Source organism: Pan troglodytes, chromosome 5 (assembly GCF_028858775.2).
Source record: "Pan troglodytes isolate AG18354 chromosome 5, NHGRI_mPanTro3-v2.0_pri, whole genome shotgun sequence".
Lineage (NCBI taxonomy): Eukaryota > Metazoa > Chordata > Mammalia > Primates > Hominidae > Pan > Pan troglodytes.
In genome coordinates, this window is record NC_072403.2 from 15,743,530 (window position 1) to 15,815,618 (window position 72,089).

Here is a 72,089-nt window from a genome sequence, read left to right on the forward strand (position 1 = left end):
AAAAAAAAAGCTATGGCTTTGCAAATGAAGGTGGGTCAAACGTTTGGCTTCTAGTAATAAACTACTCAAGGACAATGTGCTATATATTAGTGATACAAAGAATGAACTTCTCACATGCATGATTGCCAGGGTGCCACCATTCAAGAACAGATTTGTTTATCTAAAATAATGATTATAATTTCAAAAGAGCGGCTGATTTTTCTCCTACCTCATGCCAAAGGACGCCAAATTTAACACATTCAAAATCCTAGTTTTCTAATTTGGATTTCCTATTGCATATGATTCCTCCAATCATACTGAGTGGATCATTCTGGACACCATAGTGTCTCTTTCTGCCAATCTTAATTTCAATTATTTCCACATTGAACAAAGTCAATTGCATGCTTCTAAGTCAGATACTGGAAGAGGGAGAAGTCGGTCATACCATTCAAGTGTCTAAAGCCAGCCGCATGTTTAGAAAGCGTTAATGAGCCCATTTATTTGTGCAAGGTCTCACAATTTCATTTATTTTTCACTCCCTCTTGTAGTTTCATCAGTTTGAAAAGGACAGTACTGAGCCAAAGGAGATGCTACCTGCTGTGAACGTACAGAAGAGAGTCCATAATAAAACCCACTATATAAACTGAAGCAATTGTGAAGCCAAGTCAGATAGGCTGCTACTTTGCCATGTCTAAAGAGTAAATTCTCACCAGCCAATCATGGTTTCTTTCATCATAATTCACATGTTAGTAAAAATTGACTAAAAGTACATTTTATTCCCGCAGTTCCTTATTTCCAACTTATTCGGACTGTGCATTTAGCTATGAATACTTCTGGGAATGTCCAGACTGAATAGTGAGACCAAAGTTAAGTGTGTCTTGTCATAGCTCCACATTAACTCTTCCCTCCTAAACTGCTGCTCCTGAGGCCAGTTAGAAGCGCTCTGATTTTCCCAACCTGTTAGGTCAATTGCAGTGGATCAAACTGAGTCAAGAACTACAATATTCTTTGTTGTCAATATTCACTTCTGCATTATCCTTTTGAAAAGACATTTGTCTAATTCTGAGGCATTGAATATGCACAGATTAAATGAGAGAAATTGGCCAAAGAAAAATAGGATTATTATCATGAATAGTTCATTCTTATCAATGATTGCTGATTATACGTGGCATGTTTGCATTTGTTAACATGTCTACCACAATAGATTAAAGAACACATATACACACACATTCACAAAATGGGATTAGGGCTGCGGGAGGGCGGGGAGAAAGTAAGTGTTCATTTTCCCTGCTTTAAAGAGCGCACTCAGACAAGTATATATTCTGAAAAAGGGTTTCAAGCATGAAGAAGAAGAGGAGGAGAAGGAGGAAGAAGAAAAGAAGAAAAGGAAGAAGAAAGAAGAAGAGGAGGAGGAGGAAGAGGAAGAGGAGGAGGAGGAGGAGGAGAAGAAGAAGAAGAAGAAGAAGAAGAAGAAGAAGAAGAAGAAGAAGAAGAAGAAGAAGAAGAAGAAGAAGAAGTTTTGAAAATGACTTCATTGGTGGCTGCCAAAAAATTGATCATTTGACTTTTGAAATGGTCTATGTTACTCACTGAAAAAAATGGCAAACCTGTTTGAATAATAATACAATCCAATTGCCCTCTTATGTTTTCTTACTGCACTGTTAAATTGCACAAATACAGAGGATAAATGGATTGTGATGAATATATAAGACCAAATAATATGTTGAGAATGTAAAATGTCCTGAAAACACAAGCTGCAATCTGATGCTGTTGATCTAATCCACACACACTTCGTAATTGGAAACATATCTCACACACCAATGTATTGGAGTAGATCAGGAAACAGATATTTGTAAATTTTCCTCAAACCTCGATTTGGATCATTCACATGTGACAACTTCATTTTTATTGCCTCGTCCACTTAAAAAAAAGAAAAATTTAAAAGATAGCATTAAGAAAAACTCAGAATGTTTTGGGCCCTTCCAAATAAACAGATTTTTGGTCTTCATTCATGACAGGAAACAATGCAGCAAAGATTCGAACCTGCTGGAAACATTTTAAGCCCGTCTTGTCTCTCTGTCCCCCAGATCTTTTCAGCACACCCTCCTCCCTTTTTTCTTAGCGTCAAACTGGTTCTCTACTTCCTTTACATCAGTGGGAACACTTCCCTTCTGGGTGTCAGAATCTCTCAGAGGGGTCAGGGGCTGCCCTGCAGAGGAAATGACCAGCTGTGAAATGTAAAAGAACAATTCCTTCCACATGTTCCTTTGCTCCCAGAGCAGGCAGGAGTTGTCAGCTAGCATCACTTTGGAACCAGGCAGGCCTCTGCATCGTAGTCCTGTCAAAACTAATTTACAATTAAAGACCTGCATGACTGTTTAAAGCTTTTTGAATTCCAGCAGTTTTCAGAAATGACTTTGAGATTGAAGTGGATCAAACAAAAAACCATTCTTGTAATGAGCTGTGAAGGATAGTGAAGAACCTCACAAAATAAGCCAAAGATTAAAACAAATTATAATAATGTTTTAAAAGAAATCTGTTAATGGTGCAAATACTCACTACACCTCCAATTAACGTTTGTGTGAAATTTTCCCAGTTAGGCCGGGTGGGTGCAGTGGCTCACGCCTGTAATCCCAGCACTTTGGGGGGCCGAGGCGGGCGGATCAAGAGGTCAAGAGATCGACACCATCTTGGCCAACATGGTAAAACCCTGTCTCTACTGAAAATACAAAAATTAGCTGGACGTGGTGGCGTGTGCCTGTAGTCCCAGCTACTCAGAGGCTGAGGCAGGAGAATCACTTGAACCCGGGAGGCAGAGGTTGCAATGAGTTGACATCGCGCCACTGCACTCCAGCGTAGCAACGGAGTAAGACTCCGTCTCAAAAACAAAAAAAATTTTCCCAGCTAAGCCCCAGTTTAGGAAGTTTAATGTTGCAGCTATTGGAAGTCATATTCAGTTTGCAAATGAAGTTACAAGGTTACAACTTCATGGCCAAGAAGGAGGGAAGGGAAGGTAAGGGGAGGGGAGGGGAGGAGGGAGGGAAGGAGGGGGAAGGGAGGGAGGGAGGATGGAAGAAAGGAAGGAAGGAAGGAAGGATTTACCTTGAGCAATGGAAGCTTTAAAAAAGATTTAAATTGCTTTAAAATATTTTGAGCGTTTCTGTGAATTAAAATATTTTGATGCATTTCCATATCTTAAATAAAGGCATTTAAAAATTGCAGGTAATTAGCTTTTTATGCAGATTAATCACTTTGAAACATACTGTGGTTCCCCGAGGCTCAATTTTACACTGAGATAAAGGACTTAGATCCACCTACGTTACTTGAAAACCAAGACATTTAAGAGAAAAAATGCCACAGTTAAAGTCTAAAAATTGCCTCATCATTTCACCAAATGGCAATTCTGTAATGTCAATTTCACATTCTTAAAAGCTTGGATATATTTTATAGAAGTACTCATTCCTTAAGAGCTATCTGAAAATAATTAGAGATACACACGATAGAGAATTATTTGAGACAGCTTCTCCACAAACTCAGCTCCAGCTGTCAAAAGCAAAGTCATATGTGCTGTTTTCAAATGCCAGATTAATGATTCTTCCATAGAAACAGGGGAACAATTGACTGGCAAATTATTAACTGAAAATATGTATCTCTGGTTTGGGATAATTAATCGTGTCTGAGAACAACTTGCTTCCCTTATCTTATACATGTGAGAATGGTGGCCTCAGCTCTTCAGGGAACATGATATGGAGACTTGGCTAAAACTGACCACAGATACAGAACCATTCAAAGTCACACAGTAGGTCTCTTACTGTCTGAGCATACCAGCTAAGCTCTGCTGTCCAATTTGTCTATGGCTTCCTGTTCCTGAGCTTCAGTATGGAGAGACTTCAGCTACTTCCATGTGTGCCTCTATGGCTCCCACTGCAGCTATAATTAATTTGTCATCTTTTCATTCTTCCTCTACCTTATGGCTTACAGATATACTGGCTTATGTCTATCATATCTATAACAGTATATATTAGGCAGAGCCCTCTTGCCAGGTCACCAAATAAGTCACTGACATTGAACCACTGGTATATGGCCAGTTGATTTTTGACAAAACTGCAAAGGCAATTCAACGATAAATGAAGAGTGTTTTCAACAAATGTTGTTGGAACAATTAGACATTCATATGTGAAAATAAATTAAAAACCTTCAAACTTAACTTCACCCTTTACTCAAAAACTAACTCCAAATGAATCATTGGATTAAATGTAGAGTGCAAAACTATAGAACTTTCCAAATAAAACGTAAGAGAAAATCTTGTGAACTGGAGTGTAGGCAAAGGGTTCAAAGACATGACCTCAAAAGTACAATCCATTTTAAAAATTATGAATTGAACTTCATCAAAATTCAAAACATTTGCTATGTGAAAGACAATATTAAGAAAATAAAAAGATAAACTTCAGACAGAAAGCATTTGCAAAAAAGTATCTGTATCCAGAATGGATAAGAACTCTCAAAATTCAACAATGAAAAACAAATAAATAAACCATTCAATTAAAATAATGGGCATAAGACTTGAACCGATACTTTACTAAAGAGGATATATGGCAAATAAGTACATTAGTCATTAAAGAAATCTAAATTGAAATCATGAGATGCCACTACGCACAAATTAGGACTTTTAAAAGACTGACAATACTAAGTGCTGATAAGGATGCAAAGCAACTGAAACTCCCATCTGCTGGTGAAAATGTAAAATGATACAGTCACTTTGTAAAACAGGCAGTTTCTAAAAAGTTAAATATACACATACAATACAATCCAGCAATCACACTCGTAGGTATGTATTCTGAATAAGTAAATACTATATTCACACAAAAACTTGCCAATGCGCATGTATAGCAACTCTTCATAATTGCCAAAAATTGAAGCAATGTAAATGTCCTTGAGTTAAGGAACAGATAAACTGTGGTACATCCATATAAAAGGGTATCACTCAACAATGACGGGGTATGAACTGTTGATATGCACAATTACTTGTATGACTCTCAGTGGTACTATGTTGAGTGAAAGAAGCCAATCTCAACCAGTATGCATACAGGTTGCATACTGTATGACAATTTAAAAAGTCAAAACTGTAATGACAACTATGCCAATTTTGAAGATAAAACTACGGTGATGACAAACAGATCAGTGAGTGCCAGGGATTAGGATGGGTGGAGGGAAGGAGGTGCCTGTAAAACACAGCACACAGGAGTTTTTTTGAAGGGTTGGGGAGTGGCAATGAAATGTTTCTTTATTCTTACTGTGGTGGTGATTACGCAAATCTGTATTTGTACACAGAACTGAATACTCTTTAAAAAAGTCAATTTTACTGTATTTTAACTTAAAAAGTGCAATAAATAAACTGCCTACTTGACTGCTTTCCATAGAAAAGAGTTCTGATCCTACTTGGTATTCAGAACTATATTCATTTATTCATTCTGCAAATGTTTACTGAGAAGCTATGATTTGGGACATCATAGATTTATGTATCTTGTAGACTCTGGGATACATAAATAAGCAAAACAAAGACTACTGTCCTGCAATTGTAATCTCTCTAAGAATAATTTTTTAAGACTTAAACCAGTAAGTGGAAGTGGGAATAAATAGATAGAGCTGGTGCCTTCAGAAGCAGCTCCAGGCAACTGTCTTTTCATTTTTATCCTGGTAATCTGAAGCAAAGTGAGGTTCACAGACCAGTGCCATAGGCATCACATGGGACCTACAGAATTAATGCCCACCTCAAACTTGATGAATTAGAATTTTCCATTTAGCAAGATCTCTGGGTGATTTCTATGCACATCAGGTCTGATTAGTGCTGCAACAGTTTATCTTACTGATGTAACCACTCTCTTCCCTCTTGAGACTTAAACCTCCCTGGCCTCCACAATGTCTGACCTCCTAGTTCTGCTTTTTCAGAGTGTTCTTTTGCAATTTCCTGCATCTTTTCTTTTACCTGTCCCTTCAATTAAGAATGTCCTACTCTTAGGTCTCCTCTTTTCTTCCTTGGTAAACTCATTCATTCCTGTGGCTTTAGCCTGAATATTAGGATGGCACCCATATGTTACTTCTGAGCTTTAAATTCATCTTTTCAACTCCAAGCAAGTCATTGTCTTCTTAATTTCCCCTAACATCTTAAATTCAGTTTGTCCAAAAGTAACTGGTTAACTTTTATCTGATACCTGCTCCTTTGGGTTTCTTATCTCCAATAAGGGCAACGCTATTTTCCTGGAAACCTGGGATACAAATAGTCTTGCCTACAAGCTTCACATCTTTGCTTATGACACAGCTCTTCACTTTCCAAGTCCTGTTAATGCAATTTTATCATGTCTCTAGAGTGCATCCCACAGCAGTGTTCTACCTCAGGTCCTTACCATCTCTTCTCCAAGCTAATGTAATGTCCTTCTTACTGGATTTTGTGCCCTAAAATGATCCTTGCCCAAATCCATCCCAATTTGTATACTGGAACCCAGTGGTTCCTTATAGTTCCTCAAATACACCTTATACTATGTGACTTCTTAACTTAGTTGGTGGTTTTCCTTTTACCCCCAGATAATTCCCGACTATGCTTGCCTTTTGAACTCTAAACTATCCTTCTAGCCCCAGAACAAGATTGTGAAACTAACACATATGGCCCCAGATCACATCAGTACAGGATTAAAAACGGGGTTATATTAAAAGTTCAGACCAATTTCAATTGACTTCAAAAGCCCACTCATTTATTTCCAGGAGTCCACCTGCATGCTCAAATGAGCCCATGAACCACTAATTTCCATCCATATATGCTTCCCTGCAGTGGCTCCATAACACCCTGAATTACAACGTTGCCACACACAGAACACAGTAGAGCCGTTCCCTCTTATTCATGGTGGATAAGTTCCAGGATCCCCATTGGATATCTGAAACTGCACATAGTACCAAACTCTGTCTATCCTAAACTTTTTCCTATCCATACATACCCATGATAAAGTTTAATTTATAAATTAGTCACAGTAAGAAATTAACAACCATAACTAATAATAAAATACAACAATTTTAACAGTATGTTGTAATAAAAGTTATGTGAATATGGTCTCTCTTTCTCAAAATATCTTACTGTACTATACTATTTTTGGACCACAGTTGACCACAGGTAACTGAAACCTCGGAAATCGAAGCCTTGGGTAAGGGAAGACCACTGTATTTGTATATAGCACGCCTAACTGTCTCAGAGGAGAGTATACACTATAATATACAGTTCTGTGTCGGACAGAATTTCAATGAAATGGTTCTCTTTTAGCAGTTTGGGGAGTGTTTCCAAGCACTGCTCCCTCTCCCTGGGAATTCCACTGTGAGATGACTGGGCTAAAGAACAACGTGATTCCTGGACATCATACATTTCCCACAATCGCCTCTCTCACCTAACAACTGAATCTCTATTTAGCCAACTGCATCTGCTTCAATTCTTCTCCAAGTTTGAATTCTCTCTGAGAAGGCTTACAGGCCCCTTATGTAAATAGAGTGCTGGTGGGCCTTCTCGTCATCTCTTGGATATGTGGACACTTGCATATCTCACGGTGGAGCAGGCTTGGGCTCAAGTAAGCCCTTGAAGGCCAAGGACTGGGTGTTGCTTTGATTTATAATTCTATAGCTTTTGGTAGCATGATTCGTTCTCGTGGTTGCACAACAAAATTCTGAATTGAATTCAGCATCACGAAACAGATATAGATCCTGCCAGAGAACACTGCTCATGCAATGCAGGCACATTCAAAACAAAATTATCAAGTGTGTGAAATATTAGCCTAGACTGACTCCTAAAAAGTAAAACAACCTAAAAGATGGCGATAATCCAAAAGTTATATCATGAGTCTCTTCTTCTGGCCTTTCATAAGTATTTTCTGGCCTCTGACATCCACCTATTTGCAAGGCTGACCACCACTTAAAACATCAACCATAGGATTAAGTCTGGAATCCTGCAGTATGTGTATGTGAGTGCACATGTGTGTTCTTGTGTGTGCACACACATATGTGCCTGCAAATGAGCACTAAAGTCACTTTTTCATGATCCTAGGACAGTAGTTGACTCAACAGATTACATATGGAGCCTATCAATGTGGACAGCTTGTGAAAGATCATAAACACATTTTTCATACAGAAACGTTGCAGCCATAAACACACCACGTGGTCACCCCTTCCCTAAGCTTCACTCCTTTAATTGTAAATAGCCAGAAAGTCATCAAGCCAGAGTTTAATAAACTTTTAATTTGAAATGAATTACCACATGTTGTGTTTGTTTACCCATTATTAAATCTCTTAGCAACATATCAGTGGCAGAAACAGCACACTGTATCACAGCCCTGATATATTAGAAAACAAACCCATGGGGGATATCAACTGCTAATAATATGCTTCCAAGAAAAATAAATAAATATAAGCAATAGTAAAGGCATGTATTTGAAGAGATTTTTGTGTTCCGTTTGTCTATAAATTTGTTTAGAATAAGAGCAGAAGATGCCTCTGCAGTCTCTGAATGTGAGGCTTGAATAAGTCTCCACGCTCAGAGCAGAGCAAATGATTAATCTTTTTTTTTCTAAAGCATTTTCCTAAACAGAAAACATTCTTCCTCTCGTGATATACAGTATTCTCGGATTGAACATGCTGGTATTCATGTTTTCTAGAGTGCTACCTGTCCTCCTTTTAGGGGAACTGGGGGCAGCATTCTAGAAGTCAAGTTTATAGCTCAGTGTAGTAGGTGTGGAAAACATAGCCTACATTACCCTGAGGAAAAACTAGAAAGCAAAAATGGTCTAGGAGTAATTGGCTGTCATCTTCTGCTCAGTATCCTAACACTAGGTTAAAATGTCAATAACACTGACAGTTTATTAGTTAAATCAAACTCACTTTCCCAAAAGTTAAAAATTCTAAAGTAAGAATATTTAGCTCCATATTTAATCCAAAAACACTGGGAAAGAAAAAGAAAAAAAATCCTGCTTTGCAAATACATGTATTTTACAGTGTCTCATGTGGCGGCTTTACAGTTGACTTTTGAACTTGATATTTAAGCAAAAAAAAATCTGTGGTTTTCTAGGGTTTTATCTAATGAAATCATAATCATTCCTTTTGTATTTTGTGAATTATTAATTTTATCTTAGGAAGATTATCTTCAACCATCAGCAAGGGCTTTGTCCTTTTCTTCCCTTTCTGTGCCTTAGCTTCCCAGGTTACACAGATGATATGCTAATGTTAAAGTAATTTGTTTTCACAGAACAAGGGCATCGCAGGCCCTCAGGTTGGAAGGCCTGACTAATCTAATTCCACATACAGGAATGGTATAAAAGTGATTCTCCTGCAGAGACAACCGAATGAGAATTACCCACAGTGTCCACGAACATCCTCCACATAACTGCCCCACAAAGGAATTCGGAATGAGGCTAAATCTGACAGTGGCTGGTCTGTGCTTTGGGAACCCATCCTCCCTTTTTTTGAGACAGGGTCTCACTTTGTCACCCCGACTGGAGTGCAGTGATGTCATCTCAGCTCACTGCAGCCTCGACTTCCTGGGTTCAGGCAATCCTCCTGACTCAGCCCAAGTAGCTGGGACTACAGGCGTGCACCACCAAACCTGGTAAATTTTTGTATTTTTTGTAGAGATGGGGTTTTGCCACGTTGCCCAGGCTGGTCTTGAACTCCTGGGCTCAAGTGATCTGCCCACCTCGGCCTCCCAAGGGGCCCCTTTTATGACACTCTCTGCTCTTTTTCAGACTTCCAGGGCCTTAGGCTTATTTTATGCTCCACCTCTTACCTTCCTTTTATCCACCCTAAGTAGACTGACACACTCATTCATACCTACCTTGGATATTTGTATTTAAAATTTAAAAATTAAAGCCTTGAACCTATTAAATTTCAACATAAAAAATGCTTAAGGCCGGGCACAGTGGCTCACGCCTGTAATCCCAGCAATTTGGGAGGCCGAGGCGGGCGGATCACCTGGGGTCAGGAGTTCAAGACCAGCCTGACCAACATGGAGAAACCCCATCTATACTAAAAATACAAAATTAGCTGGGTATGGTGGTACACACCTGTAATCCCAGCTACTCAGGAGGCTGAGGCAGGAGAATCGCTTAAACCCAGGAGCTGGAGGTTGCAGTGAGCCGAGATTGCGCCATTGCACTCCAGCCTAGGCAACAAGAGCGAAACTCTGTCTCAAAAAAATAAAAAATAAATGCTTAAAGCCAGCTTCAAGTTGTGTATTTTGAGGACCACTAGCTCCACACTTTACCCACCAAAACCAGACCATGTTGTCAGTTATTTCTTACCTTCTCTGGCCGCAAATCCTAGTTCTAACGTGTGAGAAACAATACACTTTGGTCAAGTTGCTTTATAACTGTGATGCTTGTTACATAGCTTCAGCATATATCTGATTTCTAATTTATCTTTAGAAATATTTTTTAAAGCCAGTGACATAATTTGATATATATGTATTCTGTGTATAAAACTTCAACATATCTCCAGGTAGGCATCACTCTATAAACTGATATTTAGTTGTCTGGAGGTTGAGGTGGTGGTACCTCAGTTGTGATATGGTATTGGCTTACTCACAAGAAAGCAGGTCAGGTGTGAATATGGAAGCCCAGGCCTCACAGGAGACCTGCCCTTAGGAAAGCAGGGGTTACCAATACTTGAGCCTGGCAGAGAGTTGTACTTGGTCCAAGAAGGCATAATCTCTAAGGGACTTGGAGAACCCTAGTAACAACTTGAGAAATATTTATCACCCTCTATGAAGCTGATAGGCAGAAGAAGACAGGAAGACAGATGCCACCTGGAAGGTAGAATCGTGTAGGCATTGTGTCTGGCCATTATGACTCCATGTAGGGATCCATCATTCTTCTCCTGAAACATTGCCGTTTCCCTGATCTGTGTTCTCAACTCAACACGCTTATCCCTCTACACATTCCTTCCAGTTAAACTCAACCACTTGGCCGGGCGCGGTGGCTCACGCCTGTAATCCCAGCACTTTGGGAGGCCGAGGCGGGCAGATCACGAGGTCAGGAGATCAAGACCACCCTGGCTAACATGGTGAAACCCCGTCTCTACTAAAAATACAAAAACAAAATTAGCCGGGTGTGGTGGTGGGCGCCTGTAGTCCCAGCTACTCGGGAGGCTGAGGCAGGAGAATGGCGTGAACCCAGGAGGCAAAGCTTGCAGTGAGCAGAGATCACGCCACTAGACTCCAGCCAGGCGACAGAGCAAGACTCCGTCTCAAAAAAAAAAAAAACAAAAACAACAACAAAAATACTCAACCACTTAGCAGTTTCAGCTACAGTCTCTGTGTTCACATGGGCCTAATGAACATGTACTCCCTCCCCCTTCTCCATCTCCCTCCTGAGCTTCACAACCATTTCCCAATGATCTCTTGAACATTTTTTTTTTCTTTTTTTTTTTTGAGATGGAGTCTCACTCTATCACCCAGGCTGCAGTGCAGTGTTGCAATCTCAGCTCACTGCAACCTCCACCTCCCGGGTTCAAGTGATTCTCGTGCCTCAGTCTCCTGAGTAGCTGGGATGACAGTCACCTGCCACCACGCCTGGCTCATTTTTTTGTATTTTTAGTAGAGATGGGGTTTCATCATGTTGCCCAGGCTGGTCTGAAACTCCTGAGCTCAAGTGATCCACCAGCCTCGGCCTCCCAAAGTGATGGAATTACAGGTGTGAGTCACCACACCCAGCCCCCTTCACCATTTTTATTTGGATATAATATAGAAATATCAAACCCTGTAGATCCAAAATCAAGCTCCTGGTTTTCCTCTACTCTTATTCCTCTTCCTGTGATTCCTATTATCTGCTGGTTGACATCCATATCTATTGTGTTCAAAGTTTAGGAATCAACTTTGTTATCCTCCACCATCCATATTCAATCAATCAACGACATCATTTTTATGGCCATTCTATTGCACCTTTTAACACTTTATGAATGTTCATTCTCTTCTCTAACTTTATTATCTCTGCCCTAATTGAGGCCCTCATCTTTTGCTTGGACTACTCTAAGCTTTTCCGACCTGTTCTGGTTTTAGACATGCTCTGCTCAAATAAATCCTCCTAAAATGTATCAGAGTGATCTATCTAAAGTTGAAATGGAAATACATAACGCCCCTTTATAATGGCTACCCACTTAACACTGATTTCTGATCTGCCACAAGAGACATAAAAAGGCAGTGGAAAAATGGTAAAGAAAAGGTATTACTACCCTAGAATCTTACACATGGCTAAATGATCTATCAAAAGTGAGGGAAAATAATAAAGACTCTTTCAGACATACAATGACTAAGAGAGATCCAAACTCTAAACGAATTACTAGAGACTTATTTCAGCAAGAAGAAAAATGGAGCCAGAGTGAAGACATGCTATCTTAAAGATACAGTGAAGCACCAACGTGTCATTAAATTAATTTTCTATTAAAAGTAAAAAATACTAACTGTTGTGTTTAATAAAAAAGTGGAACTGAAACCATAGCTGACAACAGCAATAGGAAGAGGAGGTGTTTTCAATGGGCAAGGCATGCTAAAAGTCCTTGCCACATCCACGAAAAGAATGGAAATAAGGACTGAGCTTAGAATTTTAGAGATGTTTTATAGTTAAATATGTAAGTGAGAAATGGAGGATAACATTTAAAGTAATGGATAAAATCTGTAGATTATACAGACAGAAGGGAATAAGCAAATTAATTTTTTTAAAAAGTAAAGAAATAGGATGGTAAATTTAAAGTACAAAATTAGATGCCATCAAGTACAAATATAACAATAATAAGAGTAATTTCCAAAACTTTAAACTTACCTATTTAAATGGCACATGTTATCTACTTGTCTTTTCTTCTATTTTTAATTACTATATGTGAGTTTTACATATTTTGGAAGTACATGTATATTTTGATACCTCTCTACAATGGCTAATGATCAAATTTGGGTACTAAGGATATCCATCAATTCAACCATTTATCTTTTCTCTGTGTTATGAATATTACAAATCTGATATTCTAGCTATTTTGAAACATACAATAAATTATTGTTAACTATAATTTTCCTGCTGTACTATCAAATACTAATATTTATTCCTTCTATCTAAAACTGTATTTTTGTACCCCTTAACTTGTCTTGAATAGAAAATAAAATCCAGATTTATGCTACTAACTGATACATGCCCAAACTGTACTACAGATAAATGTTACAATTTAAAAATAACGTGTGGCATAATAATGTGTGCCATGAAAATACTAAAAAATAATAATTCAGGTGGGTAGTATTCATATCAGATGAAATAGAACATAAATTCAAAAGTATTAATAGACAAACAGAAGTAGAAAAGAATTATAACATCCTCCAAACTATAACAATTATAAACTTGTATGCACTTAACAGATTTAAAATATATAAAGCATTATCTGACAAAATTACAGGAAGGAATGGATAGATCCATTCATAATTTTCTCTAATCTACAATGTGCAGATTTTCTATGATCTAATAAAAGTTAAGATACATAAAAAAAGTTAAGAGGATAAATACATAGAAAATAAACAATCAGTGGAGAACTTGAATGAAGGTAAAAGTCAGTTGCATACTGAAAAAAAAAATGAAAAGATTAAAAGCAAGACTAATAAGAAAAAAAATGATGGCTAGTATTAATAATAAGCATTAGGAATGACAAGAAAAATATATAATGTAATGATAGAGTTAGTGGTATTTCAAAATTATAGTAATAGTTTTGTGTATTTTCTTATAGATACATAAAAGTATTGACTAATACACAAAAAACATCGGTTTCCTTCGGAGAGAAGAACTAGGTTGATGGGGAGCAGCAGGGGAAGGCAGGTTTTCTTTTGAACAATGTGGATACATCACCTACTCAATAAAACTTTAACAAAATGAAATAAATTTAAAATTTAAAAGATAATGTACTACGACCAAGTTAACCCAATTAGTTTTTAATGAATTAAACATAGAATGATGAAATAATAAGTAACAATCAAAAATTGAACCAGAAAATAAATGTCCCCTACCACTCACCTAAAAACAACAACAACAACAACAACAACAACAAAGCCCCAGAACTCTTACAGCTCCATGAGGCAAAAAAATGGCCCAAAGAAAATGTGGATAAAGTATAGGAACAGGCAATTCCCACAGGATAATACCCAAACGGTCAACAGAAATACAGACAGTTTCAAAAATGCTCTAATATACTTGTATCCAGAAAAATCCTAGTTAAAATAAAGAGATATTATTTCATGGCAATTGAATTGGCAAAACTAATCTGACATTAACAAAGGTTGATAGAATGTGGGCCAAAGCAATTCTCTTACACAACAGTTAGGAGGGTAAATTGACATACTACTAGGGGTGGCAGTGTCACTAGTCTCTACAGTTAGAAAGTGTGTGCATGTGATTCAGCCATTCCTTTTGGGGTTGTGTAGACTCTAGTGAAATTCACACCCATGTGCACAAGCAGAGCATGTTCAAGACTGGTCATTGTGGCTTTGTTTGCAGTAGAGTATAACTAGAAACAACAACAATAACAAACATAAATACATTTTGTTATAATCATGCAAAGGAATTCAATATAACAACAAAATTAGTAAATTAGAAATAGATGATAGACAGATATAGTTAGATAAATATCAAAGACAACACTGAGAGAAAATAAAAGTTACAGAAGCAGATGTGAAGTATGATATATTTATACAAAGTTTAAAAACATAGAAAAGATATACAATGTTAGTGATTCCATATATAGGTAGAAAATGTTTTATAATATACATGGAAATGATCAATAACAAATCTGAGAAGGCTGGGAATGGAATTAGGGAGCAGTTCACAGAGATCATTAATCACGGGTAAATGTTATTTTTTGAAAGAAAAGATGGGAAGTAATACGGCAAAATAGTAAAAATCAGCAAAGCTGGGTACTGGGTACTGGTGTTATGTTATTTTCTGTATAAGATGTTAAAAATATTTAATAATTTCAAAACTAAAAGTAAATTACTTATTACAAGGCTTCTTATCAGTTGTAGCATTAGTACGATGCTGGTAGTACTATTACATGCTACCGTTATTATAATTAATACCAATCCATCAACTGCTATTTTAACTGATACGAATATTTACTGCTAGAGGATACACTCTGTGAAAGAAGCTTGTGAATCTTTCGGTAAATGCAACAATCCTTTTATAAGAAGGATAATAATCTCTAATAGCATATATATTCTGTAAGTTGGAATTTTTGTAGATTGAATATTTCCAAAAACTTTATTTGCTTATTTATTGCCTGATTAAACCAGTCTTTGAAAACAAAGGCCAATAAAATAAATTATATTAATTGACAACATTTTTCTGAAAATATTTTATCTTTCATAGCCAGTTTTTGGTTACCAGTCTTGTGAGCATGCAAGAAAATTTGAAATCTAAAAATAAGAACCAACAGAAGTCAAATTATGCCTCCTTAACAACAACAACAAAACTTTCAAAGCAATAAGGTCATGGAGAAAGACTTGTTTCAATGATGTTATTTTATATTTACAAATGTAATAGACAATGTGATATAAAAACTAATATTCTAACATATTTTAAAAGAATGATAGTTTCTTATATTCATAATATAATTTATGTAGCACAACTTGGAATACTAGCAATAGAATGCTGGGAAAAAAATAAGTCAACCAACCCTGAGAAGAGTGTGCTGCGGATTTAACGTCTGCCTCATCCATTGGTGCACGAGGATTCTTCTGTGTTTCCTTCTCTGAAAGGCCAGCTGTATTATCCACTCCTGATTCTGCTTTCTCTCCTTTAGCCATTAGACAAACTGGAAATTCAGGGGAAAGTCGAGTATAGCTTTCATGATTTTTTTGACCATCAAAATGCAAAGGAAGTTTAATGACCTATTAGGAGATCAATCTGTTATCTAAATTGTTGAAACTATTACATAGTTTTCCTCTTAAAAAAAGAGACAATTTGAAAAAGCTAAAATATCAATAATAAATTCAGTTTTCCAAACATTATATACTTTTGTTTGGTTGCATTACAAAGAATGCAGGTTTTTTGTATTAACAAATTACACAATTGCTTCAGATAGTGCTATTTGCTCTCTATATATTAGTTTCTTCTTTGTTTCAATTTATAATTTTTAAAATTTATTCTTCCATATAACACTAACATTCATACTAGGAGGAAATTAGCAAATATTCATTCACTATTTACTATCTCCAAGAAATATTATTTTAAGTTCAAAAGAAATGACAAGATGGTAGAATCTAGCAGTGAATGAGTGCTCATTATACAATTTTTTCAACTTTTCTCTATGTTTAAAATTTTAATAGTAAAAGTGCTTGGAGACAGTAATGACACAAGAAATGAAATATTCAGGAAAGTGAGGAATTGACAGACAAAGTTTCCTGGGAAAGAGTGACAGGCTGTCTTTCTGGCATCATTTTACCTGTTGCATCCTTACACACATGCCGTGGGGGGCCTCAGAGCTGTTGGCCAACCTCCTCTGGGATGCTCAGGGTTATTAGTCCGAGTACTATCCCTAATGACACCGTGAGAGAATACGTGAGGTCATGGCTAAGCCACGTGCCCTGGTTCTGCCAGCCCCTCGTTGACAGTGGCTGTTTCTCCACACTGATCCAGGAGACAAATGTTCAGGATTCACCTGGATTGACTTGTTTCCTTTTTGTCTTCTAACAAGGCATTGCAAAAACACACTTTTCTGTTCCGTCATCTGCATTACCTCTCTTTTCTCTTCCCAATTCCAACTTATTCTTTTTCTGAATAAATACAGCATTAACTTGTTCAAAAATGTTTGCATTTGAGAAAACTTACATGGGGGGGGGAGGAGCCAAGATGGCCGAATAGGAACAGCTCCGGTCTACAGCTCCCAGCGTGAGCGACTCAGAAGACCGGTGATTTCTGCATTTCCATCTGAGGTACCGGGTTCATCTCACTAGGGAGTGCCAGACAGTGGGCGCAGGCCAGTGGGTGCCCGCACCGTGCGCGAGCCGAAGCAGGGCGAGGCATTGCCTCACTTGGGAAGCGCAAGGGGTCAGGGAGTTCCCTTTCGGAGTCAAAGAAAGGGGTGACGGACGCACCTGGAAAATCGGGTCACTCTCACCGGAACACTGCGCTTTTCCGACGGGCTTAAAAAACGGCGCACCACGAGATTATATCCGGCACCTGGCTCGCAGGGTCCTACGCCCACGGAGTCTCGCTGATTGCTAGCACAGCAGTCTGAGATCAAACTGCAAGGCGGCAGCGAGGCTGGGGGAGGGGCGCCCGCCATTGCCCAGGCTTGCTGAGGTAAACAAAGCAGCCGGGAAGCTCGAACTGGGTGGAGCCCACCACAGCTCAAGGAGGCCTGCCTGCCTCTGTAGGCTCCACCTCTGGGGCAGGGCACAGACAAACAAAAAGACAGCAGTAACTTCTGCAGACTTAAATGTCCCTGTCTGACAGCTTTGAAGAGAGCAGTGGTTCTCCCAGCACACAGCTGGAGATCTGAGAACAGGCAGACTGCCTCCTCAAGTGGGTCCCTGACCCCTGACCCCCGAGCAGCCTAACTGGGAGGCACCCCCCAGCAGGGGCACACTGACACCTCACACGGCAGGGTACTCCAACAGACCTGCAGCTGAGGGTCCTGTCTGTTAGAAGGAAAACTAACAAACAGAAAGGACATCCACACCAAAAACCCATCTGTACATCACCATCATCAAGACCAAAAGTAGATAAAACCACAAAGATGGGGAAAAAACAGAACAGAAAAACTGGAAACTCTAAAAAGCAGAGCGCCTCTCCTCCTCCAAAGGAACGCAGTTCCTCACCAGCAACGGAACAAAGCTGGATGGAGAATGACTTTGACGAGCTGAGAGAAGAAGGCTTCAGACGATCAAATTACTCTGAGCTACGGGAGGACATTCAAACCAAAGGCAAAGAAGTTGAAAACTTTGAAAAAAATTTAGAAGAATGTATAACTAGAATAACCAACACAGAGAGGTGCTTAAAGGAGCTGATGGAGCTGAAAACCAAGGCTCGAGAACTAAGTGAAGAATGCAGAAGCCTCAGGAGCCGATGCGATCAACTGGAAGAAAGGGTATCAGCGATGGAAGATGAAATGAATGAAATGAAGCGAGAAGGGAAGTTTAGAGAAAAAAGAATAAAAAGAAATGAGCAAAGCCTCCAAGAAATATGGGACTATGTGAAAAGACCAAATCTACGTCTGATTGGTGTACCTGCAAGTGATGGGGAGAATGGAACCAAGTTGGAAAACACTCTGCAGGATATTATCCAGGAGAACTTCCCCAATCTAGCAAGGCAGGCCAACGTTCAGATTCAGGAAATACAGAGAACGCCACAAAGATACTCCTCGAGAAGAGCAATTCCAAGACACATAATTGTCAGATTCACCAAAGTTGAAATGAAGGAAAAAATGTTAAGGGCAGCCAGAGAGAAAGGTCGGGTTACCCTCAAAGGGAAGCCCATCAGACTAACAGCAGATTTCTCGGCAGAAACCCTACAACCCAGAAGAGAGTGGGGGCCAATATTCAACATTCTTAAACAAAAGAATTTTCAACCCAGAATTTCATATCCAGCCAAACTAAGCTTCATAAGTGAAGGAGAAATAAAATACTTTACAGACAAGCAAATGCTGAGAGATTTTGTCACCACCAGGCCTGCCCTAAAAGAGCTCCTGAGGAAGCACTAAACATGGAAAGGAACAACCGGTACCAGCCGCTGCAAAATCATGCCAAAATGTAAAGACCATTGAGACTAGGAAGAAACTGCATCAACTAACGAGCAAAATAACCAGCTAACATCATAATGACAGGATCAAATTCACACATAACAATATTAACTTTAAATGTCAATGGACTAAATGCTCCAATTAAAAGACACAGACTGGCAAATTGGATAAAAAGTCAAGACCCATCAGTGTGCTGTATTCAGGAAACCCATCTCATGTGCAAAGACACACATAGGCTCAAAATAAAAGGATGGAGGAAGATCTACCAAGCAAATGGAAAACAAAAAAAGGCAGGGGTTGCAATCCTAGTCTCTGATAAAACAGACTTTAAACCAACAAAGATCAAAAGAGACAAAGAAGGCCATTACATAATGGTAAAGGGATCAATTCAACAAGAACAGCTAACTATCCTAAATATATATACACCCAATACAGGAGCACCCAGATTCATAAAGCAAGTCCTGAGTGACCTACAAAGAGACTTAGACTCCCACACATTAATAATGGGAGACTTTAACACCCCACGGTCAACATTAGACAGATCAACGAGTCAGAAAGTCAACAAGGATACCCAGGATTTGAACTCAGCTCTGCACCAAGCAGACCTAATAGACATCTACAGAACTCTCCACTCCAAATCAACAGAATATACATTTTTTTCAGCACCACACCACACCTATTCCAAAATTGACCACATAGTTGGAAGTAAAGCTCTCCTCAGCAAATGTAAAAGAACAGAAATTATAACAAACTATCTCTCAGACCACAGTGCAATCAAACTAGAACTCAGGATTAAGACTCTCACTCAAAACCGCTCAACTACATGGAAACTGAACAACCTGCTCCTGAATGACTACTGGGTACATAACGAAATGAAGGCAGAAATAAAGATGTTCTTTGAAACCAACGAGAACAAAGACACAACATACCAAAGTCTCTGGGACGCATTCAAAGCAGTGTGTAGAGGGAAATTTATAGCACTAAATGCCCACAAGAGAAAGCAGGAAAGATCCAAAATTGACACCCTAACATCACAATTAAGAGAACTAGAAAAGCAAGAGCAAACACATTCAAAAGCTAGCAGAAGGCAAGAAATAACTAAAATCAGAGCAGAACTGAAGGAAATAGAGACACAAAGAACCCTTCAAAAAAATTAATGAATCCAGGAGCTTGTTTTTTTGAAAGGATCAACAAAATTCATAGACCGCTAGCAAGACTAATAAAGAAAAAAAGAGAGAAGAATCAAATAGACGCAATAAAAAATGATAAAGGGGATATCACCACCGATCCCACAGAAATACAAACTACCATCAGAGAATACTACAAACACCTCTACGCAAATAAACTAGAAAATCTAGAAGAAATGGATAAATTCCTTGACACATACACTCTCTCAAGACTAAACCAGGAAGAAGTTGAATCTCTGAATAGACCAATAATAGGATCTGAAATTGTGGTAATAATCAATAGCTTACCAACCAAAAAGAGTCCAGGACCAGATGGATTCACAGCCGAATTCTACCAGAGGTACAAGGAGGAACTGGTACCATTCCTTCTGAAACTATTCCAATCAATAGAAAAAGAGGGAATCCTCCCTAACTCATTTTATGAGGCCAGCATCATTCTGATACCAAAGCCAGGCAGAGACACAACAAAAAAAGAGAATTTTAGACCAATATCCTTGATGAATATTGATGCAAAAATCCTCAATAAAATACTGGCAAACCAAATCCAGCAGCACATCAAAAAGCTTATCCACCATGATCAAGTGGGCTTCATCCCTGGGATGCAAGGCTGGTTCAATATATGCAAATCAATAAATGTAATCCAGCATATAAACAGAGCCAAAGACAAAAACCACATGATTATCTCAATAGATGCAGAAAAAGCCTTTGACAAAATTCAACAACCCTGCATGCTAAAAACTCTCAATAAATTAGGTATTGATGGGACGTATTTCAAAATAATAAGAGCTATCTATGACAAACCCACAGCCAATATCATACTGAATGGGCAAAAACTGGAAGCATTCCCTTTGAAAATGGGCACAACACAGGGATGCCCTCTCTCACCACTCCTATTCAACATAGTGTTGGAAGTTCTGGCCAGGGCAATTAGGCAGGAGAAGGAAATAAAGGGTATTCAATTAGGAAAAGAGGAAGTCAAATTGTCCCTGTTTGCAGACGACATGATTGTATATCTAGAAAACCCCATTGTCTCAGCCCAGAATCTCCTTAAGCTGATAAGCAACTTCAGCAAAGTCTCAGGATACAAAATCAATGTACAAAAATCACAAGCATTCTTATATACCAACAACAGACAAACAGAGAGCCAAATCATGAGTGAACTCCCATTCACAATTGCTTCAAAGAGAATAAAATACCTAGGAATCCAATTTACAAGGGATGTGAAGGACCTCTTCAAGGAGAACTACAAACCACTGCTCAAGGAAATAAAAGAGGATACAAACAAATGGAAGAACATTCCATGCTCATGGGTAGGAAGAATCAATATCGTGAAAATGGCTGTACTGCCCAAAATAATTTATAGATTCAATGCCATCTTCATCAAGCTACCAATGACTTTCTCCACAGAATTGGAAAAAACTACTTTAAAGTTCATATGGAACCAAAAAAGAGCCCGCATCGCCATGTCAATCCTAAGCCAAAAGAACAAAGCTGGAGGCATCACGCTACCTGACTTCAAACTATACTACAAGGCTACAGTAACCAAAACAGCATGGTACTGGTACCAAAACAGAGATATAGATCAATGGAACAGAACAGAGCCCTCAGAAACAACACCGCATATCTACAACTATCTGATCTTTGACAAAGTTGAGAAAAACAAGCAATGGGGAAAGGATTCCCTATTTAATAAATGGTGCTGGGAAAACTGGCTAGCCATATGTAGAAAGCTGAAACTGGATCCCTTCCTTACACCTTATACAAAAATCAATTCAAGATGGATTAAAGACTTAAACGTTAGACCTAAAACCATAAAAACCCTAGAAGAAAACCTAGGCATTACCATTCAGGACATAGGCATGGGCAAGGACTTCATGTCTAAAACACCAAAAGCAATGGCAACAAAAGACAAAATTGACAAATGGGATCTAATTAAACTAAAGAGCTTCTGCACAGCAAAAGAAACTACCATCAGAGTGAACAGGCAACCTACAAAATGGGAGAAAATTTTCACAACCTACTCATCTGACAAAGGGCTAATATCCAGAATCTACAATGAACTCAAACAAATTTACAAGAAAAAAACAACCCCATCAAAAAGTGGGCAAAGGACATGAACAGACACTTCTCAAAAGAAGACATTTATGCAGCCAAAAAACTCGTGAAAAAATGCTCATCATCACTGGCCATCAGAGAAATGCAAATCAAAACCACAATGAGATACCATCTCACACCAGTTAGAATGGCAATCATTAAAAAGTCAGGAAACAACAGGTGCTGGAGAGGATGTGGAGAAATAAGAACACTTTTACACTGTTGGTGGGACTGTAAACTAGTTCAACCATTGTGGAAGTCAGTGAGGTGACTCCTCAGGGATCTAGAACTGGAAATACCATTTGACCCAGCCATCCCATTACTGGGTATATACCCAAAGGACTATAAATCATGCTGCTATAAAGACCCATGCACACGTTATGTTTATTGCGGCATTATTCACGATAGCAAAACTTGGAACCAACCCAAATGTCCAACAATGATAGACTGGATTAAGAAAATGTGGCACATATACACCATGGAATACTATGCAGCCATAAAAAATGATGAGTTCATGTCCTTTGTAGGGACATGGGTGAAATTGGAAATCATCATTCTCAGTAAACTATCACAAGAACAAAAAACCAGACACCGCATATTCTCACTCATAGGTGGGAACTGAACAATGAGATCACATGGACACAGGAAGGGGAATATCACACTCTGGGGGCTGTTGTGGGATGGGGGAAGGGGGGAGGGATAGCACTGGGAGATATACCTAATGCTAGATGACGAGTTAGTGGGTGCAGCGCACCAGCATGGCACATGTATACATATGTAACTAACCTGCACAATGTGCACATGTACCCTAAAACTTAAAGTATAATAATAATTAAAAAAAAAGAAAACTTACATTGGAAAAATCCACATATTTTAGAATTTCACATAAAAGGAAACTGAGTTTTCCAGAACAGAAGTTTTTTGTTTTTGTCTTCATGAGCGAGAAGGATCTACATGCCTACTTATTCTGCCTACAATCAGAAAATCATGCATCTTGCATGTTACTATTCTAATTAATAAGACTCGCTTCCCCATGAAATTTTCAGAAGGAGAAAATTATTTTTATTGTCTATCAAATAAGAATGTTAGTGGACAATAACATCCATCTCTAATGGATAATGCCAGCTGGGCTCTGCAAATAAATTATAGTATTCCTTATTTTTTCTCTACAAAGTATTTTTAATAGAAAGTCAGAAAAAAACGAGGCAAATTTTAGTAATATGTTCAAATTCAAGTAGATTTTGGTCATCAAAATATTTTAATGCTGCTAAAAAATACCCACTTTTCTTGAGCTTGCAAGTTTTAAACACTACTTCTAATTTAACCTCAAATATAAACTGTCTTCATAATGAATAACAGCACTTCATAAATTATCTTTTATAAAACAAAGCTCGTTCTTACTTTCCACCCCATAATTTGTAGAACACTGAATTTTAGGAAACAGTTAGTGAAAAAGTCAGTTAATAATTATAGATGTCTTCCACATTAGCTAGACCAAGATTTACCTTTTTTTTTTTTTTTTCAAGCCAGAGTTTTGCTCTTGTTGCCCAAGCTGGAGGAGTGCAATGGCGCGATATTGGCTCACTGCAACCTCCACCTCCCAGGTTCAAGCGATTCTCCTGCCTCAGCCTCCTGAGTAGCTGAGATTACAGGCACCTGCCACCACGCCCAGCTAATTATTGTATTTTTAGTAGAGACAAGGTTTCACCATGTTGGCCAGGCTGGTCTCCAACTTCTGACCTCAGGTGATCCACCCACCTCAGCCTCCCAAAGTGCTGAGATTACAGGCATGAGCCACCACACCCAGCCCAAACTTTACTTTCTTATGGCTATATTTATTTTGACTCTTGGTATGGCATTCAGGTCACCAATTTTTAAAACATTTTCTTATGGATTTTCTATAGTTATCTTCAACCTTTAAATAAATTTTCAATATTTTTTACATGCATTTATAATAGTCTTCCTCTTTAAGCTTATTTATATCAGCGTTTCTGATTCTTAGAAGTTTTTAAAAAGTTCTGATGCATGACACCCCACCACAAAACAACTAAATTAAAGTAACTGAGACTAGAACCCAGGCAATAGTATTTCTAAAACTTCCCACAGAATTCTACTGTGCAATCAGATTTATCTTAGGATGGCACTATTTCCAGAATGAATAGGCAGGTACATATTCACATAAATGTTATTTTATTAATAGCATAGCTACACTGCCCCAACACGATATTTCAGCAAAACATTATAATGGAATTAGATAAGAAGAAAAAATGCCAGGTAATTCTACTCAAAGTAAATAGGAAACAGGGAGACTGTTACTGATTTTAAGGACGAAATTACATGTGCTTCCTGGGAACACCCAATTTAATAGTTCTGTCAGTTAGGTAAGTAGATAGATAGGTAGACAGACAGACAGATACATTACATAGATACAAAGAAAACTTCAAATATGAAGGGGAAGAAGAACAATTTATGGCATTATATGACACAAACAACCTGGATAAACATCATCGGGAAGAATAAATTTGGGTACAAAGAACGCACTACAAATGTGCTGGAATCCTTATCCTTTTTGCATCCCTAGAGGAGGCAATGCCCAACGCACAATAGAAGTTCAGTAAACATTTTTTTTTTTTTTGAGATAGGATCTTGCTCTGTTGCTCAGGCTGGAGTGCAGTGGCGCGATCTCAGCTCACTGCAACCTCCACCTCCTGGGTTCAAGCGATTCTCCTGCCTCAGCCTTTCAAGTAGCTGAGATTACAGGTGCGTGCCACCAAGCCCGGCTAGTTTTTGTATTTTTTTTAGTAGAGATGGGTTTCACCATGTTGGCCAGGCTGGTCTTGAATTCCTGGCATCAAGTGATCCGCCTTGATAAGGAAACTTACCAGAGCTCCATCCTCATGTTGATGAGATGAAGCTGCACACTCCACCCCAGCAGTGACAGATTGTGAACTGAGACTTGGGTGGCAGCTCTGGTCCATTCACAACATAGAAGATTTTATTAAGTGATCTTTAAATTTCCCACTAATTCTATAATTTTATTCCTTGTTTCTAAATATCTATTTAATCTGCATTATCAGAAATCAGCATTAAGATGTAATAACTTTTACCATTCTAAGCTACTTTACTTATTAAATTTTCCAATGGCATGAAAGGAAGCTGAAGGCTAGAAAGAAGCAGCTTTAGAAAACATTTTAATTCCTTGCCACTTAAAAAATCATATTGCAAACCTGAAAATAGAGATTGCACAGCCAGTGGTCCAAGTCCAGGCAAATCAAATCTTCAATTTTCCTAAAGTTACTGAGTTTCTGGTCATAATGTCCTCATAGAAGGGGACACTTAAATTTTCCCTCCACTGTATCAAAGTTGTTATTACACAAAGGGAACACTGCTCAGCCCACAGCCCGGTCCAGGCAAGTGTATGTTCCATGAAGAAGAAAGAGTTCAAACAAGAAAGCCATGCCAGGGCTCACATTTTTCTTTTGAGGGAGCACCTATGAAAAACATTAAGAAAAGAGAAGATTGGGACACTTGTGGTTTTAGAAACACGTTACATTCAGTGATGCTTATAGACAATTTAGAATTAAGTAAAACGTTGGTCAATACTCCTGTGGTTTGCCCTTGAAAACTCACTATTGGATGTATTTACATGAACAGTCCTTCCAGCCCCAGGTAATTGAGCAACCATGAAAATGTGACCTACACAAATTTGACCCTGCTGGTTAAAGATTCTAAACTTTATACGTTTTAGAAATCAAGTTTGCAACATGTTCACTCTCATAGTAGTCTGTGTTTTCATTCCTCTTTGATCGAGCTGGCACCTCTACTGTATAACTATTTCTATCTTCCATAATAGTCATTGTTTTGAATGCCTGCCATTCATTTTTGTGTCATTCACTCACCCAGCACAACTGCATTGCACAGAACAAATGCTTTTTAAAAAGTGGTTAAACAAATTATCACAAATTATCCTACCCATGATGATAACTGGAATTACTATTCCAAAGTCCACCTCTGGAAGAAAAAATAGAGTCCTATTTAATTTTGTGATTTTTCTGTTTATGTCAGTTGACACTATAATGCACACGCTGTATAAGCAAGTTGTCAGTGCTAAACAAATAGAACTGAGTGTAAAGATGGGTGAAATAATCAGCATGACCAAGCCGCTGATCAAGTCCCCAGATGTAGAGATGGAGCTTATTCCATGACCTTAAAACAAAATTTAGAGAAATGCAAGACATAAATAATCTTTTTAACGAAATGGGTTATAGCCTTGGATTTCTTTTTAGAATTTTGTGTGGATAATTACAAGTAGACAAAGATTGGGACTTAGACTATTTTTAAACAATATATTTAACCAAAAGTGTGTAGGTATATTGTATATGATTTTCATAAATATTCCAAGACTTAGTTTAGGTATAAAATGAAACAGAGGCATCTGTTGAAAAATGCCATAACCCTGTGGCAGCTGCTATTAAACCATTAACAGGATCAGGTTTTATTTAAACCAGATTTATCTTTCTTTTTACGATAGCCTATGAGAAAGCTAAAAACATTAGGCACAAATTACTGACAAAAGAGAACCTTATTCAAGTTGTACTTTTCCTTTGGCTAGTTGGCTGTGAGTAAACTTTGTGATACGAAAATAAAAGTTAAATCAGAAGGAGAAGAAATGGAGTCAGAATCCTGTTTTGGGCCATCATTTAAAGATCAAGTTGAACTGATGCTATTGACAATAATTTCATCTATTTTTAGCCCTGCATTTAGAAGTGAAAACTAGAGCCCCTGTTACACTAAACTCCTATGTATTCCGCTATACATTCAAAGTAGATGGAATTAAGAATTTGTCCAGTACTGACCCAATTCTATCATTAATTTTGTTGCAGTCTTAGGAAGTCACTTTTCTTTTTTTATATGTAAGTTTCCATGCACTTGAGTTCTCTCATCAATAAAAAACAAAGCTATAAATATCTTCTTCTCAAAGTTAATGTAATTATGCACTTAGTAAATACAAAAATTCTCAGAAAATATGAAATGTGCCTTTTTAAAATTTATTTCTTCTAGGACCATCCCAACCACTTCTAAGATGACTTAGTAATAGTTCATTTTAATAAACAGGAAAATAACATAGTCAAGGTTAAAATACACCTGTAAACATGCAAAACAGCAGCATCTTTTTTTTTTGAGCGTATGAGAAATAGTTCAAGGCTACCAAGCACAATAATTAACACCATGCAGTCCTGTGTCAGCTCAAGAGGAACTTCATCTCAACGCATTCTACAAGATGGAGGAGTCATACACAACTACCCTGACAGCCCCTAAAATAGTTAAGCATGTGAACCAGACCAAACGTAGTCACCGATACTGAGAAGGAAAATAAAAGCCATAAATTATTAAATAAAGGAAATGACTTTATCTGATAACAGTTGTAGTTATTCATTTGGTGCCTTTCCTTTGCCGCAGATTGTAGCAGAAATCTTCTGCCCTGCAATGTGTAGCTTGTAATTCATTCCTTTCCTCTTTGGCAAGAAAGGCCACTAAATTTCAGTGTACTTTGCAGAAGATCCTTTTCACAAATCTAAGTACTTCCATAGCTATCCTATGAAGTGACATTCCCATAAGGATTTTTCAGTAGCTTTGTAGCTAAATACCATATGTTAAGAAAAATATACGTGTTGGTCTCCCCCAACTATCAATGCCCTCCGTCATGACAGTCCTGGTAGGTGGCGATCATAAGAGCCTCAGAGTCCCTTTATTTAATGAGTGCCATGAAGAACACCCCTGTGATGCTGCTCTTCTCCCTCCTCCCACCCTCCACCCTCAAGTACTGGGCTGAATACCTAAGTGATGAAATAATCTGTACAACAAACCCCCACAACGTGAGTTTACCTATGTAACAAATCTTCACATGAACCCCAAACCTAAAATAAAAGTTAAAAGAGAAGAGTACCCCTTTGGAAGGAAGAGCTGCTACAAAGCTGAATTCCACTGCATAGCATAAGGGTGATGCATTTGATCTTCCACATTGCGAAAGGTACATGTGAAAGGTGAATGGAGAAAAAACGGAATCCAAGAAGCAAATGGGAATTTTGAAGTCTTACTGCTGAATGAAGGATTGGAAGAGAAAGCAAAATTCCTTACACTTTAAAAATGTAAAGGATACACTTTTAAATTACTTTTTGGTATATTTTTAAATTAAAACAATCCAGAAAGGACTAGAGTAAATGATGCAAAAATTATAAACATGCATATTCACGAAACATTGTTCATTTTTCTGGACTTTCTGATTTTTTGTAATGATTATTATCTTTACAGAAAAGAAGTATATTAAGTGATTTCAAAATCAGAGAGCCTTCAAGGTCCTGCTTCTGATTATGATGGAGACGATCAAAAGTAACCAACACTTCCATCATAAAAAGGAAAAATAATTATATTTTTAAGCCACTGGGAGACTGAGGACACAGAAATTTAGGGGAAACTAAATCTCACAGAGGGATAAATGCTTCGTATATGAACTAGGATAGAGGCAGCTTTAATGCCAGGAAACAGGTGAGGAAGCAGAACAGTCACTGGGTAGACTACTTTGCAGGGGAAAGAGAAAGTGGCTGAACTTTTAACAATCATGGGCTCTATGGAATATTGAAAACATACAAGCTTCAGACAAAGAGCAAGTTCTCACTAGTTACCAATTCTCAACCTTGGGACTTTTAACAAGTGCTCAGCAGCATGTGGGCAATTGAGTCTAGATAGGGAGCAAAAAGAGATTTTCAGTGGCACAGAAATCCTGGGACAGTGCTGGAGAGCAGAGCAGAATGTCAGTTACATGGTGCATGGATAAGCAAGCCCAGATGAAAGGAGGGATCTTTTACAGCTTAAAGCTTTTGAAACTGGTAGTAAATTAAAACTAACTAAAGCTATAAACCCAACCCCAACTTAGCTCAATTCCTGATTTGATCAGAGAGATCAGCCCTTGTGGAGGAGAAATATTTTCCACTCCAGTCTCTGTAATTGGCTTACATACAATATCTGGCATATAATACACAACTGTGAGACATTCATAGAAGGAGGAAAATGTGATGCATGAACAAAAGAAAACCAATCAATGAAACTGACCCACAAATGGCCAGATGTTGGAATTAACTAAGATCATAAACAATCATTATAAATAGGACCCAAAATTAGAGGAAAAGATAGAAATAGCTGGTAAAAGTTTTCAATAGCTAAGAAGAGAACTTTAAAAATGTTTAGAACAGAAATCTAAAGTATTTGAAATAATAAAATTATTAAATGGGCATAACAGCAGAAATGGACACAACAGAAAAAGGATAGGTGAACAGAGGTCAATAGAAATTATTCCAACTGAGGCATAAAGTCAAAAAGAATAAAAAAGTAAAATACACTACAGCATGAAAGACTTGTGGGGCAATAATAAACAGTCTAGCACACATACAGTTGGAATCCTAAAATGAGAAGAGAAAGATGATAGTTCAGGAAAAAATATTTGAAGAGATAATGGCTGAGAATTTTCCAAAATTGATGAAAGACATCAATCTACACAACCAGAAGCTCAGAAAATCTTAAACAGAAGAAATACAAAGGAAATACCACCCAAGCATATCATAATTAAACTGATTGAAAATCAAAGATAAGGAGAAATCATAAAGACTCATCAATGATCTCTAACAAAAAACTCATTAACGGCTGTCAAAGGAACACACTTAGGCAAGTATCCATATTTTCTTATCATGAAATTCTGAATTTAATATAAAATATTATAAATCATGTGGCAACATCTAACTTTCACTTCTTTGCCCTGCTTCTTTCCTCTGGTCACATAAAGTTACTTTTATTCCTGGCACTGCACAAAAGGTCTCCAGAAACTTGGTTTATTGTAAGCTCTACTTTTGGTTGCTTTTGCCTAACTGACATCATATATTTACCATATAAATTGTAATTCCTTAGCATCATATTCAGGACCCTAATGCAGTATCATAGCAATCTAAATTTCTAATTTTGTCTCCTCTTAAACACATACTTAAATACATATTAACATGTATAATACTTATCATATTAAATATTGTCAAAATTATTTTCTCAAATGCCTGTATACACACACACACACACACACACACACACACACAGACACACAGAGAGAGAGAGAGAGAGAGAATTATTTTCTCATGAAAGCCTATTCATCAGGAAATTCTTCCTCCTCCCCCAAGGTGTTTTGCTCATTATGATCAAGGAATCTTGTCTTCAGTTTGGACAAGACCTTTGAGGTTATCATTTCTAATCCACAGGTTCTCAAGCAAATGTACAGGCAGACACTGATAGGATCCAGACACAGGCCCAAGGACGGTGTGTCAGACAAGGAGAATGGGAACTAAACTCAAGGATATCTTCCAAGTCTGATATTCTATGATAGTCAACACAGCAAATCAGTATACTTAATGTGCATTAGAAATAACAAAATTTTCTCTTTGAGGCAGACAATTCTGAATACCTGAGTGGGAATTGAAGCCACAGAATAGAGTCATCTAGGTTATCCCCTGAAAGTTTCATAAAACCATTACTGTTTTTTCTATTCTCTCAGTCCAGAAAAATAAATAGGTAAATCAGCTCTAATCTCCAGTCTTTCTGCTATAGGATAAGAAAAAGTAGCTATTCTTAGAAACCTATCTTGGCCTAGGGATCAAGAACACAGGGTAGTAACAACTACAACTGTCACTGCTTCTTAACGGAAGAGAGAGATTCTTACTTCCTATACCATGGGAAAACCAGCATTCTCATGTCAAATTTAGTAGTTCCAGCTTCCTGTTTTAGGAAAATTATTTTTTGGGTTCCTTAATTTTAAAAATTGGTGTAATATCAGCAGTTAACATTCATGTCCTAAGTGCAAGACACTTTTTAAAAGCACTTTATCCTTATAAACTCAATAGCCACCTAATCCTATAAAGTAGATTCTATAGACTCAATTTTACAAATAACACAACTGAGGGAGGGCCCAAGGTCATACAAAACAGATGTGGAGGGTAGAGCTTGGATCTGATTTTAGGCAATCTGCACCACAGCCAGTCACGCTAAGCTTCCTGAATGTAGGAGGGGCCAACTAGGGACAACCCACCTCGGATTCATGGTGAGAGACCTCAAGGTCATTCTGCTCTATCCTATTTACCGCTCTTCAGGATTCCTACAAACTGGGAAGCTGGGGCTCCTCTTCCAGATATTTCTCTGTATCTAGCCAGTTCTCTCTCTCCTAAATTGCTTGATTTGAGTTCCGTTAACCAAAACAGACATATTGCCTATCAAGAAAAAGCATTTTTACTCCAATAAAATCCTACTATCAGGGATTCTTAAAGAATAAGTCTTTCTAAAGGGCTAAGTTTACCAGTAGCTTACAAATGAATAATTCTGAATAAAAATTCTCCTTAAATGAAGGGCACAATTCCATGATCTCGCAAACCTAAAGTCCCTGAATCTAATTTTACAATTTCTCAACAACGAATTTAATTATTTGAGAAGCACCAACAATCATACTGTGATGTTTTCAAGACCCTAAACTCTCAGTCTCAGAAATTTAGTTTGTAAAAGAATTACCCATGAGTGATTACTGAAAGTGTAGACTTCCCAGACCTCACGCTTACCTTGAATCAGTGAGTCTGGTGTGGGGCTTGGTACTCTGAATTTTAACAAGAATGTGAGGTAATCGTGAATCAGATGGTCCTTCAGCCCACACTTTCCTGAGAATCACCACCCAGTGTGGACACAAAGATAAGCAAGCCAGGTTTGTGAATCCTTGATCATATGTTGGATCCTCTACTGCTTACGACAACTACATTTCTGCCTAAAATCTAACTGAGTCATATCTGAATAATTACTGGTTAAGCAATATGACCTTTCCACCATTTTCAATCAAACATGACTGAAATCAAGAGAAAATATGTGGTATGTCATCTCATTATATTGCAATTCCATTACCTGACCTCAACCTCAATATGTCATAACTCATCTCTTCACATGCTACTCAGATGTTCAACTACGAATATTTCACTCTAGAGAGATGAAAAAAATCTAATTGAATATTTTAATTTAGAAAGTTCAGTTCTGGGATTCTCCTCTCTCTCACTTTTTTTTTTTTTTGACTGTGAAAACAAAAAGTCAAATTTTCTTTTTAGTTTCTCCTTGTTAGGCAAAAGATAGATCTTTCCCTTCATTGTCCCTGAGAGTTGAACACATTGGGGAAAAATTGGGCACAGCCCATTACTTTTACAAACTCCAGTGAGTGAGCCTCAATGCACAAAAAGATGGCATTTCTGAACATCTGCAGCCTGATTAGATCAAAGACCAACAAATTAACCACAAATGGCTTTACAAGGAGCATGGAAATATATCATTTGGAAAGGAGAAAACTTTTGGCAATAATTGCTCATCAACGTTTTCCCTTTGGGCAGCCCACATTGCACCAAAGATATCTAGCAATGAAGTTAATGCCTGTGCAGCATTTTATATCTTACAAAGCTCTTATATGCACGTTATCACATTTGATCTGCACATCAACCTTGTAACGTTGTCGACATTAGCCCATTTTACAGGTGATTGAAGAAAATGATTTAGGAAAGTAATGACTTGCTCATGTTTCTCCAGCTACTGAATTGAGTTGACTATATCAAAACCCCCTATCTCTGACTTTAGTGTTTCCCTTCAATCATTCATGCACATTTATTAAATCTCTACTTTGCATTTAGACACCACTTTTGGCACTGAGGATAAAAATAATTGAGTGAGACAAAAAGCTTTCTACTCTCACTGAGTATAGTCTGATAGGAAAGAGAATACACAATAAACAAATATATATGAGACCTCATCAGTAGTGATAAATGTTTAGCCTGTCACAATTGATACTGAAATAATGAAAATAAATAGCAATGGACTAGAAAATGACTAGAGGAGGGGGCTATTCTGTTAAGAAACTCTTGCCTAAGGAAGCAACCCTTACCCTGAGAACTGCCATGTCAAGGTGTGAGAGAAAACCCTACTAAGCAAGAAGCAGTAATGAATTCAGTGGCCCTGCAGCAAGAAATGAGCTCAGTGTGTTCAGAGAATGACGGTGAGGCTGAACTAAAATACACAAGCAAAAAACTAGAATGCAATGAAAGTAGATAATGGGATAGAAGCCAGATCATATACTCTTTGAAGGCCCAGGTAAGGCATTTTGGATCTTATTATAGATGCAGTGAAGATCTAAATGCAATGGAAAATCTTGAGCAGAGGCTGGATATGACCTGATTTGCAGTTTGCTAAATTGACCTTTATTGGTCCCAGAGTTTAGTGATGATTTTGTTTGAACATAAATCTGTTTTTTGCCACCACCATAAGCTTTGAGAGCCTCATCAGTTCAAAGTCATTGACTATTGCTTTATATATGTACGAGGCAGATGACGGGAAAAGATAGCCAGGCCCATCCTTTGCAATTAACAGGCAGTGTGACCTTGGAAAAATTCTTTGCCCTACTCAGTCCTTCGTGACTTCACTCAGCATTCATAGGAGAATTAATGCCTTAAAAGTAATTGTAAAGCATTTTGTATAGATGTCGAAATATTAAAGCATATTCCCTCTGAATGTGAGTGAGTTCAAATATAGAAGCAAGTTCCTCCTCTTTAGAGAATTCAAAATGATTTGATTGTTGAATTGCATGCCAAGTGAACAAGAACTACTATTTTGTAACTAGGGCATTCTTAACTCTGAATACATTGGATGTGAACAGATGTAGAGAACAGACACAAAGGACAAAGATGGATTTATGGCATTATAAAATTTAAAATATGAATCTGCATAAAACACCAAAAATGTTTTAAAGAAAAAAAAAATTCAACTAAAAGGTAGTCAATGGTTGTTTCTTTTACAACCTCAATGTGACTCTGAGTCTTAGAATTGTTTATTTTGAAAATATTTATTAAGACAGATGCCTTTCTAGTTGCTGATGATACAGAAGTTAACAAAATACCAAAATACCTACTCTCAGGAATCTTACATTCTGGTGCTGCCAAATATTCTTAAGATTGAATGACCACCTGTCAATGTCATGCAATGTGACAGCCTCTTTTCTGAATGTTAATTTACTACATAATACAGAGCCTGTCCTTTGAGAGGCAGAAAGCAGAGACTGGAAAGAGAGAGAAGGTTGGCTTTAGACGTAGAAACAAATCTGATAGAAATACAAAGAAAAAGGATAGAAATTGGTGGGTAATTTGCAGATATGAAAAACTAATATATCAGTGATTGCTGCTTCCTTTAGGGCATGTTGTGAACCTTGATGTTTGGACTGAGGAATCATTCACATGTGGACTTAAGTTCAGCTTCAAACATCTGAGCAAGTTCTCATCTCTAAAACCTCAGTGTTTCTCAACTGCAAAATGGGTTTAACAATGAATTTGGTTGTGTGATGTTAGCATTGATAGTATAGGTTAAGTGCATAGTGATGTAATTGGCACACTACAGACACTCAGTAAATGGTACTCTCCCACTCCTCCTAGAGAATAAGTGATACAGTGACTTTCTGTACCCATTGCCTTAAAACCTCTCACATCACCCAGAAGCAAGTAATGTAGACAAAAGTAGCGTCACATTTAGTGTAAACTGAGTTTTCTCAAAGGAGAAAATTAAGAAAGGATTGACTGAGACTTTTTTAAGAAATGTTTTGAAAGACTGTAGAAAGTCAACATACAGAGGAAGGCAGAGAACATTGTACATGAAGGACTATTGTTATAAAGATAAAAATAACTATAGCTGCCAGTTATTTCCTACATGCAATCTACTATGCTAAAGAGCTGATACATCACATTATTTAATGCTCATAAAACCCCTATGAATTAGATATTAGTTTCCCATTTCACAAATGAGAAAACGGAGGCCAGGGATATTTTAAATTATTTTCCTGAAGTATTGATTGCTGGTAAGTAGCAGAACCAGGATTCCAACTCTGCTCAGCCTCACTCTAAAGATGTGTTCTTCATTACTACACTTTGGGTCAAGTTCTCATTTGTTTTCGTGGGGACAAGGGGCAAGAGAGTAGGGTGTCCCTTTGCTTGACTGGAGAGGCACATGTACAGTAGCAGTCGGAAGCAAGTTGGGGGGTTGAGTTGGGAGAGGCCATGGCTGGAAGTAGGATGCCCCATGACTGCCCATGTCATTGAGGAAGGGCCACTGGCCATCAAGAGTCTCACAAGTCCGAGATCCCCTTAACCAGCAGAAGTGACCCTTTTAAGAACACAAAGGGACTTCCTCCAACTGATATAATGAAAAACTTTCTAAAGCTGCACAATATAATATACTCCAGAGCTCTCCATTATTAATGGTAATAACCAATAATCAATAAAAGCAATCATGTGCCAGTCTAGTTTTCCTAAGACTGTTCCTTCCTATGAGTTATTAAAATCATTTCAATTCTTAGATATTAAATGTCACACAGAAAATAACCTCTTGCAAAATGTTGGGTTCATCATATTTTAAGAATTAATACTTTCGGTCATTTTAATCAGTTTCTGATATATGCGGTTTTCAGGAAGCACCTCAGGGAAGAACATGGTGGCCATGACTAATAATGACAGGAATATGAACTATATTCTTCATATACATATCGGACTTGGAGCATTACTGAAGTACTTGACCATCTTAAGTATTTAGGAAGCTTTAAATAAAAAATAAATTTGCCTATTTCACTGAAATTGAGCATCCTTTTTTTGGGCATAAAACTTCAAACTTATTAATTTTATGGCTATATTTTAAAGTGAGTGCCAGTCCCAGCTAGATGACTATATGGTAAGTGTCTTAAAATTTCAAGAAAAGGCACTAAATTTTTCACAGTGTTTGTGTTTCATTCTCAGTGTAATAAAAATATGCCACCCTTTTAATAATGAATAATAGATTCTCAGTTTGATTTACATGCATGGATTAAATGTCATGTTTGAAAAGTTGCTATTTTATTCATATTGGATTTCCCTCCAGTAAAACAAAAATGGTACCCATCTACTACTGTAATAATGACACCTTGCCACACTGATAATATGTATGATATATACATATTAACTGGCTGGTATACTTTTTAAAAATTCTATAGATCCAAGAAATAGTCTAACAGCACAGGAAGTTTCAGTAAGATTTTCTCTGAGGTACTTACATGTACCCTACAATTACCCAAAACCTCCATTAATGTGGCTAAATGAAAGGAACAGGGGAGCCAGGCACCCCTCCTATCACAGATTAAGCTCATTTCAGTGATGCCAGATTCATATGTTGATTTCTAAAAGGTTGAAGTATTTTGTGGCTCCTCCTTTCTTACCAGAAAATAAAGAACAATTTATTGTCACCAGTTTTTCATGAGCCCCTCCTGTATTTGTATGAAAGGGCTGCCATAACAAAGTACTATACACTGGGTGCCTTGGCTACAAAAATCTGTGTTCTCAAAATTCTAGAAACTAGAATTCCAAGCTCAAGTTGTTGGCAAGGCTGGTTTCTCCTGAGGCCTCTGTCCTTGGCTTGCCGATGGCCATCTTGTTCCTGTCTCCTCACACAGGCTTCCCTCTGTGTGCATCTGTGTCCTAATCTCCTCTTCTTCTAAGGGCACCATTCATATTGGATTAGGGCAAAGAAAAGCAAACTTTTCCTTTCTACCTGGGTCTAAAAACTTCACTAGTTTTAGAAAGGAAGGATGTAAGATATCAAAATATAAATATTGTTCATTCACAGCAGCTCATATATCCTTTCAAACAATATAATCACGGACATGATATAGACAGGAAGAATAACGACATTCTTTAGTTAACCAAAATTTCATTGAAGGTGTATATTTGAGTTTTGTTTATGGTTTTTTAAAGCTGGTTTGTTTTAAGTTAAACATTATTTTAGTCTTTCAGTATGTCAGGCACTGAGCTGAATTATAACATTTACTCTGACCTAGTACCCTACTGGTGGTGACATCATAAGATTAAGGAGATGGAGCTTATTGTGATGACTATTTTGCAGTTGAAATAGGGGAGGCACAGGCAGATTGAGAAACTGCTGTAACTCACATTGCTAAGTTCATTTTAGAGCCAGAATTCTAGTCAGGTTATAAAACACACACTGAATCACCATTCTGCTTTATCTCGGCCTACGGTGTTTAGTCCTTTCATTTAAATATACAAAAATAAACTCCTATGATAGCATTCCCAAAAGATTTTATTAGTAATTAAATTGATTTTATTCTCTTTGTCCAAAGAAAAAGCCTCATCTGATCACAAATAATTAAACAACAGAACTTCTTGAAAGTTAGAGACTAATAAACGTCCATATTCTGTCATAAGGAAGCCTGGGTGGCCACATTCTGTTCTCTGAGATCTCTGTTCCAGTAACTTCTTTGCTATGGCGTGTGCTTTAATACCATCCATATGATGGCATCTGTTTACTTCTTCCACAAGGAGTCCTCAAGATTGCATAATTTAGTGTAAGCAAAATCACTTTTTGCCTTTAAACTAGCAGTCATTAAATTTCATCATTCACACCCTGACATGTGATCCAAAAAAACAGATGTACTTATCAAATAAGATGGGGTTAAGTACCATCAAAATTAAATATTTCTTTTCCTTTGGCTGACATAGGCACTCGATCCAAGACATGATTTTATTTTTTTTGTGGTGTGGGATAATGTGAAAAATGAAATCTGTAACCCTAAATTGAAGGAAATCATAGTCTTAATGGAACCACTAAAGAAATTATTCCAGAATTATATATCCTTCCAGAAATAACAACCCTGTAATGTCAGCAAATTTGGAGTCAGCCTGGGTTACCTACTGCATACAGCAGGCTCTGGTCATGTTCATTAAATCTGCCTGAGGCTTAGCCAAACTTGAGTACATGACCTTTAAGAATTTTTAAAAATTCATTAATCAATGTTCTTTGCCTGAATTTTGCTGTTTTTGCTTCTTTAACCTATTATTTGTATCACTGTTTTAGGTTGGCCAATCCTCACACCCATTGAAAGTGAGAACTGCAAGCGTAACAGTTCTAGCTGATAATTAACAGAAGGTTCTTTCAGCTCAGATACCATTGTCAAAGTTCAATAATAATATTGCAAAATGTCACCAAAAAGCATAATAATGTGAGATAATCAGTTATAAGAAAATAATCATCACAGTTCTTAACTTGTATCTGACTTTACATTTTAAAAAATGATTTAACACATTTCTCTCTCAATCTTCTGTACTGGTCTAAAAATTCTGTATTTATCCACATTAATGGATAAGTAACCAAATACAATTGAAGCCAGAGTAAGATCTTTCACCAAACTCTCAAAGGATCTGTGTAATTTTCTCATAACAATATTTTCCTATAGTACTATTTTTATAGCTATTTATCTTGCAAATTGTAAGCAAGACAGATTCTCACATGTATTTGAATGGTTTAAAACTATGGTTTCCAAACTGTGGCATATTTGTCTTGTGAAAACTAAAGATGCCGTAGCCACAACCTTTTGACTTAACTTTGAGTTTTCATTGAGTCAATTAGTTGAATAAATAATCATTTAATTATGCAAATTATCTGATCATTTTTTCTTCCATTTGTTATTCAAGGTCTCTTAATAATTGCCTTATATTTATTAAAATAGAATAGAAAAGGCACATATTTTATATTCCTTTGTAAAATTACAAAACATTTCAAATTCAGAAATTAAAAACATACAAAGTTGTTATTCATTCCTGCCTTTTTCCTTGTAATTGAAAGACACCCTTTGTAAGTTCTTTCAGCATTCCATTGAGGGTATACTTGTTATGTGTCGGATGGTGTGCCTCAAAAGAAGATAGGTGGAATACCTAACCACCAGTACCTCAGAATGCGACCTCTTTGGGAGACAGAATCTTTTAGGATTTAACCAAGTTGAGATGAGGTCATTGGGGTGGAATCTAACCCAATATAACTGGTGTCCATATAAAAAAGGGAAATTTGAACACAGAGACAGAAAAGCACAGAGGGAAGACGAAGTGAAGACACACAGGGAGAAGGCTATGTGAAGTACTGGAGTGATGGATCTGCAAACCAAGGAATGCCAGAAGCTAGGAGAGAGGCAGGAGCAGGCCCTTCCTTCGCAGCCCCAGAGGGAGCATGGCTCTGCCAGCACTTTGATGTCAGGCTTTTGGCCTCCAGAACCATGAGACAATAAATTTCTGCTGTTTTAAGCCACCAGGTTTATGGTATTTTCTGATAGCAGACTTAGGAAACAAATACAGTATCCTTAGTCAAAAATGTATTCATTTGCGACACCTCTGACCCACTCTTGAATAATAGGTTAGGTGAGTACATTTTTTTTCTTTATCAACTTTGTCTCAGAATTTTGAATATATTTTTCTAGTCTTCAGTCCTCTACTGTTGCTGTCTGAAGTTTCACTAGAATGTGTCCAGAAGTGGACTGATTTTACTTTGTCCACTTCAGAATTTCTGTTCCCTTAATCTGAGAGTTCATGTCTCCCAATGAGTCTGGGAAATTAATAAATAACTGTTAATCCCTTCATATCTTTCCCTCGTTCTAGCTAGTCTCTGTTCTGGAAATTGTATAATATGTATGTTAGACCTTCTCTGTAATCTTTGCGAATCACTACGAATCACTTTTCACTTCACTTTTTTCATCTCTTAGAGGTGTAGTCTAGGAAGTTTCCTCAGATCTGGCTTCCAGTTCAGAAGTTCTTTGTTCAGAGGGTCAAATCTCTATGATAAATATTTTTAATTTTAAGCACTATATATTTTCTATTATAGAAATCCTATTGTAGATTATTAGGAGAAACAGTATTTTAAATGAAACATAGAGAAAGATAAACTTTTTATTTCTCCAAAAAAGATTTTTTTCTTTTATCTCCATCTACTGGACACATTTTTTGTCTATCTATCCCTTTTAGACACATTTTGAGTATCCAAAATTTATGGAAAAGGCTCTTTCAACACCCTATACCTAAAAGGCTCAAAGCCTCATCTCCTGAAAGGTCGTTAAAATCCAATGTTTGAGGTGAAGGAAGCCCTAAGTACCCTGATTGGATCATTACGCACTGTGTGCCTATATCAAAATATCACTTGAACCCCCAAAACATATAAATATTATGTATCAATTAAAAATAAGTACATAAAAATAAAAAGGTAAAAAATGCAAGCCAAAAATGAATCCAAACCTTAAGATCAACAAGACTGATTATATGTTTTCCCCTCTCCCAGGCAGCAACAGCCCCAGTTTACTCATTTTCCTCTCTAGTTTTTAATTTCCTCTTCATTCCTGGTACCCAAGGAGATCCCATTCATTGTTGAGTGTTTATGAATTTAAAATCCTTTTGGTTATATCTTATCTAGAATTTCCAGGTGCTTATAGAACAAAATCAGAAAATAAAATATGACTTTTGGCTCCTGATCCCGGCAGGATGGGAAAATAAGATAACCTCAACACTTACGTCATCATCCTGCCAGAACTGAAAGTCACAAGGCTTATTTTGGGGCATTTTTCTTCCCAGAGATCTAAGCCTATTCATTGTTAATGAACACCATCAACAAAGGAGGCAATGTTTTCTATTTGAAATAGTTCCGGGTTAAATGTCAGAAGACAAGTAGGCTCCAAATGTCTCTGCCAAAGAATTATTCAAAATCTTTTTAGCAAGACACTCAAGGCGAATGTGCCTAAGCTTAGAGTCCATAATTTAACTTGATTTAATATGATTCTTACAGTAACTCAAATAAGGGAGTTGCTATTACCTCATTTTACATGAGGAGACTGAGATAGAGACAAATTAACTCACCGTATTTGACCAGCCCCACCTTACAATACTGGAAGACCAACATTACGATGTAGAGTTATTTGGGACAAGATCCAAGTGATAGTATCTGGAAGTGGTGCTTTGGTGTCTGGAGTGATACACCTTTGGGCTTACTCATATATCCACTGCTTTCCTCAGGAGCCATCTCAAATACTTATACGTAATCCTTCCACTTAACCTTCATGCGTTTGCCTCCTAGCCCAGCCTGATGCCAAAGGAAAGCCACCCTTGATGCTATAACACTGTAACCTCATTCCAAGATCCATTAAAAATGTAACCTTACAGGTGTATACAGTGACTTTCCTCCTCACAGTCAGTACTTCTGGAATGAATCCCTGCCCATTCATTTGGGTAGTGCTTCTCGGCTGTTTCTTTTTGCACAGGAATACATAACCATCGCTCTCTAATTAGCATTCATAAGATGCTCTGCACTCTCAAACGACATTATGGAAGCCAATTTCTCCAACTCACGGACTGAGAATAAAGATAAACCTGTCTTAGACTTGTATTTAAAATGTAATGAAATAAATATCTTAAATGTCCCTATATCATTTATATACACAGTGCACATGTATGTGTTTGGTGAATTTATTCCTGTTATTACAAAACTACATTGCTTTAAAATGTACTGTTTTAACTGTCAGTCTCCCACAAACTACCAGCAGAGTGACGGGCAGGCAGAATTGTGTGGTTAGTGAAAAAACTTGATGTTATTGGGTAGAGCCCATTGGAATGAATAGGACTTTGAGCAACAGCATTTTTATTCTGAAAGCAAAAAGCCTCAGTTGACTTCTCTTTCCTGTCAAGTTCTGGATGTTTTGGTGCTTTTCTTGTGTTTGTTTTCACCCTGAATTTTGTACTTTTCTTATATACACTGAATGTGAAATAGCCCAGTGTATTTCTTTGGGGATCCAGGATTTTGCTAGGTGATACCAAGGGATAGATGTAATTCAGTGACATTTTGTCAGGCTGTTAAAGAGTAAATTTTCCTTGACTGTGGCAGGAGGTAATTATTTTTTGTTTGTTTGCTTGGTTCTGACACAGGGGAAAAAATTTGGGGGTTGCTATTTCAAATAGTCCAAGATACTTTCTGTTCTGTTCGGCAGGAAGGGAAAACACATTTTATTATTGGAGCGATTGCCAGCCTTCACTTTTCCCTACCGACTTGATGCAGTTTTTAACACTCTGAACATTTTTTCAACTTTTATTTTAAGTTCTGAGAGTACATGTGCAGGATGTGCAGGTTTGTTACGTAGGTAAACATGTGCCATGGTGGTTTGCTGCACAGATCAACCCATCATCTAGGTGTTAAGCCCAGCATATATTAGCTCTTCTTCCTGGTGCTCTCCCTCTCCCCGCACCCCCGACAGGCCCCAGTGTGTATTGTTCCCCACAATGTGTCTATGTGTTCTCATCATTCAGCTCCCCCTTATAAGTGAGAACATGCGGTGTTTGGCTTTCTGTTCCTGCATTAGTTTGCTGAGGATAATGGCTTTCAGCTAGATCCATGTCCCTGTAAAGGACATGATCTTGTTCCTTTTTATGGCTGCATAGTATTCCATAGTGTATATATACCACGTTGTCTTTATCCAGTCTACCATTGATGGGCATTTAGGCTGATTCCATGTCTTTGCTATTGTGAATAGTGCTGCAGTGAACATGTGCTGCAGTGCATGTATCTTTATAACTGAATGATTTATATTCCTCTGGGTATATACCCAGTAATGGGATTCCTGGGTCAAATGGTAGTTCTGCTTCTAGGTTTTTGAACATCTTGCAACCTCAATCTCTTAGTGGTTCTATCCCCTCTCCCTGAAGATGTCTGTGATGCACTTCTTAATCCTGTGATCCCTCCTGGCATTTTATCTGTAGTATACCCTGTTACAATCATTCAACAGCTCACGTGGAATGTCTTCTACCTACCAAACATATTAATAGATGTGGCTTACACTCTAATGTTCCTACACAATGGACATCTAAACAAATAATAACAATAATGAAAACATTCTATATTGCCTTTTGATGTAAATAGTTATTTATGCAGATGGCTCTCAAAAGCAATCTCTTTGAATGATATTTTTTGTAGCCCAGCTCCATGCTTTAAAATTTTAGGCACTTGATTACAATGCACCAAAATAATGTGACTGCCCATTAGGCTGATTGGACCCTTTCTAGAAAATTATTAATGAAAATTCTTAGCTACCACCACATTCCTGAAATTTCTTTGAGACCAATGGTGAGGACCAAGTCCTCAGTTCAGGAGCTGACCAACACCTGATGCCTTTGTGGTGCCCGTCCTCAGATTCTGGTTCTGACAGTAAGTGGGCTCCCCAGGGGAAAAATCATCTTCACAACCAATTGAGACTAACAACCCTCACCTATACTCCAGTATTCTTAACAAGGCCTTTAGGATCCTTTATTGAAGAAAAAAAAAGTACTAACCTATATTGTTCTCAACAAAAGTTTAATTTGAAGGTTATCTGATGCTGGCAAGGTTACGGGGAATGTGAATGCTTATACACTGTTGGTGGGAGTGTAAATTTGTTCAGCCTCTGTGGAAAGCAGTGTGGCAATTCCTCAAAAAAACTGAAATCAGAATTACCATTCAACCCAGCAGTACCATTACCGGGCATATACCCAAAGGAATATAAGTCATTCTACCATAAAGACACATGCACGTGTATATTTATTGCACCACTATTCACAATAGCAAAGACTTGGAATCAACCTAAATACCCATCAATAGCAGACTGGATAAAAAAATGTGGTACATACACCATGAAATACTATGCAGCCATAAAAAAGAATGAGACCAGGTCCTTTGCAGCAACATAGATGGAGATGGAGGCAATTATCCTACTTAAACTAATGGCAGGGAACAGAAAACCAAATACCACATGTTCTCGTTTATAAGTGAAAGTTAAAAAACAAGAACACATGTTGACAAAGAGGGGAACAACAGACACTGGGGCTTTCCTGAGGGTGGAGGGCGGCAGGAGGGAGAAGATAAGGAAAAAATATCTTAGTATGCTTAGTATATGGGTGATAAAATAATATGTACACCAAACTCCCATGATACACGTTTAACTGTATAACAAACCTCCCCATGTTACCCCTGAACCTTAAATAAAGGAAAAAAAAAGGTTATTTGAAATATACACATTTATCATATTAATTTAAGAAAAATTCCAACAGGTAAGAATTTTTAGGCTTCACTAACAAAGAGACACCATAATTATAACAATAATAATACAAGAAGCTTTTGAATTCTTACTGTGTATTGGCACTGTGAATTTCTGCAAGCGTCAGCTCAGTCATTTTTCACATGCCTCTCGTAGGCAGGTATTGTTGTACCTATCTCACAGATAAGCCAGCTGAGGCTTGCCTAGTTTCTAGGTGAATCTTATCAAAGGTCTCTTTTCCTTTACGAAGAATTCTTTCCCAGAAAGAGTTTTCATGCCCGTTTCAAAGAGAGGGCTGGTGTCTCTACTAGTTCTCCCAACTGTCTGAAGCTTGAAGTGGATATGGATTAGGGTTAAACTGTGATACGATTCAAGATCTGCTACCCCGAAATATTAAGCAGGAAAGCTACTCTCACCTTCCCCTCACCGCTCTTCCTTGAGGCAAGTCATAAAACCTAGAAAGTTCACTTTCCTCACACTTCTCCCTGGAAGTAGGTCATAAGATCCTCATGTGAGCAGTACCCTTCCCACACCCAGAGGAAAGAAACTAAACACAGACAGTCCAAGAAGGATCTGAACAAATAGCCCTTGCTAAGTTCCCCCAGTTTATTACCATTAGGTCTTACTTTTTTGTCCTCGAATTGTATTTCACCATGATTGTCCACTCTTCATCAAACCTAAGTATAAAAATACACAAGCTTATCTACTTCTTTGGATCTTCATTTATAAAGTCTCCCATGTCATGTAAGACTTCTATTACAAAAATGTGCATGCTTTTCTCTTGTTAGTCTGTCTTTTGTTATAGGGACCTGAGCCATGCCTCCTGTGGTGGGTCTGGAGAGAGATCTTTTCCTCCCCAAGAGCTGCAACATTCACTAAACGTCTACATAGCATCTGGCCTTTTTGTTTATTTGTTTTGATTGCTGTTTTTTAACCCCTCTCAACTTCTAAACAACAAAGTGGTCATCTGGGACTTCACACATTATTCAATGGAGTGGCTTCTATGGACATTATATACTTTTTCCATTTCTTACAATTCACTAGGAAGTTGCTGCTCAGTTAAAAAAAAAAAAAGTAGTAGTCACTGTCCTCAAGGGTCTTCGATATCTAAAAAGCCAAGGTGGTGAGAAATGAGGGTTGAAATCTGTTTCTTTCTCACATATTGGAGGTAAATAACAGCAGCATAGGTTTGTTGTTTATAGATCTTTACAAAATTGTTCATTTTTACAGCTTCATTTTTCACTTACACTTTTTTATGTGGTCATTCAGTAGCCAGAATAAACACAATACATTGTTTGAAAAATATGTTCATGTGAAGAGCATATTACCATCCTTAGTGAAACACCGCAAAAAAAATTGATGAAAAGAATATCTTTTCACACAAGACCCAAGGGAAAATGAGGAGAGAAGGTACACTCCTATTTTAAAGGAAAATTATTTTCTTCTTAAATATCACATGATTATAATTTTTTTTTAAGAAATTGATGTTAATAGTGTAAAAGGCAATTTAAATTTGTGAACAGTCTGTGCCATACCTAGCATCCAAGCCATCTGCATGAGATGAGCCCCTCTTCTTCATTTTCTCTTGGGCTGGAGCTCCCTGGGAGGCACAATCCGTCCAGTCTGACATCCCAAAGAAGCCCCTCCCTGTTTCTCCAGGTAACCTGATGCTCTCTGACCCACCCCTAACACTTCCCACCACCCCTGTTTTAATCCCTGCATCCAAGATCACTTTCTAATTGTACCCACCGATTCCTTTCCTAGTACTGTCTCCTCTACAATTCCTTTGTATGGTAAACACATTCCCTATATCCATCATATATTTCCTGAACAGTCCCACCAACGATCTTCTGACCTACCATCTGGTTCTCACCTCAAATCAGTGACCCTCACTTCCTCCATGCATGCACATGCATTACTTACAAAGTACACGTCAGTGATCTCTCAGCTTGCACAATCTGAAAAGGGGGAAAATTATATCAAGAAGCCATAAAGTATGTTCTTGATATATAAAAATGACCTTTCCATTTTACACAGGATTTAGGGTTTCTACCTATGGCCCATATAATGCTTGGCACATAATGGTTGATTACTAGGAATTTGCTGAATGAATGAATGAATGAATGTAGGCATGCATTAAATCCTTTATGTTTATTACACAAAGTATTTTATCTAAAGTGACATGAACAAAGATAGAATGTGGAGATAGATAGGAAGAGTGGAGAAGCTGAGTAAAAAGAAGAGGCTAGATGTAGACAGGCTACTTACCACATAAAGGTTTTCGTGGAAATACACCCCCACATCATAAAAGTTTCCATTGTGCCTGACGGAGTGTTTTCTGGTCTTTAGTTGCTCCGTTTGCCACCACCGCAAGACACAGCCTCCCAGTCGACCAAGCAGGGACACTTGGACACTTTGAGGACATAAGAGCCTGGAGGAGCCTTGTCTTTAAGGCCCCTCAGGCATCTGATCTGGATTTGCAGAGGCTGAGGTGGTTGAGACTGCTCATTTTCCACAAAAGGTGGGGTTCTTGAATTACGCAGGAACTGGGTCAAACCACACAATTAGCAACAATGGGCTTCTCAGGGGGGAAAAAAGTAGACAATTATTTTTATCCAACCTGTAATTGTCAGGTATTACCAATGATAACAGATGAGGACAGAAGATATATAATTAGGGGGTCAAAAGGCAAACCTGCCGTTGATGGGAGGGAAAGTTTAGCCCTTTTTTCAGCATGGTATGTTAATGATCTGTGACATCAGAAACCATTCATCTATTATAGTAAGATAGAATTAACAGGAAACCAACACTTCTAAAAACCACACAGCATGCCTTCTAAGATATCTCGGGTGGGTGAACATGGGCAGTAAGCTTCAAATTTGGAGTCTGAAAGGTGACAGTCCTGACTTTAACACTAACCACTGTCCATAATGCCACGTTGAGCAGAGTGCAGAACAGGTCAGACTAACACCTCACTTGATCTGATACTTCCAGAGTCTCAACATGATGTCAACTTGCGTCACAGGCTTCAAAGGAGAGTCAAAAATGGTAGGGGGAGGGGGTGGTGGGATAGTATCTGTACGTGCCCTTTCCTGAAATTTAGCACGAATTGTGTGTGACTGAGAGACATGACTCAGGAATATTTTACAGGGCATTTGAATTTCATTTTTCACCTACAGCTGAGAGAAGCAGGTCATTTTCATTTTTAATAAGTGCTGAAAGCTTTATAAACACTGATAAGATTTTTAGTGGACTATTTTTTCAGAATAAACAAAAACTAAACTATGATTATTATTAATAATAACTCAAATGTAGTGAAGTCATGTTTTCTATACTTACAAGTCCCTAATATTTTTCAGAATTATTTGACTTCAAAGGATCCTGTAACCTTGTACTTCAAGCAAAAATAATGTCCTTTTTGGAAGCAAGTTACTACTGTCTTGGCAACCCAAGTTAGTAGCACCACCAGTTAATCTGCAGCCAACAGTAAGCATTTTTTAATCCTGCCTAGACTTTAGTTTATGGGAGATAATATGTATTTCCATATAGATAGTATGCTTCTGGAATTAAATTACAGTTAAATAAACATTGAAACTTGTTCAGCTTTCTTTGTTTTTTTTCACACAAATCATACTTAAAAACTAATCGGAATAACAATTATTTTTGGCTTAATTAGAAAACCTTAATTAACAATAAAGACTTAACCTTAATATTTTGGTTTCCAAAAATATTTTAAAAATTAACAACATGTGAATAAATAAGACAATCTTTTTAAACCTCAAGGCAGGATTACTGATGCAGGCAGAGTGAGTTATTAAACACATTCTAAATTAAACGCCTCTATGAATTTTATACTGAAATATATTGTGATAGTTTTGCATGCCAAATGTGACATTTTGTATTTCAGATTCATCTTCTGTAGTAATTTTGGAAATGTCATACAAACAAAGATTTTGTCATTTACCAGTGGAATTACTATGCATGGCCGCTTAGCCATCTCTTCGCTGGTTCTCGTGGTTGTTTCAAGTCAGCAAGCCATAAAAAATCTTTATCTCTCTGAAACACAGCAATTTGGAAGATAATCGAATGGTGACTAGGGGGCAGAAATGCCAGTCTGAGGAATTATACCACAATATCTCTTGCATTTACAACCTTCCTCAAAGCGAGTGTCAGCCAAGTAGGGAAAGGAGACAGAAGATTCATCAAATCTCAAGCCTCGTCTCATTTGCATGGTGGCAGGCCTGACTCATTGTCTAGTGGGATGGAGCCTGGCCTTACTGACAACCTGTTTTGAGGAATTTTAGTAGCTTTGTCGAGTTTTTAGCCATTCTATTTCAGCATAGAATTCTCATCCATCTATCTATCTATCTATCTATCTATCTATCTATCTATCTATCTATCTATCTATAGAGAGAGAGAGAGAGACCTGCTAAAGTTTCTCTAAAGAGTCCTACAGGAGAAAAAGCACAGCAGGCAGCTGGGTCAATACAATTGATCTCATCATTTAACATTTTGCATCAGAGAAAAAGTCAGTGGCAAGAGCCTCACCTTCCAGCGGGGTCCTGCTGCTCCCTTTGAGTCATTAGTTACTTCTGTGAGGGTACCAAGCTGGGCTGCACTGTCCTTTTTACAAATATTTAGGTCTGCAATGAATGGTTGACTTGGAGTTCTGCAGCAGTTAAAAAAGAAAGAAGGAAGATAAAAGAAAGAGAAATTGACAATGGAGTGTAACAAAAAGGTTTGCCTTTAGACTCACGACACAGTTTGATGTTTTCCTTAAACATTTTGTCAGATTAGCTAGAAAGTAGGTAAACACCACATTACAGGTGCTGCAATTGATTCAAATCGACGAGGTGAGTGGCTTCTGAGGTGTGGCCCTATACAAAGTGAGTGGCTTTTAAGAGATGTGGCCCTATAAAACATAAGACTCACTGCATCGGCCACTGATCTCTCAAGATGTCACTTGCTTCAGAAATCATCAGAAGATCCAATATTTGGTAACACTTTTTGCCACTTCACTTCCTATCCTCTCTCCCTTCAATAGACTGTTAGGGAAACTTTGAGGGAAAAAAATCCATTATATAGATGATTAGCTGATATAACATAAAGTTTTTCTTTTTTTAATGCAGTGCTTAGAGATCAAGATCTATTTTGACTCTCGAAATGTTCCCTAGGCTTTTTTCCTCCTATTAACATTTACTAACTGTATCTTGAGGTTCTTCTTTATTGTTGACTCCTTTTTATTTTTGTTGTCAGCTTCTCCAATCCTGAGAGTGTTCTTCTGCCTTCCCAAATTCATTTGAATTAAGAAGGATCCACATCTCACATCTCCTGAATTAAGCTTAATTCCATCAGTAGGGCCATCTGTGACAACGACTATACCCTCAGCAGAGGAATAGCTTTTTTGGGTCTCATTGCTGATTTAGTTGCCTGTGATACAAATGATTTCCCTTAATTTGGTTAGAGTTACATTGACACAAGGGTTCATTAGGACACCCATTTGCTGGCAATTCAATTTCAAATTAAATACACTTTGTTGTAAATTTTATTACTTTTAAACTACTGTATCTATTGTCTTTAATGGCCCTATTATACAGTTATGAAGGTAAACAGATTTCATTAGTAGACATCAAAGATTTTATGTTAACCACAGTGAGATGATTTCCTCAGTTTCTTTCTTTGTTCCCTTAGCAAGAATTGTAAAGCACTTGGAAATGTTCTAAACACTTAATCTAAATAATTAGACACTAAATTCATGATTATAATCCTAAAGATAAAAAGAAAAAACACAGTTCCTGGTTAGAATATCAGTTCTTTGTAATTAAAGATTTTCTAAAAATACCTTCCTTAAAGTGAGAAGGGAGCACAATGCACATTGAAAGGTTAAGTCACAGCTGTAACCTGATACCAGGTACCCAGAGACAAGTTCACGGATGTGTGTCCCCTTGGAGCAGCCATATTGTAGGTCAGGAACCAGATCTAGGCATCAGTTCACTTTTGCATTAGGTCCTAAGGCATGTTATTACTCTTGTTTTCTCTCTTCTAGAGCACATCTTAATTTTATAACTGTGTATGTGTTTGTGTGTTATTTAAAAATGTTTTAATTATATTAAAAAACACCACCACCACCCACAAAAAAAAAAATCACCCATTAACCTACAGCCCAGAAATAACCACTGGAAAAATACTGGCTTCTATTCTTTATAGCTGAGTTTAGCAAGGCACATTTTTAAAAAAAATTTTTCTTTACATAATGAGACTGATGCTATGAATAATACTATCTTTTAAATTGTATTTTTTGCTTTGTATGTTATGGGCATTTGCCATGAGAGTATTATTTTTTTTTTGCTAACATATAATTTTTAGGTATTATCTAGTATTCTAGGCATCTACCATAATTTATTTAAATGATCCCTTATCATTGGATATTTAGGTTAGTTCCTATTTTCACTATTGAATGTTAGCCTGTAATGAACTCTCTCACATATAAAGTCTTGTAGGTATCTTAGTATCAAGTCCTATCATTGGAAATGCTTGGCATAGGAGGCATGCTGTTCTCCATCTCATCTCTGCCTTGAGCTACCTAATCATTGAAGCGATGCCTTAGCGATACATAATCCTGTCTGCACAGCCTATTCTCTCAGACACTAGATAATCCTCACAGGGAGACAGGTCCAACTCCAGGTGATATCTTATTTGCACTGATGCTAGGGTTAGAAGTTCAAGAAAATGTCTATGAGTAAGCAGCACTAACGTACTCCCAACCTGGCACTATGGACATTCTGAATCAGATAATTCTTTGTTGCAGGACTGTCTGGCACATTGTAGTATGCTCAGCAGGATTCCTTGTCTCTACTGACTAGATCCCACTAACATCTACTGACTAGATCCCACTAACAATCAAAAATGTCTCCAGACATCGCCAAATGTTCCCTAGGGCAACACTGATCCCTGCTGAGACCCACTGGTATACAATACTAACTAATATTTATTGAATGCTGCATGCTCAAGGCACTCTCTCAAATACATTGCATTTCTTATCTGATTTAACCCTTAAAATAATCCGATATGGTATTCTTATTTCTGATTAACTGATGAAAAACAGATGCTGAGGGATGCTGACTACCTTCTTTTAACTATCATAAGGGTAGAGGCTGAGATTCAAAGTGAGACCATCCAACTTGAGAACTGTCCCTCACCCTGCAACCTGCTGCTTCCGCATCTTCTATACATGAATGTAGGAAGGGCAGCTGCCAGATCCAAACCTGAAAAGTTCCCGCACTGAAACAAGGATTTTGATATTTTTTAGGAGACAAGTAAGATATAACTCCCAGCTGTATTACCATTCCTGTAATGCCCCATTCCCAAATATCATATAGATGAAGGGGCCCAAATGTATCCCAGGATGAAATGGGGTCATGCTTTCCAAAAACCTGACCCTTCAGGTGAAGTGAACTAGGAGGTCGCTATCATCTATAATTGGCCCATACTCAATCAGTAGCAAAACATATGTACAAAATAAATAAAACGCATTAAATCCAACATTAAGGGACATACTTCTCAAATGTTTTACCAGTCTTTAAAAGTGACATAGGAATGTATTCGTTGAGGCCTTCCCCTTCGAATTTCAAATCCTGCATGAAAGAAAATAGATATAAAATTAAATGGATTCAAAACACACTTGAAACATCTATGTAAAAGTTGGATTTTCTGATACCAGCTATGCTGGCCCTCAAAATTAAGCTTCCCAGAGCCAAATAAGAATATGGGAATTATACCTTTAACACTCAACTTATTATAGTATCTGATTTTTCTTACTTACCTAATTACTTTTCAGCCAGAAAGGCAGAGGGAATAGTAAAAAACATAACAAAAATATGATAAATACTTAGATCCCAGGACAGCTTTCTCTGTCTTTTCCTACTTTTATTTTCCTCTCTCTTTCTCACATTCACATACACATTCCACAGTGGTATGGTTTTAGATCAATGTAAATGGACATATGGCTAGATGTGTAAGATGCTAGAGATGTTAATAATAATTTTATTCATATAATTTATTATTCAATCCAGGGCATTTGGGGGAAAGGGGAAGAAACAACTATGTATGCTAGGATAACAGGCATAAACTTGCACTATGCATACTATAATGCGTAAAACTATTAATAATACTATTAATAATAATCCTGTAGGGTTACATACAAGCAAATATCAACATATTCAGTAAAAGTGAATGATGGGGGTGGGAGTACAGAGAGAGAGAGAGCATGCACTCAACATGGAAGCAGCAGTCTTCAATAACCTAATGTCAAAATGACACACCATGAAATCTGCTGTGTACTTTGGTCACACAGTTCAATGCTGGTTCAACATAAGAGGGAGCGATACAAAGTTGTGAATAACAGGAGACTGAGATCACTGGTTCATAGCAGTTATGAAATCCAGACAAGGAAATGTCAAAGGTTCTTTGATGAAGACTCAAGACCTGAGAATAATTCTCTACAGCTCTTGAGTCTACCTTCTGTACTCTTGGTTCTGTCATCTGAATCTTTCTTTTTTCATGAAAGGTAACACATCTTTGAAGCTAAGTCATTTTCTTAACCTGCTTTCTGCCATAGAATTTAAAGGTCCAAAGACCTCTTTTCATCTTGTTTTCTCTGTGTCCCTTTTAGTCCAAATAGGTGATTTTTCTGCTTGTATAATTCTTTTAAAAATTTTGTGGGTCTCCTATGAATCTTATTGGAGTCTACTATATTAGACAAAAGTCAAATTTATAAATCTTTTCAAAAGAAGACAAGTCTTGGGGCTCCCACCAACAGGATGAAGGTCAATGCCCTTAAGGTCCCTAGAAATCCTACTGCTTGATTGAGGAGGAACTGTGAGGCAACCCTTCATCTCTGTAGAGTGACTAGAGTCTCAGTGAATACAATTCTGAGGCACCACTTTTGATATTTCTGAGGTCTTAAAAGATTTGACTGTGCTGCTCTCAGCTTCATCCATGAACCATATTTTCCTGGCATGTGATCTTTGCTCAGAAGCCATTTCTTCCTTTGAGCATTGTTTGCTATCTTGGGAGGCTGAGAATTCTTAAAACTGTAAAGTCATGACTCATTTTATCAGTCCTTTCTTCAGTTTCTCTCTCTTCTCTCACATTTTGCTATAAGCCTCAAGAAGAAACCAGGCAGCACTTGAGATTCTGTGGTCAGGGATCTCTTTAGCTAGATCATCTGGTTTATTAGGCACATTTTCTACTTTTCACATAACTGCAAACAGCAGTGTTGCTAAACACTCTGATACTCCATAAAAAGATTTCCCCTCTTCCGTTTCCCATTGAGATTTTCCTCACTTTCTTACAAGCCCTCATGCCATTTCTTGAAGACCATAAGGTTTCTAGACATATCTTCTTCAAGTACTAGAAGCCTAACACTGTCCTCAAAACCCACTGTGCAGCTTCAATGTCACCCTCATGTTTCAGGTTCTGTTATGGTAACACTCCACCTCCAGGTACCAAAATCTGCATTAGTAATTTATCACTTTATAACACATTTCTCCAAAAATTAGACAGTTAAAACAACAAATGTTTACTATCTTACACAATTTCTGGAGGTCAGAAATTCAAAAGCCACTTAGCTGTGTTTTCCTGGCTCAGGGTCTCTCAAGAATCTGCAATCAAGCTATCAGCTGGGTGGGAAGCCAGGTCAGGGGTCAAATGAGGCTGCAGAATCTGTTTCCTGGCTGAGTCACGTGTTTGTTGGAAGGCCTCAGTTTGTGGCTAGAGGCTTTGGTTCCTTATCACGTGGGCCTCTCTACAGTTTACTCACAGGATGACAGCTTACTACTCCACAGCAAAAGATGAAATAGGTCGAATAGAAGGCTCTACACATATCCACAAAAAAGGGCTAACACATTTTCTGAGATGGGAAAGATAGGGTAAGTAATGAACAGGGTTTTGAGAGGCAAAATTTAAGCACCCCAATTGGACGTGTTAAATTTGAGGTGTTTTTGAGATACTCAAATGAAGTGGTAAGTAGGAATAAGACACAAGGTTCTAGGAGGAAAGATCAGAGCCTTTGGCTATCACCAGCAAGAATTAGGTGTTGGAAATTAATGAAATCACTCTGTAAGACACCTCTAAGCACATTTGTATGCATTATATTATTTATTTGTTTGTCTGTGTTACATTATTTAATCCCCACAAAATCCCAATGATGTATATGCTTTAGTGTCATAATTATTTCATACATAAGTAAATGGAGGCTTACAGACCTTAAGGCATTTGCCCAAGGTTACAGTACGTGGTAGAAACTAGAGTTGACTCTCTGTGATTCAGCTGTTACTCAGTGTGACTGGTCTTTTATGTAGTCATTTATTGCCTTCCTAGAACATACATTCACAGGGTAACAGGTTTTTTGTGTTTTTTTTTCACTTACTTGACCCCCATATATTTTCTATGACTAGGTCATAAAAAGTCCCCTTGTGAAAACAATTAAAGGTTAAATCAGTGGATGTATATGGCCCTTTGGAAACAAATAGAAAGGGCTAGATGGTAAAATCTTATTAAATCTTATGTCATTTCCCTTTGTACCATTTTCCAAAAAGGATCAAACAGAGCAAGCATGCTTTACAAAGAGAATGAACTCCTTCACCAAGCCAACTATGTGCAAATCTTCTCAAGTATTTGAGAAGCATCAATTCTTAGTGAACTAACTAAAATGTATCTCTTCATTAAGGAAGATTTTATCACAAACTTTACTATGTAATAATTATTTCATGCAGCTTTAGTCATAGTTCTGCTTTTATATAAAAGTAATTCTTTTGTTATATAAAAATTTACTTTGGAATACTTTGCAGCCTGGACTTTCCACCAGATCCTATCAATCTAAATAAGTGATGGTTGACTGTAACTGGGGAATACAAAGAAAACAATCTGGCAAAAATTACCAGTAAATATTGTTGATCAACCAGAAATTAAGATAGTAATGTTCTACTTATTCATGTAACATTCAAACAAAATTCAAAATATTCCTGGCTATCACTGAAGAAGTTAAATATTGTTTTCCAAAATTACCTGTCTAGATTTCTCCAGCCTGGATCACCTTTTCTAACAGCAATATGAAGAAATGACACGGAGAGTGCAAGATTGTTCCAGAGGCTTCTTTCTTCAAAAGAGACAAAACAATCCCTCCAAATGTTTTGTCATTTTCCCATAAATAGCTATAAATCCTACTTTTGTTTCCTTAACTCTCTTTTGGACAAGCAGCAAAAGTCATCAAAGAACAGATTAAGTTCTACAAACTGGGTGGTTGCTATTTTTCATTTTATCTACTATTGAATATTTCACTTGGATATTAATATTCATACTCATGATCTTCTTGCTTGTGGTAATGGCTAGTATAGGGGAGAAGGAAAAAAATAAAGGACATAATTCTAGCAAATATTCACTGACTACCTCTAATGTGCCAGGCATTAATCTAAGGACTTTATATGCACCACAGAATCCTCACATTAACCTTTCAGGTAGATACTATTATTGTCTCCATTTTACAAGCAAGGAAATGCAAAAGCAAGGGGACCTCAGGCCTAGAGAGCTGACCTCCAGAGCACTGTACCTAACCCCTATATTAATGAGTTCTGAGTTTCATATTCTGATTATATTTTAGATAATTTGAACCAACTCTATTCAAAAACAATGGTTTGTGTGCAAACATACAGGAAATCATTCCCACACTGCAATTACTTATTTAGAAATAAAAATAACCTAACCCTATATGGAAAATTATCTCTTTGTTGGAATTCCTATCAAATTTATTAAGCCTCAGTAAATATCAAAACAGCAATATTAAAATTGTCTTTGAATTCAATGTCAATTCTTTAATTTTCTTGTTAAAACTAAAAACATGCATGAACCATGCTACTAAGCAATGTAAACAACATATTTCAGTAAAATATTGTATAGCAATATATGAGATTCTGAATTTCTATGTAGAAATGCTCTCCTTTGTCATTTAAACTTTTTTATTTTTTCATTTAAATATGTTAATTTTCTCTCCATTTTCAAAAAAATCGCACATTTAAGTACACAGGTAATAGGAAATTTTATACTTAGCAATCCAATATATATCAAGGATACACATGTGGTATAATTAATAACTACTACAATGATTGAAAATCTGTATACATGATTGAAATAAAAATCCAAAGTTTATATCACAAGCAAGACTAGATTTTTTCCTTTGAAGGGTGAAACCTTATGAAATAATTCTCCTTAAATATAGCCTCTGTGTTATATGGTTAACAACACTCATACAGTAACTTAGATTGAAGAGTTAATCTGATAAGCATCAAGCTAAAGAATAAATTGCAATAAAGCCTTGGAAAAACTTAAATAGTTGCATTCCCACCAGATGAAAGGAAGTATGTTTACCCAAATCCATAAGAATGTTCAGGACACTTATGCCCACGGGCATTTTTCATTCCTAGATGTTTGGAGTCTGGCCTGGAGAAGGAGAAGGAAAAGTTCTAATTGTCAATAGCTTTTGATAAGAGGTTAACCGAAAGAAAGTTTGTCTAAAATAGAGTGTTACTGACAGGAGAAAGTCTCAGGACATGGTAAGAATTGCAAACTTTAGGACTTTTTTCTAAGTTCTAAAAACCTCCAGCAATGCCTTAATTTAAAACAGCTACAAGCAATTTAATAATATGTATCAGAATTAAAGCTGCATAGATAAAGCTGGAATTTGCTTCTTCCACGGAGAGGAAAATATGGAGTTCCTTCACACTTCCAATAGATCTTTTGAGAGAGAACACTGAAATGTAATAGAGAGGAGACAGTAGACACTGTGGTTGAAAAAGGAGGAAGCAGCACTGCCTGCTTGGTGCTGCCTGGCATCGGGACCAGACCCCAGACCCAGACTGGACCCAATAAAGGAGCAAGTGAAGGAACCTCAGGATACCACATTCCTGCCACAGACTCCTGAGATCCTAGTTACAGGTGTTCCCACAACCTGCAGACCTTTGGACTGGCAGAGAGAATTACCTGGAGAATATGTAGAGGTATTACTTGAACCCCTGAGAACCCAAAAGGCTTCAGGGTGCTAGGCAACTGCAGCAAAAGGTGAGTCTGGGCACCTACTCTCCAAGGCTCTGCATCCTGCCCTGGGTGACTGCAGCTCTTGCTGTCTGTCCAGCTGGGAGAGAGTGGGGACTGGGATGATCACCCACCCAAGACAGGCCTGGCTGCCACTGCAGTGGGACCTAGGTGCATCTGAACTGCATGCCCCCATGCCTGCCAGGCCCTCACCAGACTGCCTGCCTGGTCATTCCCAGAGGAGTAGAGGCATGCGGTCCCCATGGCATAGCCTCCATCACACTGCCTGGGTGGTTTGTTGGCAGCCTGGGAGGAATTTACTCTCCAAATCACAGCCAATGTTTGACCCTGAGGAGCCAAAGGACAAACTACTGGCACAGTCCCAGTTTCCCAGGACCCAACCACACCACCTGTGGGTATGGGGAAGAGATTTGTGAACTGTCTCCAGGTGGGGAGGAGCTCCCACTGTCAAAGCACAGTGAAGAGTGTGTAGTGGTGCTCCCTTCACAAAACTGGACTAGGAAGGATGTGGCCTGAAAGCTGCAGTTTCTGCCACAGGAAGCCTTGAGGTCTGGGATGCTTGGGACGGTGTGGTGATCTGGGTGCAGACGGCTTGGAACTAGCCTAACAAGTCAGGCCTGTTGCCAGTGACAGAGACCCACCTGCGCAGAGGTGTCAGAGCAGAGCTGAACAGGCCCTATGGCCCCTACCTTCTGAGCTGAAAACCATGGCCACCCCTCTTTCCAGGACAGGTGCAGAAGGAGTGCCTCAATCCCTCCCTGGAGGGTTGTCCCAGTGACCTGAGGACTTCCCCGAGAACCCCGCAAGGGTGCAGCACTCAGAGAGCCTGGTAATGGGCTTGCACAATCCAGCTCCACCTAGCTAGCCCTGCCTAGCTTTGCCCCCTCCAGCCCCTTGGCAGCAGAGTGCAGAACGAGAACCCTGAGAGCCCCATGTCTCGTCCATTGCCAGGGACACCCTGGTATTGCTCTCATCAACAAAGGCCAAGTAAAAATCCCAGTCATCACCGCAACTGCATCTCACCTACAGGCCCCACTTAATGGCATGGATGCCAAACTGCATGACTCATCACAACTTCTGCTGACATCACTGTACAGCGCTCAGCCAGCTCTTACCTGCAAGTGCCACCTCCTGGCCTGAAGGTTGAACTGCCCAACCAAATTTAATTTCTGCTGACAGAAGTGAACACCGCTGGGGAATGAGATAAGTCTCTTGAGACCTCCACCTACCCACTGCTATAGGAGACAGTAAGCCTGACCACACACACTTGAGAAAACCACTGTACTAAGGATGTCTATAACCAAGGAATTCATACAGTGCCTTAGCCTGCTAAAAGCACATAGAAGCAAAACCAAAAGACCCTATGCAACATATGGAGCAGTAATAGCCTCAAGAGGAGAAGAAAAAAAATCCCACCCAAATGTAAGTAAATCCAAAAGTAAGAACTGACATATAGAGAAGGAACCAGCACAAGAACTCCAGCACCATGAAGAAACGAAATGTTGTGGCATCCCCAAAGTGCCACTCTAGCTCTCTAGCAATGGATCCTAACCAAAATGAAAACTTTGAAATGACAGGCAAAAAATTCAAGATACAAATTGCAAAGAAGTTCAGTAAAATCCTAGAGAAAGTTAAAAAGTAATACAAACGAACACCAAAATAAACCAGGAATTGAAAGACAAGCTGGATATGTTTTTTTAAAAACACAACACAATTTCTGGAAATGAAAAATTTACTGAAGGAATTTCAAAACACAGTTGAAAGCTTTAATAATAGATTATACCAACCAGAAAAAAGAATTTCAGAGCTTGAAGAACAGTCTTTCTAATTAACCCAGACAGATAAAATAAAGAAAAAAGAATGTTGAAAGAAAAACAAAGCTTTTAAGAAATATGAGATTATTGAGAGCAACCAAATGTGACTTATAGGCATTCCTGAGGAAAAGAAGAAAAAGAAACCAACTTGGAAAACATGTTTGAGATAATAATTCAGAAAAATTTCCCTGATTGTACTACAGATGTAGACACCCAGAAACAAGAAATTCAGAGAATACTTTAAGACACTATACAAAATGAACATCACCAAGGCATATAGACATCAGGCTATCCAAGGTCAAAATAAAAGAGCAAATCTTAAAGGCAGCTAGACATAAGTGTCAAATAATCTGTAAAGAGAATCTCACAAGACCAACAGTGAACTTCTCAGCAGAAACCTTACAAGCCAGAAAAGGATGGGGGCCTATTTTTAGCCTTGTTAAGGAGAAAAACTGCCGGCCAAGAATTTTACATCCCACCAAACTAACCTTCATAAATAAGGAGAAATAAACTTTTTCTCAGACAAGCAAAAGATGATAGAATTCATCACCACTAGACCAGCTCTGTAAGAAATGCTCAAAGGAGTTTTAAACAAAAAAATGAAACGATGATACTCACCATCAAGAAAAAGCACATGTAAATAGACATATCACAAATCCTATAAAACAGTTACAAAATTGAGACTCCAAGGAAACTCACTAACAATACTGTGAAAGAAACAAAGTCTCACATATCAATATTCATGTTGAACATAAATAGCCCAAAAACTGCACTTAAAAGATGCAGGCTAGCAAATTGGATCAAAAAACAAGATCCAACCATCTACTGCCTACAACAGACATTTACAAATTCAAAGTAAAGAGGTGGAAAAAGATACATCACACAAATGGAAAACAAAAGCAAGCAGAAATAGCTATTTTTACATCAGATAAAAACAGACTTTAAACCAACAGTTAAAAAAAAAGATAAAGAAGGGCATTATATAGTGATAAAGGGTTCAATATGATAAGATTTAAATATCCTAAATATATATGCACCCAACAACAATCACTGAAGTTCATAAAACAAATACTACTAGACCTAAGAAAAGAGATTGGCACTGAAGCACTAGTAGGGGACTTTAACACTCCACTTCACAGTGTGCAACAAAAAGTCAAAAAGGAAACTCTGGACTTCAACTGGACTCTAGACCTAGTAGACATTTACTGAACATTCTAACCAACAACTCCAGAATACACACTTTTCTCATCTGCATGTGGAACATTCTCCAAATTAATCATATGCTTAGCCATAAAACAATGCTCATTAAATTTTAAAAAAATATCAAAAGCATCTCCGGTATCTTCCCAGGCCATAGTAGAGTAAAATTAGAAATCAATACTAAGAGGAACTGTCAAAATTTACACAAGGCTTGAGGTGATGGATATCCCATTTACCCTGTTGTGGTTGTTACACATTGCATGCCTGTATCAAAATATCTCACATACTCTATAAACATATACACCTACTATGTACACATAAAGCTTTAAAAACTAAAAAAATCTATATAAGTGCGTGGAAACTAATAACTTGACTTCATTTTACCAATTTTGCTGGAGAGGTTGACATGCAAATTCAATAAACTCAGAGAACCCTTGTGAGATACTACGTAAGATGACCATCCTCAAGACACATTGTCATCAGATTCTCCAAGATCAATATGAAAGGAAAAGATCTTTAAAGCAGCCAGAGAGAAGGGACAGGTTATTTACAAAGAGAACCCAATCAGGCAAACAGTAGACCTTTCAGCAGAAACCTTACAAGCCAGAAGAGATCTGGGGGCCCATTTATAGCATCCTTACAGAGAATAAATTCCAGAAAAGAATTATAGCCCACCAAACACTCTTAAGCAAAGAAGTAAATTGCTTTTCAGGCAATCGAACATTAAGGGAATTTCTTGCCTCTAGACCTGCCTTATGAGAGATCCTAAAGGGAGTGCTAAACATGGAAATGGAAGAATGATATTTGCCACCAAAAATACCACACTAAAATACATAGCTCATTGACGCTATAATGCAACTATACAATCAAGTTTATGCAACGTAAGCTAACAACATGATGACAGGATCAAATCCTCACATAACAATATTGGCCTTGAATGTAAACAGGCTAAATGTCCCACTTAAAACTCAGAGTGGAAAACTGGATAAAAAAGTAAGACCCAACTGCATGCTGTCTTCAAAAGACCCATCTCACTAGTAATGATACCCCTATACTCAAAGGGATGAAGAAAGATCTATCAGGCAAACAGAAAACAAAAAAAGAGCAAGGATTGCTATTCTCCTCTCAGATAAAACAGACTTTAAATCAACAGTGATCAAAAAGGACAAAGAAGGACATTCAAAATGAAAAGGGTTCAATTCAACAAGAGGACTTAACAATGCTAAATATACATATGCACCCAACACTGGAGCACCTAGATTCATAAAACAAGTTCTTAGAGATCTAGGAGAGATTTACATAACCACACAATAATAATGGGAGTCTTCAACACCCCAATGACAGCAGAAGATAGATCATTGAGGCAGAAATTTAACAAAGACATTCTGGACTTCAACTTAACAGCTGACCAATTGAACCTAATGGATATCTCCATTAGGTTCCATTAGGATATCTCCACCCAACAACAACAAAATATACATTCTTCTCATCCACAAACAGTCCATACTTTAAGATCAACCACGTGCTCAGCTATAAAGCAAGTCTGAACAAATTTTAAAAAAATGAAATTATACCAACCACATTCTTAGACTATAGTGCAATAAAAGTAGAAATCAGTACCAAGAAGATCTCTCAGTACCATACAATACATGGAGGTTAAACAATCTGCTCCTGATTGACTTTTGGGTAAACGACAAAATGAAGGCAAAAATTAAAAAAATAAATTCATTGAAACTAATGAAAACAGAGACCACAACATACTAAAATCTTTGAGACACAGCTAAAGCAGTGCTAAGAGGAAAGATTACAGCACTAAGTGCCTACATCTAGAAGTTAGAAAGATGTCAAATTAGCAACTTGATATGGCACCTAGAGGAACTAGAAAAACATGAGTAAACCAACCCAAAAGCTAGCAAAAGGAAAGAAATAACTAAAAATCAGATCTAAACTGAATGAAATTGAGATGTGAGAATCTATACAAAAGATCAACAAAACCAAAAGTTTTGTTGAAATTTGAAAGAATAAACAAGATTGATAGACCACTATTAATATAAAGAAAAAAGGGAAGATCCAAATAAACACAATCAGAAATGACAAAAGTGACATCATCATCAGCCCCAACAGAAATACAAAAAATCCTGAGACTATTATGAATACCTCTATGCACACAAACTAGAAAACCTAGAAGAAATAAAAAAATTTCTTGAAATACACAACCTCCCAAGATTGAACCAAGAATAAATTAAAATTCTGAGTAGACTAATAACGAGTTCAGAAATTGAATCAGTAACAAAAAGCCTACTAACAGAAAAAAATCCTGGGACCAGATGTATCCACAGCTGAATTGTACCACATGTACAAAGAAAAGCTAATACCAATCTTTCTGAAATTACTACAAAAAAAATCGAAGAGAAGGGACTCCTCCCTAACTCATTCTATGAAGCCAGCATCACTTTGATTCCAAAACCTGACAAGGCAAAAAAAAAAAAAAAAAGAAAAAAAGAAAACTTCAGGCCAATATCCTTGATGAACATAGACACAAAAATCCTCAAGAAAATACTAGCAAACTAATAGTAGCATATCTAAACCACTAGTGGTTTATCTAAAAGCTAATTCATCACAATCAAGTAAGCTTTATTCCTGGGATGCAAGGTTGGTTCAACATATGTAATCAATAAACGTGATTCACCACATAAACATAATTAAAAACAAAAACCACATGATCATCTCAATAGATGCAGAAAAGGTTTCTGATAAAATTTGAAATCCCTTCATGTTAAAAAAAAGCACTCAAAAAATTAGACATTGAAGGAACATTCTTCAAAATAATAACAGCCATCTATGACAAATCCACAGCCAACATCATACTGAATGGGCAAAAGCTGAGAGCATTCCCCTTAAGAACTAGAAAAAGAAAAGGATGATCATTCTCTCCACTCTTAATCAATATAGTAATGGAAGTCCTAGCTGGAGAAATCAAGAAAGAGAAGGAAATAAAAGACATCTAAATAGAAAGAGGGGAAATTACACTATCTCTGTCCACAGATAATAGGTTACACCTAGAAAACCGCACAGACACTGCCAAAAGGCTTCTAGAACTGATAAACGACTTCAGCAAAGTTTCAAGATAAAAATCAATGTATAAAAATCAGTAGCATTTCTATACACCAGTAATATTCAAGCTGAGAGCCAAATCAAGAATGCAATCCCATTTACAATAGCTGGAGAAATAATAAAATACCTAGGAATACAGTTAACCAAGGAGGTGAAAGATCTGTACAATGAGAATTACAAAACACTGCTGAAAGCATTCAGAGAAGCACAAACAAATGAAAAATATTCCATGCTCATGAATAGGAAAAATCAATATTCTTAAAATGGCCCTACTGTCCAAAGCAATTCACAAATGTAACGCTACTCCTATCAAACTACCAATGCCATTTTTCACAGAATAGAAAAAACTGTTATAAAATTTATATGGAACCAAAAAAGAGCCTGAATAGCCAAGGCAAGCCTAAGCAAAAGGAATAAAGCTGGAGGCATCACACTATCCAACTTCAAACCATACTACAAGGCTACAGTAACAAAAACAGCATGGTACTAATAGAAAAACAGAAACATAGACCTATGGAACAAGAAAGAGAACCCAGAAATAAAGCTGCACACCTACAACCACCTGATCTTTGAAAAAAGTCAACAAAAAAGCAATGAGATAAGGATCCCCTTTTCAACGCATTTTGCCAGGATAACTGGCTAGCCATATGTAAAAGATTGAAAATGGACCCCTACCTTTCACCATAAACAAAAATTAACTCAAGATGAATTAAATATTTAAATGTAAGACCTCAAACTATAAGAATCATAAAAGAAACCTAGTAAACACCATTCTGGACATTGGCCTTGGGAAAGAATGGGAAGAATGACTAAGTCCTCAAAAACAATTGCAACAAAAATTGACAAGTGGAACCTAATTAAACTAAAGAGTTTCTGCACAACAAAATAAGTTTTCATTTTTACAGAAAACCTACAGAGTGGAGGAAAATACTCACAAAGTATGCATGCAATAAAGGTCTAATATCCAGAATCGATAAGGAAGTTAAACAATTGAACAAGCAGAAAACAAAAAACTGTTAAAAACTGGGCAAAAGATATGAACATATACTTCCAAAAGAAGATATAAAAGTAGCCAACAAGCATGTGAAAAATGCACATCACTAATTATCAGAGAAATGCAAACTAAAACCACAATGAGATACCATCTCACACCAGTCAGAATGGTTATTATTAAAAATTCAAAAAAGCAACAGATGTTGGTGAGATTGAAGAAAAATTGGAACACATACCCTGTGGTGGGAATGTAAATTAGTTCATTCACTGTGGAAAGTAGTGTACCCATATGTTTATCATATCTCTGTTCACAATAGTAATGTCATGGAATCAACCTAAGTGTCCATCAATGAATGACTGAATAAACAAAATGTGGTATATATACTCATGGAACACTGTGCAGCCATAAAAATGAAATCACGTCCTTTGCAACAACATAGATGGAGCTGGAGGTCACTATCTTAAGTGAAATAACTCACAAACAGAAAATCAAATACCTCATGCTTTCACTTATAAGTGGGAGCTAAATGATGGGTTCACATAGACATAAAGATGGAAATAATGGACACTGTGGACTCCAAAACAGGGAAGGATAGCAGGGGGTGAGGGTTAAAAGAATTACCTATTGGGTACAATTACCTAATGGGTACCTAATGGGTACACTAGAAGTCAAAATCTCACCAATACTCGATATATCTACATAACAAATCTGCACGTATACCTTCTAAATCTAAAAGCAAAGCAAAACAAAAAGGATGTTCAAGTACTTTAAACATCGTATTTTTTTCCTCATACCCCAGAGCAAGGAGTGAAGACTATTGCAATCAATGAAGAAACCTCAAAATTCTTTCTCCATACATAGATCACTCTTGACGAGCTTGACACACTGTGATATGTAATACTTGTCACACATTGGCTCCAATGCTATTTTGTCTTTTATTATTTTTAATCTGCTACTTGAAAAGACAAAAAGCATCACAACTTCCAAAGAGAAACAAAATGGAAGTCTGTCATCTTAAAATATAGAAGTGAAAATCATGTTTTTAAGTTTTCATAATGAAACAATGAAAGTATCTCTAATTTGTCTTTTTGTTCTATACTACCTTCTACTTGACACTAACGAAAGTCATATCCCTCACCCTGAGAAGAATGGGTTTTCCATGGGTGCAGAGGAAACTAGGGGGAAAAGACAGGTTGGGAAGGTATGTGATGTGATTCCAAGAAATATAAAATCAAATATGAAACAAATATTCAGGCACAGAGTAGGGAAGATACGAGACCTAAGGAATAATATATCACTTTATAAATTAGTGAAAGTTTTCATTAGTGACAAATTCCTTGAATCTATTTAATTTTAAAGCTTTCAAATAGCCACTCTACTGAGTTGCACCTTTGAGCCAGGGAAAAAAAGAATGTATTTCTGACATCAAATATCACATTATGCTTTGTGTCTTTCAAGTAGAGAAAAGTGGCTACCAATGATCTCATGCCATTAAGACTCTTTCTACACATATCCTGTTTTTTAGTAGAAATTATATTTTAGAGAAAACAAAATAAAAGATTCAAAAATAAATAATTGCTTCCAGGAGGTAGCAGTGGGACACATTTTTCTGTAAAATGCCTCTGGTACATCTGACCCAGTTTATATATCAGGCTGACTTACAGGCCAGAACATCTAAGGTATGGTCCTGATTGGATTCTGACTTGGACAAACATGTAATTAGGTAGTAAAGGAGATTTTGGGCATAATTGGTGAAATTAGAATATAGAATATAGATGAAATTACTATTGACTTTGTTGATGTTATTTTGGCAATGTCCTTATTTTTAATGCATAATGAACTATAAACTGTTTTAGCTGACTCTGCATGCCTCTTACAAATACCATCATAGGCATTCATGAGCTCCCCCTCCTAAAGGGATGTCTACTGAGAGGTACAGTAGTTTCTCATGGAGTAGCAGCCATTAGCAAACTCCCCTTAGTAAGGTTAGCTGGACACCATACTGACCTTCTTCAGAGGCCACTGCTAGAACTTGTCAGGGGAACTGGATCTGTGAGAAGTTGTTTACATATTTTATTTCTGCCTTAACCTTTTAAAATATTTTAAAATGAGTTCGAGATTGTCAGAGTGGAATGTCGAGTCAAGGAATCCCAACAACATTCCTTCATGTTTATTACCCTGAAGTTCTGCATCATTACTCCAGACTAGGGCCCTGTTTTCATATTTCTCTAAGGTATCCTGCTGCATTAACTCTCTTTACTGAGTTGACCAGAAGAGAAAAATGTAGCTGGAAACCTATTAGTGCACTTAGAACATTTTTTAAAATATAAATTTCCAGAAGAACTAGACACCATAGTCTCCTAGGCATGCTCTTCAATTGCATCCTCTTCATAGATGTTATCTTCTTGCAAAATAAATGGAAAATTAAACAGACATAAAATAATTGTCCCCATGGTTCCAGTGATGCTTTCAAAGTTCTTTATCATCTTAGCAAATTTGTTAAATCTGTGAAGCCTTATTGAACAGTAAAATGAGACGGAGCATAGCTAATAATTTTGTTACCTAAATTAGAAAAATAATATAAAACATTCAATGCTTCAAATTATTTTCAGAAAACTTCTATGATCCTGTAATAACATATTTTACATGAAATATAATTTTTTAAAAACCCTGAAAACAATTTTAAAATACGAATTATTCACTACATTGTGAAAATTTTCTTCTTTCATATTCACAAAATCTCAAAATTGGCTCTGTGAATGTCAGCCTACACTAATTACCTTAGGAGTAATGAAGCCAAGAGAAGGTTGCAGCAACACGAAAGTAAAATGACCAAAAAGCCATTTACCAGGTATTTTTTCTACTAAGAAAAAAAATTATACTTGTGGAGTGAAGCTACTCAATAAAAATGAGAAAAGTCATTTGGGGGGGTTTCTTTAATATTTTTAATTTTCCTCTAGAATTATTATATATGTGGGGATTTTCAAACATAAGGATTATTAAGTTATTGCACTCTATTTGTATCTCCCTTTGTATTGAGGTTTTTTTTAATCTTAAATCTTTCTTAATATTTTATGTTACATGTTAAGAGAATTCTTCCAAGAAAGACGCTGATCTTCGTCAGGAGGAGCAGGTTGTAGCCCAACTGAGATGTAACACCTTTTGAGAGTTTCACATGGGGCAAGGAGACTTGTTGGAAAGCTTCAAGTGTGGAGTACTTTCAAATGAAATAATAGAACTAAAACATACAGCAAGCTGAACAGAGGAATGGAAAGGTTCTTCAAAATCATAGATAGAGATAGTTTAGAAGTTATTTTATAGAACCAGGTAAAATTCTAAAAGAAAATATATGTTTATTTAATATGTTTCTTCCTTAACAGTAAATTAATGTATATATGTTTATTGATTAGGCTTTTTCTTTAACGTTAAGATATATTTCTAAGCTCCTGTAATATAGGGGATACAAAAAAATCCCTTTTCCATAAGAAAACTATGATAAAGGTAGTGGAAAAAAAATACATTTTTTTCCTCTCCAAATTTTACTTTAGGTTTAAGGGGCAAAATGCATTTAACAAAGTACAATGCAGTATAGAATCAAAGGCAAAATGAGTAGAAGTCAACAGATTAAACAGGATACTGGGTTATTATTATATGATTTAATAGCTATTTTAAAAATTATTTTAGCATGCTTTATTGGATAGGCTCTTTATACTTAATAGTCATGGCAACATTATATAATATGAATTCTTATCCTCATTTTTTTGATGAAAAAACTAATACCCTGAGAGCTTAATTGAATTGTCTGAGGCCACAAACATCATAAGATATAGAGTCTATATGAATCTGTTACTGTCTGTCTCTGAAATCCAAGTTCATTCCACTGCACCATGATGCTTCCCCTGAAACGTAATTACCCGGGCAGGAAACATCTGCGAGAAGCTATTTAAAGTTTCTGACCAAGGCAATGAAAATAATGGGAGATATGCCTTAGACACAAATTCTGGAATAGATTGGAGCAAAAAGAACAAAATCAGAGAGCTTGGCTAAAATAGTCTTAAAGTAGCTTATGCTTGTTACCTTTTTCCTGGTAGGCACCGAACTCCTTTGATAAGGGACATTTCATTAATATTTGTACAGTTAACATTTACAGTGTTCAGCAATAAAAAAGATTTTTAAATGTAAAATAATGTATTTATGCTAAATTATAATTTTTCCTTTAATCGCCTGGGGGAAAAACTGGAAAGATCAAATATGTGTGTGTGTGTGTGTGTATATATATATACACATACATATATACATATATAGACATACATATATATACACACACACATACACACACACGATATATACATATATGTATATATCTATATGTATATATCTATATGGAAATGTATATATATATCCCTTTTAATTAAGATTTCTAGGAGAAAATGAAATATATATATATATATATATATATATATATATATATATTCTCTGAGGCCATTTCAGGGGGACTCCAAATGACATGTTCATGGGCTTCCACTTAGACTTCATACCCTTTCTTCCTTCATGGCTCACCCCATCATTCCCTCATTCTTAAAATTTCTGCTTCTACATTACTAATTCTCACTATTCATTGCCCAGTCCTTTATAAATGATATATTAATGACAAAAATGATGGTACCCCAAATCACTAGAAATTTTTGTAGGTAGCTAGAACCATTACACATGCCAAAGGAAGATGTCGAGTCGCATTTCAGAGAGAAGGAAGAAAGAAAAGAGAACGCAAGATATTGGAGTATGTTCCACAAAAAAAGCTTAAAATCTACTGCAATGACAGATTTAATTCTTACAAAAAACTACGAGACAGCTATACTGGAATATATATTTTGGAGATGTCCACTCCTCTCTTACAGACCCCTTACACTTAGGAAACTGAGGCCATTCAGAGGGCTGGGACATGTGGTCCAGGCCCCCACCAACCAGTGTAATCTCAAGTTGGAGGATTTCCAGTGTAATCGCAGTGAGGATTTCCAGAATTGAACACATGACTTCTGATGTCCAATCAAATGGAAGTACAGGATATTTGAAACATAAATGAGAATAAGGAAATCACATGTGAATTTTAGCAACCTAAAGCATTCATTTGTTCATTCATTTACAATTTCATTGTCTGTCTACCATTTGACAATGCAATGGGTACTAAGCAAAGATGGAATATAAACTTGAGACAAATAAGCCGACCGAAACTGGCCCTGAGGAGAATTTCAAAAGGTCCTGGATGACTCTAATGTTATAGTTTCTCTTAACTTCAGGAGGGCAATCATTACATGGGGCATCCACCCTATAAAAAAATAAGTCAACACTGGATGCAATAGTATGCCTTAGTTCTGTATCTCTGACCTTATTGTATTTCTGCTTTATCATTTCTCCCTGGTTTTACATACCTAATTTTAAGCTTTCACCACTCATTTCATAAAAAGAAAATATATTCCAAAATGTACTACATATTTTTGACTGTCCGTCAAACTTTAGTTTCCACTTCTTAATTAATGTTTCTCTAGGACATTGAATGAGGTTTTATTCCAATTTATGTAATTATGAAGGGCTACCCATTAATTTATTATACAGTCTTCTGTTTTCCCATCAACCCTCACATTTCCTCAGACTTTACATACTTGGGCAAGTGTATTTGAATAAACTCAAATGAAGGTATTAAAGCAAAATTAGCATGTAAAATGCACTGTAATGCATTCTTTTGGTTTCAACTCCATATATGATAATCCCATTTGATGTAAAACCACAGACTCAAATTTGTCTTTAACATTTTTGTGACATAAGAAAGGCAGGTATCATTCCTGTTATTTTATAGATATAAATACTGAACTCCAGAGGGGTGAGTTTTCTTGAGATCACACAATTGGAACATAATGTAGCAGGATTCCCAATCAAGTAGAGTATGCTATTTTAAAACTTGGTAATTTTTTTTTTCATGTTCTCATTACATGGCAGAAAGTCCATTTGTCTGGTTTACATTTTTGGAAACAATAGGCTTTAATGTCTTCAATTATTTTATCTAAAAAATAATTGAACAATTGCTTTCTTATTTTCCTTGTGAGCTCACATCCGTCTCAGATCTAGAAATATTAGGGCAGCCTCCTAAGACCAAATATTCCCTTCTAGGAACCAAATCTGTAGTGCCTCTGCTGTCTTAGCCACACAAGGTGGTATACTGAGAATGAATAAAGATGAAACAATAATACTCATCCAGCCCAATAGGTCACACAAGAGCTAAAATTCACAACTCATCTGTATACATGTTTCATTTTAAAATTAACTCATTAACTCAATTTATGTAATATTCTAAATGTTTTGTTATCATTTCAACAATGTTCACAGAATCTTCATCGGGAGTAGATTCGATCTCAAGAAACTATTCTTTGCTCATTCCTAAGAAGCAACTCCTTATCCATTCAAGTTTGACCATGAGATTGCAGCAATTCAGCAACTTTGATTATTTTATTTTATTTTTTTGGTGGAGTTTTGCTCTTGTTGCCCAGGCTGGAGTGCTGTGGCATGATCTCGGCCCACTGCAACCTCCGCTTCCCGGGTTCAAGCGATTCTCCTGCCTCAGCCTCCTGAGTAGCTGGGATTATGGGCATGCACCACCACGCCCAGCTAATTTTTTGTATTTTTAGTAGAGATGGGGTTTCATCATATTGGCCAGGCTGGTCTTGAACTCCTGACCTCAGGTGATCCACCTGCCTTGGCCTCCCAAAGTGCAGGGACTACAGGCGTGAGCCACCACGCCAGGCTGATGATTCCAATTTTGAAAGAAGTTGTACTGTGGGTAAAATGCAGTAAAATAGCACCATATGCTACAGAAAAATCTTTTGTGAAAAGAAGAGTCATTTAATGTGGCAAGTGATTGTTGCCTTATCTTAAGAAATTGCCACAGCCACCTCAGCCTTTGCAACCACCACTGCCATCAGTCAGCAGCTGTAACCTTGAGACAACCCTACACTAGCAAAAAGATGACCACTTGCTGAAGGCTCAGATGATCATTAGCATTGTTTAGTAATAAAGTATTTTTAAATTTTAAAAAATTAACTCATTACTAAAATAACAAAGCCAATAATAGTGTGTTCTAGTTACACTATATGTCTCATATGTGCATAAAGATATAAAATAAAGCAAAATTTAAGGAAGTGTAAAAAGCACCTTATCTCATCAAGTCCACTGCTGCTGTGCTGTTGCTGACACGTCCTTGACTTTTTTCTCTACTCTTAGAATTCTCTACATTTTCTTTTACCTACACTACCTCCAGGTGTTGATCTGGCCTAGACTGTCTGAACTCTTCTGGTGAACTCTTCAAATCAGCAAAGCTTCCTCCTGCTGCCTGAACTACATTAATGATAGACTATGAGATTTCTTCCTGTTTTTACTCAACCCTCACCATATAGCTAGGCTCAAAAAGAAAAGCCTCCAACTACTTTTCTGTAACTTTTTTTAATTCATTACCTCTTTCACAATGGAAACAGAAATTAAAAATAGAAAAATTATTTTTCTGTCAACAGCCTTCCATCACAGCTCTCCTAAATATGTCTTCAATCTTAAATGATTTCCTTCCAATCAAAGAAAAGTCTCCTTAATAATAATAAATAGGCCACCTCCACAGGCTTTATTATGCCACAACAAGTTCCTGATTTAGGATATCATACCCTGATTTGAACTCACACTCCTTTCTTTCTACTTTTTTGAGTTTTTATTACATGCCAGACACTGCTAGGTTCTTAGATAGTGAATAGAAAAGACAAAGTTCCCCTTTT

The 72,089-nt window shown here is 37.2% G+C and overlaps 1 long non-coding RNA gene across 1 annotated transcript; it reads right to left on the minus strand.

Moving 5' to 3' along the window:
• Nucleotides 1-24,193: 24,193 nt before the first annotated feature.
• LOC134810260 (uncharacterized) lies at nucleotides 24,194-48,714 on the minus strand. The gene is made up of 3 exons (XR_010157889.1): nucleotides 48,598-48,714; nucleotides 46,318-46,595; nucleotides 24,194-25,537 (listed from the first exon to the last, which is right to left on the minus strand). It is a non-coding gene; the product is annotated as an uncharacterized LOC134810260 (long non-coding RNA).
• Between the last annotated feature and the right edge of the window lie 23,375 nt (nucleotides 48,715-72,089).